The 72,089-nt window shown below is 43.9% G+C and overlaps 3 protein-coding genes, 1 non-coding gene and 1 pseudogene across 4 annotated transcripts; 3 read left to right on the forward strand and 2 right to left on the reverse strand.

The window, feature by feature from the left end:
- Positions 1-1,202: 1,202 nt before the first annotated feature.
- Positions 1,203-2,350, forward strand: LOC147981098 (uncharacterized; annotated as a pseudogene).
- A 13,041-nt stretch (positions 2,351-15,391) lies between these two features.
- Positions 15,392-24,736, forward strand: LOC125545753 (mannosyl-oligosaccharide glucosidase GCS1). Its single transcript, XM_048709786.2, has 22 exons — positions 15,392-15,872; positions 16,518-16,591; positions 16,954-17,205; positions 17,418-17,592; positions 17,718-17,804; positions 17,886-17,954; positions 18,117-18,213; positions 18,486-18,568; positions 18,902-19,009; positions 19,194-19,315; positions 19,446-19,553; positions 19,670-19,743; positions 20,410-20,535; positions 21,691-21,758; positions 21,915-22,064; positions 22,149-22,199; positions 22,747-22,803; positions 22,884-23,024; positions 23,141-23,232; positions 23,869-23,978; positions 24,075-24,138; positions 24,238-24,736. The coding sequence occupies exons 1-22, from the start codon at positions 15,525-15,527 to the stop codon at positions 24,389-24,391; spliced, it is 2,610 nt and encodes an 869-aa protein (XP_048565743.2). The 5' UTR covers positions 15,392-15,524; the 3' UTR covers positions 24,392-24,736.
- Positions 24,737-27,009: 2,273 nt separating this feature from the next.
- Positions 27,010-30,438, forward strand: LOC125545754 (Exostosin family protein). The gene is made up of 4 exons (XM_048709787.2): positions 27,010-27,666; positions 29,027-29,323; positions 29,413-29,508; positions 29,705-30,438. The coding sequence occupies exons 1-4, from the start codon at positions 27,157-27,159 to the stop codon at positions 30,116-30,118; spliced, it is 1,317 nt and encodes a 438-aa protein (XP_048565744.1). The 5' UTR covers positions 27,010-27,156; the 3' UTR covers positions 30,119-30,438.
- Positions 30,439-31,003: 565 nt separating this feature from the next.
- LOC125549786 (U2 spliceosomal RNA) lies at positions 31,004-31,200 on the reverse strand. Its single transcript, XR_007301505.2, has one exon. It is a non-coding gene; the product is annotated as a U2 spliceosomal RNA (small nuclear RNA).
- Positions 31,201-34,648: 3,448 nt separating this feature from the next.
- LOC147981099 (transcription initiation factor IIB-2-like) lies at positions 34,649-36,010 on the reverse strand. The gene has a single exon (XM_087517031.1). It carries the CDS (start codon positions 35,896-35,898, stop codon positions 34,843-34,845), a length of 1,056 nt encoding a protein of 351 aa, XP_087373157.1. The 5' UTR covers positions 35,899-36,010; the 3' UTR covers positions 34,649-34,842.
- Between the last annotated feature and the right edge of the window lie 36,079 nt (positions 36,011-72,089).

Consider the following 72,089-nt stretch of genomic DNA (forward strand, 5'->3'; position numbering starts at 1 on the left):
AGTCATTCTCGTGGAAGGTGTCCAGGCTGTTAAGACTTCGCAAATTTCCGAGGAGCTCTGCAACAACTCCCAAAGTTGACTGCTTATTCACCCAAGGAAGCCATGCAAACCTACTTACTTTTGAAAATATTTTCACACCTAGCTAAGGGGGGTTGTCCCTTCTATAAAATCCCATCTCCCCCATCCTCTAGACACCTTTTGTCAAAACATTCAGCTACAAGCTTATGCAGCAAGACTACTAGAGAGATCTGAGAGATCTTGCTACCTTTGCTCTTGTGAGTTCATTGGATTCGCGAGAAGGAGCCTCTGGTTCCCCCTAGTTCGTGCTCTACGGTTCCGTCCGTTTTGTGTGGATTAGTCCCGGTTTGTGGTTCTGCGATTGTTCGGACAGCGGGTTGGAGTTCTTGTAGCTTCGGTCAGCCATCCCCAACGTACGGGTTGCATCCAACCTTGGCAGGTATAAAGCTAGTTATCCTGGCTGCTTGCAGCTAGTTATCCCTCCCGATTCGATCCTACGACATGAAGATCAGGCCACCCTCGGGCGTGAACTCGTTCATCGGGTTCCCACCTATCATCTGGCATCAGAGCCTTCGTTGACACGGTAGGATCTGTTATCCAAGTTTATCTTGCTATCATCCTTTTAGATCGAGTGTTTTTCATGCTATATTTTCTGTCCTAGAAGTCCAAAGCCCCACCAAAAATAAATCCAAGCCTTGTTGGTGCTGAGATCTTGTTGTTGCATACCTTGCATGTTCTTCATCTTTTAGATGTGCACCAAGTTCATCTTCATAGTTGTTTTCAGATTTGGTTGTTGTGCTTTGGAAAAAGAGAGAAAAAAAGTGGCATAAAAAAAGTCAAGAGAGAAAAAGAAAGTGTTGTGCAAGATCCAAAAGTTTCAGCTTGGTAAAAAAAATTCAGAAGCTTGTGGGTTGTGTGTTTTCAATCTTGGTGCAAAGGTGCAGCAGATCTATCCCCATATTTTCTTGGTTTGCATCAACTTGATTTCAGCACAAGCCCCTTTTTGTTTACCCCACCGAGCTCCACCAAAAACCGAAGCTAGTTCTTTGATCCCTGTCCTTCAATCACTTTAACACATCCGGGAAAAGCACAATCTGATGTGAACTCATAAGAACTTTGGTGAGTAAGAGGTGAGGTTGTGTGATTCCACAAAATTATCCTATTCCACTTTTGGCCTTACTAACATGGCAGGGTCTAGATCGAGTGTTCATGGAGAAAACCATGGGGAAGAAGATGCCCCGGTCACACGTGCCGAGCTGCAGCGACTCAAGAACAACTTGCTCCAAGCCATGGAAAGGATGCTTCATGAGCGTCCTCTAGCAGGTGGTGATAGGATTCGACACCGACAACACCCTATTGATCCACTTGAGGAAGTTGGCGATGAGAATTATGTGCATGCTGCTGTTGACGGTGACTTGGAGGATGATAACAACAGCCATGATGGACATGTGGCTGCTGCTCATGGGCGTGGTGCTGCTGCTCATGGAGGGCAGCAAGGAGGACAACTTCGAGGGCGAGGCCATGGTCCTCCTGGGCACTACTATGACCCTCATGAGCGTGTTGTTCGTGGTCATGGAGATGATTTTGATGATTATGATGGTGTCCCATACCGTCGTGCTGCTGAAGATGGGCGTCGTGCAGAACGTCATGATTGAGATGACATGGCAAGAATCAAGTTGCACGTCCCCAAGTTCACAGGAAAGGAAGACCCCGATGCATATTTTGATTGGGAAGAGCAGTGTGATCAGATTTTTCGTATCCATAACCTTGCTGATCCAAAGAGAGTCAACCTTGCTTGTGTTGAGTTTTCTGATTACGCACTCACTTGGTGGAACCAACTCCAAGAAAATCAGCTGCTGCTAGGCCGTGACCACATTGACACTTGGGAAGAGATGAAACAAGCCATGAGGCGAAGGTTTGTTCCTTCGCAATATCAAAGAGATCTCCGAAATAGATTGCAGTGCCTCAACCAAGGTACGCGCACGATGGATGAGTACTACAAAGAGATGGAATTGTTGCTGGTTCATGCTCGTATTCATGAAGATGAGGAGTCAAATATGGCAAGATTTCTGCATGGTCTCAACAATGAAATTTCAGATTTTGTGGAGATGTTTCCCTATAACACTCTACAAGATATTTTGAAGCAAGCAAAGCGCATGGAGAGGAAGGTGCAGCGGGGTGGTCATGGACGGATATCTCATAGCCGCACCACCACACCATGGCAAAGGTCGCAGCCAAGTGCCTCTCATGGTGGTTCTCAGTTTCAGCATACTTCACACCCTACCACCACCCGGCGAACATCGACTTCATCGGCATCATCACCGTCTCCTAGGAATGTTGACAAGCGTGCTCCTTCTGCTGCTGGAAGTACTTCTAACCCCATGGCTGTACCATCATCTCGAAGCCGAGATATTGAGTGTTGGAAGTGCAAAGGGCATGGTCACATTTCTTCTGAATGTCTAAACAAGAGAGTTCTCTTTGTGAATGAACAAGGTGAATGGGAATCTGAGAGTGAGCATGAAGACAATGGAGCATTGGGTGATCATGAGGATGAAGAGGGCGAGAAGAGTGGTTGTGATATTTAGGCCGACATGGGAGATTGCTTTGTTTCTCGTCATGTGCTTAGTGTTAATGCAGTTAGAGAAGAGAAAGGGCAGAGACATAATATTTTTCACACTCGTGGCACCATCAAGGACAAGGTTTGCAGAATTATTGTTGACAATAGCAGTTGCAACAACATTGCAAGTTCAGATTTGGTAGAGAAGTTGGGACTGAAACAAAGAAGGCACCCAAGTCCATATAAAATGCAATGGCTCAATGATTGTGGTACACTTCGAGTAAGCAACATTGTCACCATTCAGTTTTCCATTGGGAAGTACCGAGATCAAGTGGAATGTGATGTGGTGCCCATGCAAGCATGCCAATTGCTGTTGGGAAGACCTTGGTTGTATGATCATGATGTGCAAATCAGCGGCCGTACTAATCGTCTATCATTCCAATACGAGGGAGAGCGCATGTCTTTGCTCCCTTTGACACCCGAAGAAATATTGATGGATGATCTGAAAAAGAAAGAGAGAGTGAGCGAGAAACACTTGAGTGACATCCACCAACATAGTGAGCGAGAGAATCCAAAGCCAAATAAAACCCCACAGCTTAAATTGACCAAGACATGGGAAAAACAGGGATTAGTTATGATGGCTAGGAAAAGGGACATGAGAGAGTTGAGAGAACCCAGTTCCGTGTTCTTTGTACTTTTTTACAAGGACAATTTTCTTTCTACTAATGAATTAACCTCCACCACTCCTAGTGTTGTTGTTGAAATGTTGCAGGGGTATGAAGATGTGTTCCCCGAGGAGATACCACCAGGGCTGCCACCACAAAGAGGCATTGAGCACCAAATTGATTTGGTACCAGGAGCCCCATTGCCGAACCAACCACCATACAGCACAAACCCGGAGGAAACCAAGGAGATTCAACGACAAGTTGAAGGCCTACTAAACAAAGGTTATGTAAGGGAAAGTCTCTCTCCTTGTGCTGTACCCGTTCTTTTAGTACCAAAGAAAGATGGATCTTCCCGAATGTGTTGTGATTGTAGGCCTATTAACAACATCACCATGAGGTATAGGCACCCAATACCTAGGCTTGATGATATGCTTGATGAACTTAGTGGTGCCACCATATTTTCTAAAATTGACTTGCAAAGTGGCTACCACCAAATAAGAATGAGAGAGGGTGATGAATGGAAAACTGCTTTCAAAACAAAATCTAGTTTGTATGAGTGGTTAGTTATGCCATTTGGATTGACAAATGCACCTAGTACCTTCATGAGATTGATGAATCATGTGCTTAGAATGTTCATTGGCAAGTTTGTGGTTGTTTACTTTGATGACATCCTGATTTATAGCAAAACTTTGGGTGAACATGTTGAACACATTCGGTGTGTGCTTGCTGTTCTAAGAGAGGAGAAATTATATGCTAACAAGGAGAAGTGCACATTTTGCATAGAAAAAGTTGTGTTTCTTGGCTTTGTTGTTTCAGGTCAAAGTGTGGAGGTAGATGAGGAGAAGGTCAAGGCCATCCGTGAGTGGATGCCTCCACAAAATGTAAGCCAAGTACGAAGCTTTCTTGGCCTTGCTAGTTTCTATCGTCGGTTTGTGAAGGACTTCAGCACCATTGTTGCCCCAATGAATGAGCTAACCAAGAAAGATGTTCCCTTCAAGTGGGCAAATGCACAAGAGAAGGCCTTCCAAGAGCTGAAAGAAAAATTGACATCTACACCATTGCTTGCACTACCCAACTTTGGTAAGACTTTTGAGATTGAATGTGATGCAAGTGGTGTGGGTATTGGAGGCGTACTAATGCAAGAAGGTAGGCCTATTGCATATTTTAGTGAGAAGCTAAGTGGTCCAACTCTAAATTATTCAGTTTATGACAAAGAATTATATGCACTTGTGAGATCTTTAGAAACATGGCAACATTATTTGTGGCCTAAAGAGTTTGTGATACATTCCGACCATGAATATTTAAAGCACCTTAGGAGTCAACAAAAACTGAACCGTAGACATGCAAAATGGAGTGAATTCATAGAATCTTTTCCCTATATTGTCAAGTACAAGAAAGGAAAAGATAATGTTGTTGCCGATGCTTTGTCTAGACGCCATATTTTACTCTCACAACTTGATACTAAAATTCTTGGGCTGCAAAGCATCAAAGAATTGTATGCCAATGACCCATATTTTGCTGAACCACACTCAAAGTGTAGTGAGGGGAAAGGTTGGGAAAAGTTTCACTTGCATGATGGATTCTTGTTTTGAGCTAACAAATTGTGCATCCCAGATTGCTCTGTTCGTTTGTTGCTTTTGCAGGAGGCTCGTACTGGTGGTCTCATGGGACATTTTGGAGCAAAGAAAACTGAGAGTGTGCTGATTGACCATTTCTTTTGGCCAAGGATGAGGCGTGATGTTGAGCGCTACATACTACGTTGTGAGATTTGCCGCAAAGCTAAGTCACGTTTAAACCCTCATGGACTTTATACGCCCTTATCCATTCCTAGTACACCTTGGGAAGATATTTCTATGGATTTTGTTTTTGGATTACCATGCACTAAGAGGGGGGAGTGATTCAGTTTTTGTGGTGGTTGATAGGTTTAGCAAGATGGCTCATTTTATCCCGTGTCATAAGAGCGATGATGCTTCACACATTGCTGATTTGTTTTTCAGGGAAATCGTGCGGCTACATGGAGTACCACACACTATTGTTTCAGATCGTGACACCAAGTTTCTGAGCTATTTTTGGAAAACGTTGTGGGCAAAGCTAGGGACAAAGCTTCTCTTTTCCACTACATGTCACCCACAAACGGATGGACAAACTGAAGTTGTCAACCGCATGCTATCCATGATGCTGAGAGCAGTTTTAAAGAAAAAATTGAAGATGTGGGAAGAATGTCTCCCCCACGTGGAGTTTGCATACAATAGGGCAGTACATTCGATCACTAAATTTTGTCCTTTTGAAATTGTTTATGGTTTCAAACCTGCTGCTCCCATAGATCTTTTGCCTTTACCATTGCAGGAGCGAACCAATCTTGATGCAAGTAAGCATGCTGACTTCGTGAAGAAAATTCATGAGAAGACCAAGGAAAATATTGAGAAGATGACTGAACAATATGCAAAACGAGCAGACAAGGGAAGAAAGAAAGTGTTGTTTGAAGAAGGTGATCTTGTGTGGGTACACCTGCGGAAGGATTGTTTCCCAGATCAACGCAAATGCAAGTTGCAGCCACATGGAGATGGTCCATTCAAAGTTCTTGCGAAGATCAATGACAATGCCTACAAGATTGACCTTCCGATGGATTATGGTGTTAGTCCAACTTTCAATGTGTCCGACCTCTCTCCATACTTTGGACCATCAGAGTCGAGGACGACTCCTCTTCAAGAGGGGGAGGATGATGAGGACACCACAACCATCGACAAGTCTCCAACAATTATAGGTCCAATCACAAGAAGTGGCGCCAAACAAATATGTGACCAGGTGAACGCTAACTTAAATTTACCTTGTAACCTTGATGACACAACTATGCTTTCATCTCCATTGTTGTTGGTTGAACTTAGGTATAACATGGAAGCAATCCAGCAACCTATGAGCTCTTGAAGCAACCGCTTTGGAGGAACAAGTTTCAAGTGAAGCTGATGTTGTCAGTTTTTACCTCTGATGTTTTGGTGTGGCACACCCATATGGTGGAGAGACGGGGCCACAGGGGTACATCAACAGAAGCTAAATCAAATTATCTTTCCAATTCAAAAAACCTCACATCATTTGGAGTTGTGAGTCAAAAGTTCTAGTCATTCTCGTGGAAGGTGTCCAGATTGCTAAGACTTCGCGAATTTCTAAGGAGCTCTGCAACAACTCCCAAAGTTGACTGCTTATTCACCCAAGGAAGCCATGCAAACCTGCTTACTTTTGAAACCATTTTCACACCTAGCTAAGGGGGGTTGTCCCTGCTATAAAACCCCATCTCCCCCATCCTCTAGACACCTTTTGTCAAAACATTCAGCTACAAGCTTATGCAGCAAGACTGCTAGAGAGATCCGAGAGATCTTGCTACCTTTGCTCTTGTGAGTTCATTCAGATTCGCGAGAAGGAGCCTCTGGTTCCCCCTAGTTCGTGCTCTACGGTTCCGACCGTTTTGTGTGGATTAGTCCCGGTTTGTGGTTCTGCGATTGTTCGGACAGCGGGTTGGAGTTCTTGTAGCTTCGGTCAGCCATCCCCAATGTACGGGTTGCATCCAACCTTGGCAGGGATAAAGCTAGTTATCCCGGCTGCTTGCAGCTAGTTATCCCTCCCGATTCGATCCTACGACGTGAAGATCGGACCACCCTCGGGCGTGAACTCGTTCATCGGGTTCCCACCTATCACATTTAGTCCTTTGATGTAGGGTTTGCATGAATATGTTAGTTGGTTATATTATAAACCTAGTAGTGCAATGAGGTAGGTCTGAGCCTTTACTTCTTTGTTGCCAATGTTGTAGGGATTTTTGTTATGCCATTGTAGACGAGGATTGGTATGTGAGATCATGAAAGTTGCGAGTGATATAATAATTAAGGGTAACCTTAAGGTGGAAACATTAACACACATCTGGGTGGATTGGTAAGGGGCACCCTGGAGAAACCAGTGGACTTGCCCAGGGGATCCCGGAGTACCCGTGTGATCACCCTATGGACTGCCACCCAGGCTCAAAGGGATTCATCAATTTTTCATGACTAGAAGCTTACCTGCACAGCCAGCTATTATGGGCTCTGGCTTAGTTGAGTACGTTGTGTGACCTCTTACAGTGGTAGACTAGCAGATGTAGTTATATATATGTAGGTGTACCGGTCTACCCAGGGTTAAGAGGGAACACTTCAGAAAGACTATGTCTCAATCTTCTGGCTCTCAAACACCAGGCAGTGCGAGGACTACAAAGGAGATGATCGAGTCTTGTGGGGAAAAGTGTGCAAAACTCTGCAGAGTGTAAAACTAATCGATTAGCCGTGTCCCCGGTTATGGACAATTTGAGCATCTAGAAAGTGGGAATTGAGCAATCCCATCACTCTAAATAATCAAATGGGTTTTAATGAATTTGGGTATAGATTGGATGGAGCAACCATCTCAATCATATTATGATGAATTATGTAGTAACAATATGATATTCTTTTGATAATAGGGAAAAATCAGCTTTATGCAAATTAATTTTAGAACCAACCACCAACCATATTGCATGTACAAATAGGACATTTATTCATCTCTTGTGGTGTGACTTGCCAGTACATTCAATGTACTGACCTACACGGCTGCAACATATTATGTTGCAGGTATTATCCGACGAGTAAGTGATACGATAGGGTTACGGTCCGCACTCAACTTGCCGATGGCGTTGATGGGACTCCACACCCGTTTGCCTGTTTCCGCTGAGATTCTTAAGGTATATATCAGTTTTTTTGTTACTTATACATGTGATTGCACTTTGATATATACATTGATGTATTGTGTGTGCTAGCATACCGATCCAGGGATAGCACAGATACACAGAGACTTGACCGTCTGAGGTCGGGTCGCTACATTATATTTCTGTGTTCATGATAATTGTCTATTGTTCATGCTATAATTATATTAACTGGAAACCGTAATACATGTGTGAATACATAGATCGTAATATGTCCCTAGTAAGCCTCTAGTTAACTAGCTCGTTGATCAATAGATGGTCATGGTTTCCTGACCATGGACATTGGATGTCATTGATAACGGGATCACATCATTAGGAGAATGATGTGATGGACAAGACCCAATCCTAAGCGTAGCACAAGATCGTGTAGTTCGTTTGCTAAAGCTTTTCTAATGTCAAGTATCATTTCCTTAGACCATGAGATTGTGCAACTCCCGAATACCGTAGGAATTCTTTGGGTGTACCAAACGTCACAACGTAACTGGGTGGCTATAAAGGTGCATTACAGGTATCTCCGAAAGTATCTGTTGGATTGGCACGAATCGAGACTAAGATTTGTCACTCCGTATGACGGAGCGGTATCTCTGGGCCCACTCGGTAATGCATCATCATAACGAGCTCAATGTGACTAAGGAGTTAGCCATGAGATCATGCGTTATAGAACGAGTAAAGAGACTTGCCGGTAACGAGACTGAACAAGGTATAGAGATACCGACGATCGAATCTCGGGCAAGTAACATACTAATGGACAAAGGGAATTGTATACGGGATTGATTGAATCCCCGACATCGTGGTTCATCCGGTGAGATCATCGTGGAACATGTGGGAGCCAACATGGGTATCCAGATCCCGCTCTTGGTTATTGGCCGGAGAGATGTCTCGGTCATGTCTACATGGTTCCCGAACCCGTAGGGTTTACACACTTTAGGTTTGGTGACGCTAGAGTTGTTATGGGAAATAGTATGTGGTTACCGAAGGTTGTTCGGAGTCCCGGATGAGATCCCGGACGTCACAAGGAGTTTCGTAATGGTCTGGAGATGAAGATTTATATATGGGAAGTCCTTATTGGTCGCCGGAAGTGATCGGGGGTTACTGGTATTGTACCGGGACCACCGAAGGGGTTTCGAGGGTCCACCGGGAGGGTCCACCTGCCCTGGAGGGCCCTATGGGCTGAATATAGAGGGGAACCAGCCCTTAGGTGGGCTGGGCGCCAACTCGCCCCTAGGGCCCATGCGCCTAGGGTTGGGGGAAACCCTAGAGGGGCGCCCCCCACCTGGCTTGGGGGGCAAGCCTCCCCTTGCCCCCCCTCTATATCCATCTAGGGGGGCCGGCCCCCTCTCCATTGCCCCTATATATATTAGGGGTGGGAGGGCAGCCGTACCCTTCCCCTGGCGCAGCCCTCCCCCTCTCCAACACCTCCTCCTCCGTCGCACTTGGCAAAGCTCTGCCGGAGAACCACGAGCTCCATCACCACCACGCCGTCGTGCCGCCGGAGTTCTCCCCCAACTTCTCCTCTCCCCTTGCTAGATCAAGAAGGGGGAGACGTCCCCAGGTTATACGTGTGTTGAACGCGGAGGCACCGTTGTTCGGCGCTTAGATCGGAATCGACCGCGATCTGAATCGCTGCGTGTGCGACTTCACCAACCGCGTTCTTGCAACGCTTCCGCTTAGTGATCTTCAAGGGTATGAAGATGCACTCCCTCTCTCTCATTGCTAGCATCTCCTAGATTGATCTTGGTGACATGTAGGAAAATTTTGAATTATTGCTATGTTCCCCAACACCACCCACATATCAAATTATCAAAGTAGCGAACACAAATCAAACCAATATGATGAAAGTGACTAGATGAAATTCCCGTGTACCCTCAAGAACACTTTACTCATTATAAGAAATCGTTTTGGCATGTCCTTTGCCTCAAAAGGATTAGGCTACCTTGCTACATACTTGTCACAATTATCGTTACTTGCTCGTTACAAATTACCTTTTTATCAAACTACTCGCTACTTACAATTTCAGCACTTGCAGACACTATCTTACTGAAAACTACTTGTCATTTCCTTCTGCTCCTCGTTGGGTTCGACACCCTTACTTATCGAAAAGAGCTACAATTGATCCCCTATACTTGTGGGTCATCGTTTAGCATGGGAGATATTGATAACTGATGGTCGTGAAGTAAATGAGAAGGGTGCATGTCTCAAAATATCATTTATCTCTGTTTTAAAAACTTGAGCTCTGGCACCTCTGCAAATCACTGCTTCCCTCTTCGAAGGGACTATCTATTTACTTTTATGTTGTGTCATCACCTTCTAAAATAAGCGCTAGAACCTGAGAGCACAATTGTCATGACTTATGCATTGTGTGTAGCTAATGTTGGGTGCATCATGACTGGATCTTTTCTACCATGAATTACAATGTTTAGTCACTGCTTGGACTTTGGAGGTGCTCTACATTTATGTTTTGCGGTCTCAGAAAGGGCTAGCGAGATACCACTATTGTCATATCATATCATGGTTGTTTTGACAACGTGTTGCCGTTTGCGATGTCTTATTATTGCTCGCTAGCTGATTATGTCATTGATATGAGTTAATATAATCTTTAAGAGTTATTGTCGGCATGGTTAGTTATAATGTTGGCTGAAAACTTGGGTGGTGTTTAAGCTTATTTATGCAAACAAGAGCAAAAGAGTTCGTAAAAGTTTTTCTTTTCACATTCAGTTTATCAACTGAATTGCTTGAGGACAAGCAAATGTTTAAGCTTGGGGGAGTTGATACGTCTCTAACGTATCTACTTTTCCTAATGTTTTTCCTCTTGTTTTCGACTCTAATTTGCATGATTTGAATAAAACTAACCCCGGACTGACGCTGTTTTCAGCAGAACTACCATGGTGTTGTTTTTGTGCAGAAATAAAAGTTCTTGGAATGGAATGAAACTTTGCGAGTAATTTTTATATAATATATAAGAATTTCTGGAGCCAAGACCTACTAGAGAGGGGCACCTGGGTGGGCACAACCCACCAGGGCACGCCCTCCTCTCCTGGCGCGCCCAAGCGGGTTATCCCCACCTGGTGGCCCCGCAGACCCTGAAACCGATGCTATAAAATCCTATTTTTCTAGAAAAAATTAGGGAGAAAGAATTATCCGATCCATGAGACGGAGCCGCCGTTACCTCCTGTTCTTCATCGGGAGGCCAGATCTGGAGTCCGTTTGGGGCTCTGGAGAGGGGTATCTTTGTTCTTCATCATCACCAACCCTTCTCCATCGCCAATTCCATGATGCTCCCCTCCGGGAGTGAGTAATTCCTTTGTAGACTCGTTGGTCGGTGAGGAGTTGGATGAGATTCATCATGTAATCGAGTTAATTTTGTTAGGGCTTGATTCCTAGTATCCACTATGTTCTTAGATTGATGTTGCTATAACTTTGCCATGCTTAATGCTTGTCACTTTGGGTCCGGGTGCCATGATTTCAGATTTGAACCGTTTATGTTATCATCATTATATCCATGTTCTAAATCCGATCTTGCAAGTTATAGTCACCTACTACGTGTTATGATCCAGCAACCCCGGAGTGACAATAGTCGGGACCACTCCCGGTGATGACCGTAGTTTGACGAGTTCATGTATTCATTATGTGTTAATGCTTTGTTCCGGTTCTCTATTAAAAAAAGGCCTTAATATCACTTAGTTTCCAATATGGACCCCGTTGCCACGGGAGGGTAGGACAAAAGATGTCATGCAAGTTTTTTCCATAAGCATGTATGACTATTTACGGAATACATGCCTACATTATATTGATGAACTGCAGCTAGTGTCGTATTGCCCTAGGTTATAACTGTCTCATGATGAATATCATCCAACGAGTCATCGATCCAATGCCTATGAATTTATCTTATATTGTTCTTGCTAAGTTACTATTGGTATCATCACTGTTACACTTGCTACAAAATTACCGCTATCCTCCAGCCTCGAAACATGTGTTCATCATCCCATCAACATCGTATGCATGTCCCCCGCTCGGACACAATCTGGGCACCTTCAACACCATAGACACTGGCCCCCCGGCTTCACGACCCTCGGGGCCGAAATTTCAGGCCACACCAGATTAACAATCTTAACATCCATCATTACTGAGGACGCGATGTGCTTCCTCAACAACCCCATGCTAGGAAACGGCCCCGTCACACAAGCAATGGAGGCCTTCAGGCGAGTGACATTTACTGCCCCTCTAGCTCCAGCAGAACAATGTGGAGGCCGCCGTGCAACAGGTGGGTGGGGGGGCATGAAACGATCAACAACGAGAAACATCGTCGAGCTCGGTGACCACAAGCAACCACCAATGCCACGGCCCATGCTAGTCAATACATCATGTAGCCAATACGTCAACTAAGAAAGAGCTAAAGAAAAAGAAAGCCAACCCAAACAATACCCAGAGCCACCATCTTCAAAATCACCACCTGACCCTGGTGGTTTCATAACGAACCTATACATTCAACCAGCAACAAAAAAACAAAAGTAGGTTGACATCAAACAAACTACTGGATCTTGATGACTTGGATCTAACCGCTTATTAGTGGGTCTCACGAAGTCCCTAGTTCTTTTGGAGAAGAGAAGAAATCAAACACATATGCCCTTCCCTAAAAGAATTGCTCTCGGCTAGCAGTGAGAAACTCCAAAACCGTGCGTTGCACGATCATCGTCTGAATTACCCAAAGACTGCTCATCTCAGAAATTTTAAGAAGTTGGAAAATATTTCCACAAAAGATAAGATAGTTGGAAAATATGACATGCGGCGCCTGTACATGGGGAAAAGAAGACGTAATTCTCCTTTCCGTCAACGCAGCACCGAGGTGCAAAGTGGAAGAATCCAAAGAGTCAATTACATCACAAGTGCTAAAACTTGGCGTGAAAATTTATTTTAGTGCCAAAACTTGCAGCATACATTGAACTGGTGCTACAACTTGGCTTTGGCGTGCATATACGGTGCAAATTGCATTTGTAGACGGACACGGAGCTGACTAGGCGCGCCATATGGCATCAGGCCCGCTGCCGGTCACTGAAGGGTACATATAGGGCGTGTCCTGTTATTTCGTGGAAAACCCCTCGGAATTATATTTTTCGAAAATAAATTGTGGCCAACCGGATTTGACCCCCTGATCTGCAGCGTGGAGGGTTCATACCTCAATGCACCCAGAACAATTTTTTGTTATATTTTCAGATGTACTTTATATATCGAGGTGGACTTAAGCTAGCTGGAGACCCTAAACCAATTTATAGTGTTATATTTTTAACAAAAACTAAACTATATGTAAATTATAATCTTTTTACGAATATGTAATTCATACTTGTGTGTCATGCCTTAAGATTTAATTTTAAATTTTCTATATATTTTAATAAATGCTTACAGAATTTTAAAATGTTCACAGTTTTTTTTAGAAACAAATCTTCACAGTTTTACCAAAATATTAATGTAGTATATTAAAATGTTCATGCTTTAATAGTTTTTCTATATATTTTGATAAATGCTTATATAAGTTTATAAATCTTCACAGTTTTAATGAAATACCCATGTAGTCTATAAAAGTGTCCATGTTTTAAGAATAATATATTCATATAATGTAGAAATCGTTGGCTAGGATTCAGACCAGTGACATGTAAGGTACGCGTAGCCACCACCCCACCCGACAGCGTTATTCTTTTCTTCAGAAATTTATAAATATATGTAAATTATAATATTATATATACATAATAGTATTACATTATAAAATTATTCATATATTATTTAAAAAATATCCATATGGTTAAATTATAAATTAGAAAATTATGCATGTAATAATTTTCATATTCAATAAAAATATCAAAGTATTTTTTGTTTTTCTATATATTTTAAATAAATGATAATATATATTTATAATAAAATAGTTATGTATTATAAAAGTGTTCATTTTTATTCTACAGTTTGTTTTGTTTATAATGCACAATTATAATTTGCATATAATTTATAATTTTTGTAGCGAATAACAGTGCAAAATGGTCAGTAGGGTGTCGAGCCTGCTTAAGGTCTACCGAATATATAGAAGAAGTTCATTTTCACCCTCAAATGTGCCTTGATGGACAAATCCCACCCTAAAGTCTAATTTGGTATAATTTTGACCCTGAAATCTTCAAAACCGGACAAATTTGCCCCTTGAGCAGTTGCTGTAATTTTGCTAGTTTTAGGAGAAGATGTTGTCTTCTTCCTCTCTCCCTCTCTCCTCTGTGTCGTTCATCGACCGCCATGGTCGTCGATGTTCCCCACCAAGGTGCTACAGAGTCACCCTAGATGCCCCAGCCCCTCCTTCCCCTCCCCCACCCTTCTCCCACCCTCTCGCGACGGGAATCCCGTGCCCCACACGCGTCCGTGCTGCAGTCAGCGCCGCCTCCATTTGCCGCCCATGCGGCCACCGACCACCTTGAGCCACAACGCCATTTCAAGCGTCTCCGCCACGCCGCCCTCGCCTACTCTGGCACAGTAATTCGAGTGAGTCGCCCCCTGAATTATAGCAGGAACGTCGTCTTTCTTGTATCCAATCTGCTGTCGCCGTGCCTGATTCCTTAGCTCTGAGGATCCCCCAACGCCTCTGACGCCTCCCCTGAGATCCGTCTGGTGTTCCCGGCGCTGCTGAAGCCTCCCCAACAAGCTCAGCGACCCTGAGTTTTTTCCTCCCCGATATTGTGCTCCGGTGGTTGCCGCAGCCATCATTGGCACCGTTGTCGTCCTTCTCGGCCTAGCGTGCGAGGCTAGGGCGAACTCCTCCTTGTTTGCCTCAGTTTCCCCAAAGCACTCTCTCCCCCTAACTTGATTCCCGCATGGAGTTGCCTAGGCTCGCCGCTGCACTAGCCCGTTGCTGGCCACCTTCTGTTCACCCTACGACCCAATCCAATGAAAACAATGCCACGTCATCCCCGAAAACCAGCAAAATTATAGCAAAACCGCTCAAGGGGCAAATTTGTTCAGTTTTGGAGATTTGAGGGTCAAAATTGTACCAAATTAGACTTCAGGGTGAGATTCGTCCATTGAGGCACATTTTTGGGTGAAAATGAACTTCTTTTAGGACGAAAAACGGTTCTCGATCCATTGGTTAGGCAGACGCGCATCCATGCTGCAGATCATGGGTTCAAAAATACATCAGCCACCAATTTTGCACATAATTTGCTCGCTGACAAATGGATCGGCACGTGGCAGTGGCCTTTATGTGAAAAAAAATAATTTTGATGGGATTCACAAAATAACAGGCCACAAGCCCTATCTCTACCATTCAATGGCTAACAGTGGGTCTCACGTTATATGACGCATCTAGTCAGCACTATATATGTATATAAATGCGATTTGCACCGTATATGCACGTCAAAGCCAAGTTATGACATCAGTTCAATGTAATTGACTCAAACCCAAACCCCTCTCCTCTCCCCCTGCAGTCTCCGGTCCAGTCTAGCCGAGTGGCGAGTCCACGAACCAAACCAGAGAAAGCGGGGAGATCGCCGGGAATTCTCCGATGACCGGCGGCAGCGGAGGCACCACCCGGCGTCCATCCGCCGCCTCCAGGAGCCGCGGGGACCCCTCCTCCTCTGCCCCGGATCCGGACGCGCGCCGGGCCGCCGCCGCCGCCGCAGCGCGGCGCAGTGGCCGCGGCGACCATGGCCCGCTGCGCGTCATGGCCGTGAGCGCCCGAACCCTCCTTCTCCTAGGGATTGCTTCCGTTGCCCTCCTGTCCGTCGCCTTCCTCGCGTATACCGGCGGGTGGTGGCAGGCTGAGGCGAAGTCGGAGGGCGCCGCGGCGCTGCGCAGGATGGCGCGCTCCGTCACGCCGCTTGATGCGCCCCGGATGATGGATCTGCCTCAGGTGAGGGTCATCACCTCGTAGCGTCTCAATTGACTAGGCAGGTGTTATGTCATTCTGCAAGGTGTGCGTGCTCTGCTAGAACCTGCAACAGTGGAACTTAGGACATTGGAATTATGTAAGAGCTACGCAAATTGGGGAAGGACACCACTGTTGTACTGTATGTCTCAACCACTCGGTATAGATGGTAGCTAGTTAATGATGAGTTTTGGTTACATCAGTACAATGAACTACAGATTGTGTATGCTTTATTAGTGCTCTGGTGAAGTAACTTTTAAGGCCTCCTTTGGTTCATAGGATAAGAATATCATGCGAATAGGAAAACCATTCCTACAAACCAAAGGGCTTCAAAGGACTTTTTCCTACAAAATTCCTATCCTTCAGAATTCCTACAAAATTCCTGTAAACCAAAGGAGGCCCGTGTGGTAGTAAATCCTCCCAGTGATTTGCCATAGGTCGTTAAACTTGTTAAGAGGCGTGAACTAGAATAGGGTGTGTAGGTGAGATAAAACTGCTTTCGACTATAATGTGTATGCATTCTAGTTCTTTACTAGGCGAGTATTTGATTTATTCTGTTCTAGATGATTTATATTGATTTTTGGTTGTAAACCAATTAGATTTCTGATGGTTAATGTTGACTGGCTGCAGTTCCAAGGTGATCACAAAGAAAGCTTGTATTGGGGTACTTACAGGCCAAATGTATATCTTGGAATTCGTGCTAGGTACTTAACTTTGGTGATCTCTTCCTCTTTCCCTTATAACATGCTAGTTGGAATGATTCTGTTCTCTTAGTCCTCTTGGACATGCTAGAACTATCCATGAAAACTTATATTGCTAGCATCATTAGTTGTTATGCTGTGAATTTACTTGTCTCGTGAACACGAGGCAAACAGAGGTATTTTTTGTTCTCATTACTCATTAGGTTAGTTCCATTGTGGAGGGCTGGAGTTGTGGTATACAATTTCTGCTGCTGGTGCAGCACGCTGTTTTCCATTAATCAGAAGAAATAATATGTGTGTGTGTGATGGCAGCTTTGTACTACCAAGCTTGTGAAAAATCCATACTAATACAATTTATATTTCAGAACTCCATTGTCTCTAATTGCTGGGTTGATGTGGATTGGCGTGAAAAATGGACAATATTTTATTCGCCATGTCTGCCAAGATTCTGACGAGCTTAGCAAATATGGGTGGGCAGATCACAATGGTAGGGATTATGGACGTCAAGAGTTGACTGATCATGGCTTGCACTTGACCACTAGCTTTCTAAAAGAGAAAGGAGATGGCAGTGGCTATGGAGGAGACTGGGCAGTTCGATTGGATGCTAAGAATGAGGGGTAAGTCCATATTCATTAGGCGCAAACTGAAAAAAAAAATCTGATTTAAATAAAGTAATGTTTGACACGAGATGGAAATACTGTTATTGTTTACTTGAGTTGACCTCTTCATCACCAAATACAACATTTGGAAGTTGCCATATGTTCTTACTCCTGCAACATTATCTAAGGAACAAAAGGGAATTCATCTCATGCCATTACAATTAATTTAGGTCAAGTTTAAGTGAAGCCCAAGAAAGCACCACACATCTGTTCTTCTATATTGCTGACGAAGCAGGAAAGTTGATCACTATGGGCTCACATGAGCCTCCCTCGAGAGGTCCTGTTCTTTTGGCCTCTGGATCGCATGAAGAGATTGGTGATTGGGAACTTTACCTGAGATCTGAGGTATACATATACTGTGGCCTTGTTAGTCCTAGTTTTTAGGGGTTTTTTGTATCACTTGATACTATTATGTAACATGATGCCATATGGTTGACATCTCTATCGTCATTTATGGAACGCTGTCACAGGACAATTTGGAAATTCACAGAGCTGGATTCCAGACGATCAGTATGCACAATCTAAGCGACCTAGTACAGCATGCCCTTGTGACTAATGTAATTCCTAAACTCTTGTTCCTTTACCTGTATATTATAAAGTTGGTTTGCATTTATAGCTACATCTGTGGAACTTTGTAGGCAAGGCAAAGTGGGAACCTTAATCTGCCAGACATGACAGAAGACTCTTCAAATGCAATGATCTATCAGGTACTTTAAAGGTGAAGACACGTTTTTTCCCCTGTCAAGTTATTCCATCAATATACAGTACATCCTCGTGTATGTGTCAAATCAAGAATGAGTCAATAACACCCAGAACTTGAGTAATATTTTTTTGCCTTTCTAATTTATGTTTTCCCTCTGTTTCCACAGGTTTCAATAAAACTTCCTGCCAAAATAGACATGGTGTTCTTGTCAGGGGCTGGCTCAAAAAATCCAATGACTGCAGAACGTGTTAACAGGCTAACAGGTGATTCTGCTGCACGGTGCAATACTGCTTATAGATAGGAGACATATTCATTATTGGATTACATGGACATCATCTATAATATGCATGCTCTGAACATTTTGAAGGAAGTAACGCGAGATTTTGACTTTGTCTTGCTTCCCCGCATCAGATATGAGATCCGTTTTACCTGCATCTTGTCCTTACGTTGAACCTGAACTTCAGGAGTTTTGGAGGCACGATGTATTCATTTTGTTTGTTAATTGTTATATCAGTAATGATGTCAAGATTTTCAGGTCCCATGCTGAGCACCCGCCTTGAATCAAAACAGAAAGATTTTGAAGAGAGATATGATCAAATTTTCAACGTAAATAATAAGGTGTGCTCCTTGGGTCAGTTTTGTACTTTCCACAAGCTCTTTTTTGCAGTCTCTAGAGTTATTTTTCCCACTGTAGCACTGCTTCCTAGGAACCCTGAATTTAATTTCCCAAATCAAAAGTATTTGTACTTACTCTTGCATTTGTGTCCGTGTTTATGGGGCTGTACATGACAGTTACGTTTTTGTTATTGGTTGTGTGCTTTACAGTTGTAGGATACTTTAATGCTAATGGATTTTTTGCTAGATAGATAAATATTGTTCCAGGCAATCAGTAAAGCTTGGCTGAGGACTATGTAATGGACCTATGTTGATGCTAGTGTTGCTCTGATGCAGATTGTTTCCAAAGAACTATCTGTTGGTAGAGCTGCCTTGTCAAGTCTACTTGGCGGTATTGGCTACTTCTACGGGCAGTCAAAAATTGCACTTCCCAAAGGTTTTTCAGTAAGTTTTAGAGTTTCACCTGATATTCTTATCTATGTCTTTCTCATGGCTGTTTGCCACCTTATGTATGTGTAGTAATCTACTCAACTGTGCTGAATCTATTTCTTTTGGGCAGTAGACCAGATACAGATTCTAGGTTATTACCATCACACAAACAAATAATGTTGAAGATTTTTTGTTGCAGCAAAAAAATGGAGATAAATATATTCCATATTGGCCTGCTGCACTATATACAGCTGTGCCCAGTCGCTCATTTTTCCCTAGGGGATTCCTGTGGGACGAGGGCTTCCATCAGTTAGTCATTTGGTAAGCATTCTATCAATTCATAATGTTTGGTGCATGGCTTCTGCTACTCCATTCGTTATCTGGACAACTTCCCTGCCTGTGCTGGTATTATTGCTCTCTGTGAACACACTTCCTTGATGATGATGTACAGGCGCTGGGATGCCCATATATCCATGGACATAATTGGCCATTGGTTGGATCTAATTAATGCGGATGGATGGATTCCTCGAGAGCAAATATTAGGGGCTGAAGCTTTAAGGTTAGTATCCACTACGAGGGATGGACCCTCCAACATTCTTATCTATGTCCTTCTCATAGCTAGTCATAAATTTGATATGTCAGTTCTTATATCATCTAGTTTTTGGCTTCATGCAGTAAAGTTCCTGAGGAATTCGTTCTGCAGTATCCTTCCAATGGAAACCCTCCGACATTATTTCTTGCGCTGCGTGGTAGGACCAATTCTGTTCATCGGTGTTGATAATTGAGATATCTAATTGCTTTCTTGGTTTTTCTCTTTAATTATTCGGATTATTTGGTTTGTACACACTAGATGCTTTAAATGATAAATGTTGATGTGTAAGGCAGAAATTCAGCTTACATACTAATGTTCCCTGCCTCTACCCCTTCTTTCTTCTTTTGAAATTTGACTAGCTTCTCTCTTGGACTTACTCAATTACTCTCTCCGTCCCATAAGAGCATTTTTGACACTACTAGTGTCTATTATGGGACGGAGGGAGTACTAAAGAACGATATGGCCAGATAGGCACCCAAATTGGTCATATGACTCTAACCCGGGTGGTCGGTTGGGAGGTTAAACAGCTTATTTACTGGCCGGTTCCCCCATCCCTCCCACTTTAAATATCCGAGGGCATGACAACAACACTCACGCAACCGTAAAAATGACTTTGAAGTCTTACAAATTATGTTGGGTTTATTTTGTTCGTGCATATGTATCCAATTATGTGTTGAGAGAGAACTGCTCACAGTGGCCTAGCATCAGAATCTTATTAATGTGTGGATCTGGTCAAGCATCAAAAACCTGTTTATGTGTAGAAGCGTGTGAATTATGATCAAGTGATTGCGGTCCAGTTGGTTTAATACATTTTCTCTCGCAGACTTGGCAAGTGGCATACATGCACACCAGTTTTCGGATGAGGAAGCTGAAAAGATATCCACTTTCCTTAAAAGGGCTTATGTACGGCTGAACTCTTGGTTCCAGTGGTTCAACAGTACGCAATCAGGTGAGCTTTGCTGTTCCAATGTCTTATACTCGGTCGTAGGTCATAACTAGTAAGAGTAAACGATTGGTGGCTGTGAAAATGGAACCAGTATGCTTTTCTTCTGCCAAGCACGGAAAAGTATGTATCGGTTGGATCTTCACTTTATTTTAAGTCATGCTCATCATAGTGTTTAGAGCACGCATGAACATGCTGAACTGCATGCTGTTACTGATTTATGGACATATTGTTGAACATGAGTATTACCATGCTTAGTTGTCTTCTGTTAGGGGCTATCTGTGATTTTATGGTAAGAAGAGTAGTTACACTTGACTACTTGAGCTTCCAAAGCCTTGACTCGGCTATGCTATTTTTAAAGAGCATTTGAGATATTTACTCTTGGTTCATTAATTGTAGAAAGCATTTCAGCATAAATACCAAAAAGCATAACCGAAGCTAGATCAAGGGTGCAAACATCTGGCACAGATGATAATCGTCTCTTCTGTTGACCATCTATATCTTCTTACGTTATGTATAGGAACACATCAAAGTTTTCAGAAGTTTATCTGTTTTCCCTTCAGTTTCTCTGGTTCCTTTATATATACTCTCTTCTCAAACTGACGCAAATAAAGTAATCCTTGATTAGTTTAGCAGACACTGTATCTCAGATCAACTGTTCTGATGAGAGAAATGTGTAACCAGCTGCTAGAATATGGAACACTAATATGCCCTGTCGAAGGATCTGCCTGTCCAAAGTTAGAAACTAACACTTTTTCAGGTTACAGTACCATGTGCCTGGGTTTTGATGGCCTGGAAAGAGATATGCTTCATTTCTTTGCACTGTTCTAAAGGGTAACACCTAAGCCTGTCTGACTGGTTGGCGGCTATGTGCTAGTTGCCAACCTGCCACTGCAGTGTCTCCCTAGCCTAAGTGCTTTATAGAACACTTTTTCTGTCACACGGCATTACGGTGTGCATTTAACCTTTCTGCGAACTGGTGTAAGCTGTAAAATATTATATATATGTTTTGTACTGTTAAAAGTCAATGTTTATTGTTGGGTCAGTCAACTGTGGATATTAATTTCCATTATATGCAGATTATCCTTTATGTTTTTGCTCGTCATGTCCGAACTTTTAGCTTGTTTATCATGAAGGTCTATTGACTTGATTGTTTTTTAGGGAAATATGAAGGGACGTTTTTTTGGCATGGAAGAGACAATATGACAACAAGGGAGTTAAACCCAAAGGTTTTTGAACAATTCTTAGTTGCTTGCTCCCACTTTGATCAGTTGATCCTAAAGTATATGCAAAAGCTATGTTGTTGGCAAATAGAGTTTATTCCCTTGTCTTTCTGTATAATTGCATTAGTGAGATCACTCCCAATGTTTCTAACTCCTTTACAGACTTTGACATCTGGGTTGGATGACTATCCTCGTGCATCTCACCCTAATGACGAAGAGCGCCATGTTGACCTTCGGTGCTGGATGCTTCTAGCTACAAATTGTATGCGCTCAATCGCCGGGTTTCTTAAAATGGACAGCTCTCTTGAGAAGGTACTGTATGAATATCTGCACTGGCTTTGTCTCAGCCATTTACCGACTTACTCTTTTTCTTGAAAAATCTATTATCTTCTGCAGGATTACTATAAATTGTCAGATCAACTTTCAGATTTTGAGACACTTAACAAGGTATTGCCTTGAAAGTTCTGGTAGTTTATTTTCGTTCATGAATGTTGTTTTTATTGTGTAGATCAATCAGATATCATCCTTTTAAGTCAATTAACTAATGGTATTACATTTTTGGATATGAATAGAGGCACTTGTTCAATGCTAATAATTATGATCCGATACAATCTTTTTTTATATGACCCTTTAAACATAGACAAAGAACTGTGCTAATTTACCAATAACTCCAGTGAATGCTGTGGTTTTGGTTCCTGCCCAACTTCAAGGGACCATATAAGCAAATTGTCTGGGGATAGTTTTGGGAAAACATGCTGAGCTTTCTGTTTGCTGCTGAGTATTACAGTATTATGGTTTCGTATGCCAGTAGGAGACAAAAAGTATGACACAAATGCCTTTGAATTCATGATGTGTTGTGTAGTCTTTTTTCTTTCTTCCAAAGAGCAGCTATCTACTAAATGCTTGTTATCGACTTATTCGGTTTGCATGTAACAAGCTGTGTTCAAGCAATAACTAGGCTTCCATTGTTCAATTGTTTGTTGCATTTTGACAGATGCACTTGGATGACAAAACTGGTGCCTATTTTGACTTTGGTAACCATACAGAAAAGGTTGGTGTTGCGCTTCCTCTCAGCCTTGTGATTTAGCTTACAGGCATGATTACTGATTTTGGTTGTAAGATCATTGTTAGGTTCGTTTGAGATGGTATGAAAATAGGGAGGCTATGAAACGAGAACTCCTGCGGGAGACATTAGAAGCCCCACATCTGCAATTAGTACCTCATGTTGGTTATGTCAGCCTATTCCCATTCATGATGGGGGCCATTCCACCTGTATGCTCACTACCTCCCATCTGTTTGCTTCTCACTTTTACCGTGTTTTTTTATCCCAGCCCAGTCATGCTCATCCTAAACTCCTACATTGATAAGCACTATTTAACTCTATTCAGGAATCGTGGGTTCTTGAGAAGCAGCTTGACCTTATATCCAACAGCTCTGTCCTATGGACGGATTATGGCCTCCGGTCACTTTCTAGAACAAGGTATATCTAAATATCTGTATTTATTCACTTTGCTAAGGAGCACAGCTCGATGGTTAAAATTGGAGGTACTCGTGACTTTGGAACTTCTAGAGCATCCATGTGGAAAACTGTAACTTCACTAGAGGGCCCAGTGTAGAAGACTTGGGGCAGTTGTATTACTATTACACTCAGGGCTAGTTTGGTAGCCTGTGATGACGGGGGGATCCCCGTCAAATACCGGGGCACAGAGCCCACGAGGAAAACTCGGCCCGTGGAAAACCACGACGACGTTTGGTCGCTCGCTCGCTCGCTAGGGATATGTTGCCCCGGTCCCCTTCCTTTCCCCGGGTGAGAGATCCACGCCCAGATAGGTTGGGGAGAAAAGCCACGACTCGCATCGAGCGATCTCCTCCAGCGCTACCTGAGCACTATACCTGGCGTTTTTTCTGGACGTGATCTTCTTCCCTCTAGCCTTCCAAACTACCATGGTGATCTCCCCTGGTAGGAGGAGGGATCCCCGATGGCCATGGCAATCCTCTGGTGGAGGATTAGGGCCCTGGGAAGCTATCCCCTTGCAACCAAATTAGGCCTCACTGAACAATATTACTAGGTCATTCAGTTAGTAGTTTCTGAATTATTTGCTGATCCATGGTCCAGCTCAATGTATATGAAGCGTAATACGGAGCATGATGCTCCGTACTGGAGAGGTGCTATTTGGATAAACATGAACTACATGATTCTTTCAGGACTCCATCACTATGCACACGGTAAACTCCTCGAACAATGCTGTGAAATGTACCAATACTTACCTTTCACAAATTTCACTGTATGCATCACACTCTTAACACTGCGTTGCCCTGTAGAGGATGGCCCATACAGTGTCAGGGCAGGGGAACTGTACGATGAGCTAAGATCGAACCTGATCCGGTATGTCCCAACTTTCTAGCACGAGAAACCGAAATGCGCTGAATTTCAGCCTCTCTAATGGACGCTTGGTGGTGCTAACTTATCTGCCTGCATTTACAGGAACATCGTGGGGAACTACCAGGAAACCGGGTTCTTCTGGGAGAACTACGACCAGAAGAACAAAGGGAAGGGGAAGGGCGCGAGGTCGTTCACCGGATGGACGTCCCTCGTCGTCCTGATCATGGCCGAGTCCTACCCATCGTTGCACAGGTAGATAGATGTATCGGTGTATCCCGAGCGGCCGCACCTGAGGTAGAAATCCCAACTGTAAAGGAAGGCCTGATCAGTGATCACCAATGTTGAGCTTGATTTTGACCGAAATGCCGGGAAGAGCTTCCCTTAGGAGCATTGCCGCTTTACTCGTTGGATTTTGGGGGTATAACTGCTAGTCACTCAATCATGATATATACGGGTTTTGTTCCTTGCCGCGGCAGTTATCCCCTGATTCCGTAGATTGGTTTCTCGAGTATGCCTTGTTTTTCCTGGGCTTGGAGATGCCAACGAGAAGTATTTATGAGCATGTAGACATCAGAGACAACGAAGCTGAGTATTACTGTCATCTGCCAACGAGTCATATCACAGCACCTTATTTATATTTTTTGACGGGGATAAATCTCGAGCGAACAGAGTTCTTTTCGTAGCGTTCCTTCCAGGGGAAAGAGCCCCGCCTGACCGGTGAGCCCTGGGTGCTGGGTGGGTAGACCTGCTGCTTTTGTCCCTTGTGGAACGGCCCCGAGTAGACTTGGAACTCGGAAGCATCGGCTGCTCTGCTCCGGTCTCGCAGACTCGCACGCACGCAAAGCTACGGATGCGCGCGCTTTTCGGCGTCGTGACGGACAAGTCGATCCCCGCTTTGAATGGAACCACGGGATACTATACTAGTACTGCTCTTTGTACACGCCCTCTACCACCAGCGAATCGTCCTGCTCAGAGGCGGTAATTCTGTTGATTTTTTTCAGAACAGAAATAAATGGAGGTCGTGGTCCTGGCAGGCAGAATCTCTTGCAATCAACGCGTGGTTCTGCCGCACCCATCGCTCGCCGTAGACTTGAGAAGTAGTAGCACTTGGCGCTAGTGCCGGACTGTAATTTTTTTTTTATGGAACTACCAGGGGAGGTGGCGGCATCATTCTAGCCGGGCCGTGGCGTGCTCGTCGAAAGAATGAAAGAATCATGTGTTCTAAAAAACCAGAGGGACTCGTGTGGGCTAATCATCGTAGCCATGTTGTCTGACCAACCCATTGGCGGGATCAATGGTCACATGACCGCCCAACTAATTGAACACCGCAATCATTTCTACGCTCACGATAAGCGCACTTGAAGAGTTGAAGTGTGGATTTCATGGAAGCCAAAGTGAGAATGGGAGCCCGTGTGAAGGCATGTCTTTGTCGAATCTCGCCCGAATCGGTCGGCGATGGTCTTCAGTGGATCTGTTTGGTCCAGTCTTGCATTCTTCATCTGCGTGTTGACAAGATTGATCCTTCTGATCTACGTCTCTCTTCATCGGCGACGGATCCTGCTCTGGTGCGCTGCGCGCTTTTATGGGGCCTTAGCACAACAGCTTCTCGACTGTCTACCACAACAAGGTTTGTTTGATTCTGGTGAGCCGACGTGCCTTCGACTCACTCATGTACTTGTATTTGTTGCTGGGTGATCTATCGACATTGTTGTAGTTTGTGTTACCTCTGTTGTTTTCTATACTGTCATGATTGATTATGAATAGATCAAAAAAAACCTCGTATCTATTAAGCAACAACCCACAAAGAAGAAAAACTATAGCAAGCCTCGGGGAGCCAAACTTGTCAGAAGGAGTCGTTGGCGCGCTATGGCGCAATGGGAGTTTGATAGTGCACTCTTGAACCCGGCTCGACAAGCCGGGAGAGGTGTCTACCATTTCACGGGCACAAACCCAAAATCCAAAGCGCGACTTACAAGAGGGATTAATCGGCGTTCAGCGGTAAAAAAATTCGGTTGTACTTTACCTTTTCCTAGTCATGAGTATCTACCGCATTTTTGCTTATCGACTTATGCTTTAAACCAAAAATTGTACTTTGAGGTGTGGTAAGGGCATGTTGTGTCTACATCATACACAAATAAAACATATTCAAGTCAATTCTCGAAATGGTAAAACAAGTAATACAAAACCATTGAAGCTCGGCCATATTCCCACTTTCGGAGCTGATCATTTTACCTTTTTTTTTGTTTGGTTAATAGCATAGAAGTTAGATGAGACCTTGTTAACTCTCATCTATATGAGAATTAGTAAATCTAAAATATAAAACCATTTCTACGTCACTGTCGACAGTGACTTCTACCAGGCTTTAGGACGAGCGTAAATATAAAAGTGAGGACACAATCAAGATCTTATAGCTATAAGTAATTGATTTGAGAAATAATTATTTCAAAGTCGACAAAGCCAAAATCACCCTCTTGTATTTTCTCGTGGTGCATCAAGACCTGGACTGTGTCGATAGCTTGAAAAAATAAGTCTAAGAAACTGCGATACATATGAACAATCCATGTCTAATATTTAGCAAACTGCAGTACCCAAATTTGAAACACAGCTTGCAAGCAGGGTTTATCGGGCATTCAGCGGTAACAGATAGTTTTGCCAATCATTACTATGAACACTAGTTGTGTCTGTCATTCTTGTTTCTTAAGGAATGTGTCCCACTTAAAAATTTGTGGCGTGATAACTCATGAACACATGTTGTGTCTACATCATACATAAGTAAACATATCCAAGTCAATGCTCAAAAAGGTAAAACCAGTAGATTAAAAAACCCCTTGAGGCCCAACCATATTCCCCACTACGGAGACCGGAGCTGCCCCCATAACCAACCACGGAGCAAAAAACCAAAGAGCCATCGTGCCTATTACAACGCCCCGACGCGGCTGGGTTGGTTAGTTGTTACCCGGCCCCGTACCCCCACCACACCCCAAATCCACCGGGGACGCCGGCGGGCGGCACGGCACGGCCATGGCCACCGCGCCGGGCGTCCGCACGGTGGCCGCCGTCTTCGGGCTGCTGCTCCTCGCCTTCGCGCTCTCCTCCACCGTCATCTACCTCGCCTCCCCGGCCCGCGCCGCCTCCCCCAGCAGCATCCTCCTCAACCTCCGCCCCTTCGCCGCCCGCTGCCCGCCCACCCCGCCGCTCCGCGTCTTCATGTACGACCTCCCCCCGCGCTTCCACGTCGCCATGATGGCCTCGTCGAGGAACGGCGGCGGCGGCGCCGAGGGGAACTCCACCGCGTTCCCCGCCTGGCCGCCCTCCGCGGGCGGGATCAGGCGGCAGCACAGCGTGGAGTACTGGATGATGGCGTCCCTTCAGCAGCAGCGGCAGCAGGGGGGAGCGGCGGCGGAGGCCGTCCGCGTGCGGGATCCGGACGCCGCCGAGGCCTTCTTCGTGCCCTTCTTCTCCTCGCTCAGCTTCAACGTGCACGGCCGCAACATGACCGACCCCGACACCGAGGCCGACCGCCTCCTTCAGGTAGCAGCCGCTCCTCCACGCCCCCTTATCTCGCTGCTTTTGCTGGTGGCTCTGTCCTGTGGCCTGGAACGGATCATATCGGCTCCGATTGAGACGTCTCTGCTCTGAATTGCGTTTTGCGCCGTGGAAAATCGTTTGCGTAGGCACGACCATCCACGAACAGCCAAATTGCCCGGTGAAAACTGTACTTGCTACAAAACACACTAAACGGACGAAAGATCTCAATAGATTAATGATCCATTGAACACTGTAAGCTCATCAAAGATAAACACCCTGGCTTTGAACATTGCTCTCATGGCAGGTGTTCCATCGCTGTCGGCCACACTATTTAGCCGCAGTGGTCTCCCCAAATTATGGCAGACATGACAGGCCGCTATCTCCTTTACTTACAATGTGGCTTGCCTTGAAAGAAAAGAATGTTTGAGAATTAGCAAGTATAATTTGTGAGGTGTAGTGATATGGGTTTCCCTGTAAGCTATCTGGCTGGTTTGTGTATGAGTTGTAGTGGCAGATTAGTAGGCTCTGATCACCATGGATGTTCTTTGTGGAACTGAATTATAATTGCGGAATGAAATGCTGAAGTAACCTATTGTCTACTACACTTGACAGTACGTGTTCGTATGGTTTGATCTTGTAAGAAATTCTCGATTGGATATGGTGTGTGATGCTCCCTGTGCATTTTGAGGGCTAATTGATACTCTGTCCCAAAATAAGTGTTGCTGATTTAGTACAAAGTTTCACTAAATCAACGACACTTATTTTGGGACGGAGGGAGTACTACTTATTGTGCGTAGTATGGCCACAAGCAGACTTGATGCACATAACTTCTATGCATCATTCGTCGTGCTTACGAGCCACTGCAAATTTATAGCCGGCAATCAGGCAACGTTGGTTCTGTAAACTGTATTAGGATGATAACAGAGTAACTATGTGCTCTGTGACGATGACAATGAGGCTGGATTACATGTTTCTGTGTTCAGTGTCTCTCAGAATTGTGCACTGCACAGCCCATTATGTGTAATCCTAAGTAAATATGCTCCCAATCAAAGACCTGTCATATGGTGAAACCAATCAAAGCACATTATTTTGCTTGCATCGCATGTCACTTGATTATTATTTTGTTATGTCAACCTATAAAGTTTGCTTAGCCACAAAAAAATGTTTTTCTTAACTGTGGAAAATCCTGCAAGGCTTGGGTGAGAATAAAAATCACACAAAAGCTGTCTATAACTCTATCGGCATGCTCCCCTGTAAATGTGTAATTCTGTCCTCATTATGCGTAATCCTAAGTAAATATTTCATCAAGTATAATAACTAAATTAAACTGCCTTTTGAACTTGTTTCTATCTTGTTCTTGTAGGTGGAACTTATGGACATTCTATGGAAGTCTAAATATTGGCAACGATCTGCGGGACGTGACCATGTGATTCCGATGCATCACCCAAATGCTTTTAGATTTCTGCGAGATATGGTGAATGCATCTGTTCTTATAGTTTCAGACTTTGGGAGATACACGAAGGAACTGGCTTCCTTGAGGAAAGATGTTGTAGCACCATATGTGCATGTTGTAGATTCCTTCCTTAACGACGATGCATCTGATCCATTTGAGGCTCGCCCTACACTGCTTTTCTTTCGGGGGCGTACAGTCAGGAAAGATGTATGGAATTGGTTTATGTCTCAGCCTAGCATTTACTGTAGTGGGATTGTCTTGAGAGTATGGGATCCTAAGGGTGTTTTTTTCCCCAGGAAGGGAAAATCCGTGGAAAACTCGCGAAGTTATTAAAGGGCAAAGATGGTGTGCGCTTTGAAAATAGTCTTGCCACAGGTGACGGCATTAAAATCGTAAGCATTCTTTGTCATTCATACCCTTCTGTTTTTAGTGACATGGAATTAACTGGACTTGCCCCTCACCATACTAGTTCCTTCTAAGTGTATAGTGGCTTTTGTTTATGGTTTCGATATGTTGATGTGATTCTCTTCTCTGTTGAGGCTTCTTGATACGAGAACTGATATTTTATAAAATGTTTACTCCTTGCAGTCTACAGATGGCATGCGATCATCAAAGTTTTGCCTCCATCCCGCCGGGGATACTCCTTCGTCATGCCGGCTGTTTGATGCCATTGTCAGCCATTGCATTCCTGTGATTATCAGTAGCCGGATTGAGCTCCCTTTTGAGGATGAGATTGATTACAGCGAGTTCTCGCTTTTCTTCTCAGTTGAAGAAGCTCTAGAACCTGATTACTTGCTCAACCAGCTCAGACAGATGCCTAAAGAGAAGTGGGTTGAGATGTGGTCAAAGCTAAAAAACGTCTCTAGTCACTATGAATTCCAGTATCCCCCCAGGAAGGATGATGCCGTGAACATGATATGGCGGCAGGTGAGGAACAAAATCCCCGCGGTTAACCTTGCGATCCACAGGAGTAGGAGACTAAAAGTTCCAGACTGGTGGTGAGGATTTGGTGAATTGTGTACATATTCTCATATCGATGGCGAGACCGGCATCATTCATATGGTCCATGACGAAGCCATGGCGGTCCATACCTTGTGCATCATGACACTGGATCCAGGAAGATGTACTGACAGACACAAACATTTTTGCCCCTTTTCGTTGATCTTACAACACAGTAACCATTACCCCCCCTTGAGGTCATGATATAGTGAGAACGTGTAGTTATGTTATAGAGCATGTGCATTAGAAACACGCTTACAAACATGTGTACCAACAGACTGGATGTTGCAATGTATTCAAGTAGATATAATTTCTCTTACTAATTGGTACGTACTTCTTGAGCCCTTTAACAGCCAAGGTATCTTTTTTTGTTTGTTGATTGTTTTTGAGATAGCTGACCACTCATTTCAAGTGGTAACAGCCAAGGTATCTTTTGATATGTTCATTCTGTGTTTCCTATGAGAAAATCTCTGGGTGGCTGGGATCGACTGCTGGCCTGCTTATCTCATTGACTTGTTAGTAGTGGTAGCACACTAGGTTTCCAGGAAGTGAATCAGGATGTAAGAATTTTATATGGTGATGAGGAACAAACTGACTATGGTGTGGCCTGTGGAGAACACTTTTATCATGGGCTACTGATTTCTAGCTTGTCATGTCGGTCCTGTTTCCAGCAATTTTTTGGTGGGTATTGTGGAGAAGTAATTGGTGGCTGTGTTTCCTCCAACATCCAGACTGACAAGAAAAATCCCTGCAGATGATCTTATATTCACAAGAGTAGGAGATTAAAAGTCCCAAACGGCATCATTCAACTGGAATACTCGCCCTGAGACTGTAAAGAGCCAGAGCCCACTGCAACTCAAAGGATCAAAGTTTAATTTTAAGATCTGGTTGGGGTGCGCCTGCCCAGGCAATAGTGCAGTGCACTGGGCGACACCTAAGGACCCCAATGGCAAGCCACTGTGGTGAGCCCTCCCCCACAAAAAATAAATTTAATATCATTGTGGGCACATAGCCCACATATCAGATATTAAACTGATAAGAACAGATACTACACTTGATCTTATCCAAAAGGCCGAGAAAGGTATGAGTTGCAGCGTTGCTCTGCCCCTCTATTTGTAGCCTGCTCGCCCTCCCGTCCCCTCGTCGCTGGGCGAGGTGGTACTAAACGAGTCGCCTCTCGCGCGCGGCTGCGGAGCGCGGACGCTGCGCTGCGTGCCCCCCTGACCCCGAGCCAGCCTCTTTTTTGCATGGGCCTCCAGCGAGACGGCCTTTCCCGATGAGGCCTGTATTATGGGCCTGAGTTGCTCTCGGCTCTTGGAGGCCGAGCGCTGCCGGACTGCTCCATGCATATATATGGCGGCGCTTCTTGTACGTGGGATAGGTCAGCAGCGTTGCCACGTACGTACGGTGCACAAGACGCCAACGTAGCATCATACCAGCATCGAAGCGTGGTACGGCGGTGTTTAACAAAAGCAACCTAATCTAATCTTTGTGTGACACCCCATAGAACGTGAGTAATCTAATCTTTTCGAGAGAGACACGTGTAGTGGAAGAGATAGTTCACTTCCCAAGCAAAAAAAAAAGACGGAATATCATGCATCCAATTCCTAGACAAACAAACCATTTCAGTTGTGCAAAATTTCTTACATGTATACATGAACTTATACAAGAATGGAAAAATATCAACCAAGTTGCAAGCAAATCATTCTAAAGGTACCTGACATAGCTCATTTCATTTCATTTGTAAAGGAGTTTACTGGGAAATATCAAATATATACCGCGTCCACATCACAAAATTACAGAGCCCCAATCCTGTCACAGTAAACCACCATAACAGCATGCCAAGCGCAAAGTCTTATCTTTTTATTCACTACTTGTTTGAACAAAATAACCAATTTCTTGTAATTACAAGCTCAAATTAGTTCATAGAAAAGGTGAATATACTAATTGTAAACTTGTTGTTTCTGATGCTTGTTTTTGAAAAAACTACTCTTTTATTTTCAGATACTGGCTAGACCATTCCCACTGTGATACCAATCATCACATGTATACTTTATACCGACATCCATATATTAAGCAAAATTCAAACCGGCTTCATCAAGAGCTTACTATTTTCTTTTGATTCAAATTTACTTTGTGTCAGCGAGCAACATCAAAACGTTGAGCATCCTCAGTCGAGCATCATCAGACAAAGGACAGACCAACATCTGGCTATGAACACCAACTAAAATTCTTGGGATATTGGTGTCATGGACCTGTTCCCTCTGCTCAGCCTTAGATGAAGACCGAGACATGGGGAGGCCACCAACGGGGGTTGGGGGGGGGGGGGGGGGGCTACAATGTCATGGGGAAAGGTGGCGTGGGAGCGTGTGGGGAGGCATGATGGAGGATTTGGATGAGGTGTGTGGGTGTGTGCGCCAGGGGCGGAGGCAGGGGGTGCGAGCAGGGGTCGGACACCCCCCATCGCCTCGCCCCCCCCCCCCCCCCCCCTACGAGGTATCGTTACTTGGTTCTAGTACTGGTAGTTTATACGTATAGGTAACCTGTCGCAGACTTGCGGTTTTAATGAAAATGGCCGAGCATCGCAACTTCCTGGCCCAAAGCCCATAAAGCATCGAGTGACGTTGTACGTACACATCAGAAAAAAGGATTACGCGCAACTGTGAGATCGAGTTGTTTTAATTTCCTATCTTCCCGTAATTTTGTTCGTGGCTTCTAGGTCTGGTAGCTACGTATGACCTTGCGCCGCCTCCTGTGGCAGCGTCGCCTATAGCACTCTCGCACTCTCGCCTGTCGCTCCTTCCGCCGTTGTGGCACAAGCACAGCCGGGGTAGAAGGCACTCTTCGGGGCAATTGAATCCGCGCGCGAGAGAGAGACTACACTGATTGTTTGCTTCACCGGCGTCATGCATGAACAGATTAATTTCAAGGAATCGAGGTATATCACTGCTATATACTCCAGTAATATTTCTTTTTTGCGGGAATCCAGTAATCTATTTGAACCAGTACAATGCCTTACAAGGAATGGTTTAATTTATTCATTAGGTAAATCTGTAAGTTAGAAATCTAATTCCACTCGTTGTTTAGTGTCGCAAGAGTTGAACAATAAAAAGTCAATTTTCAAGCTCATTGCTTCTAGCTCAAATATTAATGAAAATGCAAACCCACTCACGGACCAACCAGTCATAGATGATAACTCTTACCGATGTTATTATCTATCAAACATATGTTGCCATATGCCCATACCAATTTTTTTTTGTATTGTGTCTCGCCCCCCTCATGGCTAAATCCTGGCTCCGCCCCTGGTGTGCGCGCGCGCCCTTGTTTGTTTGTTTTTCTGGTTTTTGCTTAACGTACACGGGAGGAAAGAAAAAACGGTCAATGGGGATGTACGACGACAAAAAAACCGGCTTGTAGGCAGGAGTAAACCTTGGAGGCGAGGAAGCGAACGGCCAATTCTCATTTAATAGTAGAGATCCATGGTCGAATACCCTCGATTTATAATAGTGAGAGGTGCATTGCGCGTGCAAGATCACTAAATTAATAAGAGAAACGAAGATGTTATAGATATTTCAACATGGCCCCAAACTATTGTAGATATCTATATTCTTTGATCCAAGGGTCATACGATCTCTTAACTTATATAAGAGGTAAGATTAGTAAATAGGCAATTTTATTTCTATTTGTTAAGGCATCGACTAATAATATGGAAATATATTGCTAAGCACTCTCGCAATATTGAGTATTATGTTAAAATAAAATAAGAACTTTCAGAATTAGGCACATGCTTTTAATTTATATACGTCAATATGTTTGCAATGTTGATAAGTCACTAAGTTGACATGTGGATGTAATTCTACATACAACTTTAAACCATTGCATTTGTTTTCAATCAAACTTCCGTTTCTTCAAAACAAAAACAGAGAATCCATCGACAACGGTTTGTTCCACATACAAAATTAACTCGGGCTTATTTTTTTGAATCTTTTAAGGCACACACAATTTGGCTAGATCCTTTTTAAAATATGTATAAGACTCTTAGAATTCATATATTTCATCTCCAAAAAAGTGGAGAATTAATGTGATCTCCTTAATTTCCTGAATAAAGTGTATGTTTTTTAGGAAAAACAGTAATGTGCATTAGTATTCCCCTTTTATGCCACGATGCATTAATTGGAGGATCCGATATACTAATAAATATCAGCAATTTTGGAGGAAGATAAATATCAACAAAAAGATAGCAGCACTCCCTCCGTTTCTAAATATATGTCTCTGTAGATATTTTACTATGGACACATACAGATGTATGTAGATGCATTTTAGAGTGTAGATTCACTCATTTTGCACAATACTAATAAATATTAGCAATTTTTTAGGAAGTTAAATATCAGCAATCAAAAGTAAGGGTCCGGAGTACCTAGGTCGCACCACAGTCAGAAGGACCTCAACAATGGCTCAACTTCTGGTTGTACATTTTGTTGTTTATTCGAAAGATAAAAGTACAAGGATGCACACATAGCGGATACAAATATGGAATCCAAATAGAGGCCTATCGAAAACAACACATACACTAAATGCGACTGAAGAGAAACAATAACGCTAAGGCCTAGAGTTGATCTCATATGGACAGAACCAGGCCGACTTTGTTGCCAAATTTACGCAGAACATTATTAGGAATTCAACATCGCTAAGTCTTGATCAAACTTCCTTCCATAAGTTCACCATTCTTACTGGCCGAACAGCATGTTGGCGTGCTGGTAGAGGTCCTTGTAGTAGATCTCCCTGATGGTCCCCTCGCTGACGCCGGTGGCCATGGACACGTCGCGGATGGATCTCCCGACGCCGGCGCGCTCGATGGCCATGTACATGACGGCGGCGGCGATGGAGTCGGGGTTGTGCCTCACGTCCAGGTTCTTCTCCAGCCTCGTCGCTGCCTCCAGCGCGGCGCCCACCTCCTTGTCCTCCATCCCGAGCAGCGAGCCGAAGCGGCGCATGTAGTCGCCCGGCCGCGCGATGGCGCCGATCATCATCATCTGCCCTCCCGCCTGCCCGCCCTCGTCATCTCTGAGGTAGTCCTTCATGACCTTGACGAGCCTCCCGATGTCCTTGACCCCCGCCGTGGCGCTGTCGCCCGTCACGGACGCCAGCTCCTTGAACGTCCGCGGCGTGCCCTCGGCGCGGCACGCCATGTGGAGGCAGGCCGCGTAGAGCGCCTGCCGGTTCCGGCACTTGCCGCCCTTGGGGAACGCCTTCGTGTTCTCCAGCTTCCTGATCACGTCCCTGGCGCGGTTCTTGACGGCCGCCGTCAGCTGCAGCCGCGCCGCCATGTCGTCGATGCCGTGGAAAGACTCGGCGAGCGCCCTGTCGGGCACCGGCCCCACCGCGCCGCGCATCCTCGGCGCGCCGCCGCCGCCGCCGCCCCGCGAAGGGCCGGCGCCGACCGCGCCGCGCATCCTCGGTAGTGGTGCCGAGGAGGCGCCCTCCCCCGCGTGCGTCCCGGCGTGGCCGGCCGCCTTGGAACGCTCGTCGCCTGCGGCGGGGTAGGCGACGGTGACGGCGGCCTGGGCGGGGGAAGGGTCGGCGGCACCGCCGACGCTGCGGCCGTCGACGCCCCCGACCTGGTTGAGGAAGGTGCGCCACTCGGAGGACTTGTCGACGTAGCGCTGGCCGAGGACGCGCGCGCACAGGGCGCAGACGGTGTCGCCGGAGGCGCGGTTGATGGCCACCGCGACGGCGCGGCGGCAGTCCGGGCAGTAGCGCATGGCGTTCGCGACGTCGCCCATTGCTCCGGCTGCCGCTCTCTCTCGCTAGGACTGAATTTGGTTTCGGGTTTGTGCTTGCGCTCCCTTGGGTGTGGCTTCTGGGTCGGTTGGTTGGGGTCTGGGCATCGCGCGATGGCCCCTTTTATAGACCCGTGGCCGTGGGCGATAAGGTCGGTGGGGGCCCGACTCCAACTCGCGCATCCATCATCTCCTCGTCTCGTTCCGGATCCAACACGAGCGTTTCTTTCCGATTCCGACCGGGAAACAAGTGCCGAGAGAGAGACCCACCTACCTACTCCCCCTTCCATAGGGTTTGGGCTTCGGTGCACCTACAATCTCAGCCTTGGGGTGCCGTCGAAATTTGACCTTTTTTTTACGGTGTGGATAGTATAATTTGGTCAAACCAATGTCATAGCCTTGACAAATAGTCTTAAAATCGCATTAATTTGTATGGTATTTGGTGTAGTAAAAATTCTTTTGCAACGAGGAAGAAAGGCCGTCCATCCGATGTGATGGTCCCCAAGATCCGCCCTGCTTCGGTGGTGATGGTGGCGATGGCAACGAGGAAGAAAGCCTGTCCATCCGATGTGATGGTCCCCTTCACAGTTGCCGGTGACTGATCTAGGAGACGGAGTTTGCGTCATCCCACACTTCCGACTTTGGTCGCTGCTGGACTGTGCCAAAACCGACGTACTACGTCATGGTCAATGGTTCATCCTATCCTTGTATTTAGATAGGCGTGTAGAGTCTCCGGGCTGCGCCGACGGTGGAGATATGGATTTTGTCCTACCTTTCCCGCTCCTTCCTAGCTCTAGCGCGATTAGGGTTTGCATGTGAAAGGGGAGGATGATGAGGTCGTCTCCTACTCGGACCCAGGGAAAGCCCATGGGGGCCCAGGCCCACATTCACCAAGTAACGGAATGTTGACCAACGTAACTGATTCTTCACTCGGACAAAAGAAGCTCGACGGCCGAAAGCATTGATTAAGACGTTTCCCTAATCATAAGAGCCTGCCGTTACTAGTGTATCAAGGCGCTCGTTGCAGTAGATAGTGGACATGCATAATTGCTAGATTAATTGACCTGTAACATAGAAGGCAAGGGGTAGCGAAATCTATATAAGCATCTACTTGACGATTGCCTACGGTTCGAAACTTTTGCACACACACATCCATAAGCAAGAGACACCATCTCCTCAGAACATGGCCTAGGATTTTTACCTCCATCGCAAGGGGTCTGAATCTGCACATCTTCTTGTATCACCCTCCCGTGTCTAGCGTGATCAAGCCTCATTCCCCCTCTCTTACTGTTAGAATCCCCCTCTCCCCCACGACAGAGGGGGAGGTCATTTCTAAAGGAGAAGGTACCTACGATGGAAAGATTCACCCTCTGATTTTACCAAGAATCATGCATGCGGAGGCCCACCTAAGATTTCTGATGTATTTTATATATCCCACCACATAGAATTTCACTATTTCACAATTTGATTTAAATAATTAAAATAAATTTCACAACTGACAACAACTATTTTAGAAGGATTTAAATTATTTCATAGCGACTTCCCTAATCATAAGAGCATGGTCGTTACTAGTGTATGAAGGCGCCCATTGTAGTAGATGGTGGGCATACATAATTGCTAGATTAATTGACCTGTAACGTAGAAGGCAAGGGGTTAGTGAAATCTATATAAGCATCTCATTGGCGACTGCTTATGGGTTCGGAACTTCTGCACACACACATCAATGGGGGCCAGGTCCACATTCACAAAGTAACGGAATGCTGACCAACTTGGTGGTTTACTCACTCGGGGGACACCCAAATGGAGATCCATTCGGAAGGAAGAACACCCATTCGGCTGATTCTTCACTCGGAAAAAGGAAGCTCGACGGCCAGAAGCATTGATTAGGATGTTTCTCTAATCATACAAGCCTACCGTTACTAGTGTATAAAGGCGCCCGTTGCAGTAGATAGTGGGCATACAAAATTGCTAGATTAATTGACCTGTAATGTAGAAGGAAAGGGGATATTGAAATCTATATAGGGACCTCCTTCACATTTGCTTACGGGTTCGGAACTTCTGCACACACACATCCATATGCAAAAAACACTCTCTCTAAAGAAGATGACATACGGTTTTTATCTCCATCGCAAGGGGCCTGAATCTGCATATCTTCTTGTGTCACCACCCTGCGTCTCGTGTGATCAAGCTGAAGGAAATATGCCCTAGAGGCAATAATAAAGTTATTATTTATTTCCTTACATCATGATAAATGTTTATCATTCATGCTAGAATTGTATTAACCGGAAACTTAGTACATGTGTGAATACATAGACAAGCAGAGTGTCACTAGTATGCCTCTACTTGACTAGCTCGTTGAATCAAAGATGGTTAAGTTTCCTAGCCATAGACATGAGTTGTCATTTGATTAACAGGATCACATCATTAGAGAATGATGTGATTGACTTGACCCATTCCATTAGCTTAGCACGATGATCGTTTAGTTTGTTGCTATTGCTTTCTCCATAACTTATACATGTTCCTATGACTATGAGATCATGCAACTCCCGAATACCGGAGGAGCACTTTGTGTGCTACTAAACGTCACAACGTAACTGGGTGATTATAAAGATGCTCTACAGGTGTCTCCGATGGTGTTTGTTGAGTTGGCATAGATCGAGATTAGGATTTGCCACTCCGATTGTCGGAGAAGTATCTCCGGGCCCTCTCGGTAATGCACATCAATATAAGCCTTGCAAGCAATGTGACTAATGAGTTAGTTGCGGGATGATGCATTATGGTATGAGTAAAGAGACTTGCCGGTAACGAGATTGAACTAGGTATTGAGATACCAACGATCGAATCTCGGGCAAGTAAGATACCGATGACAAAGGGAACAACGTATGTCGTTATGCGGTTTGACCGATAAAGATCTTCGTAGAATATGTAGGAACCAATATGAGCATCTAGGTTCCGCTATTGGTTATTGACCGGAGACGTGTCTCGGTCATGTCTACATAGTTCTCGAACCCGTAGGGTCCGCACGCTTAACGTTCAGTGACGATCGTATTATGAGTTTATGTGTTTTGATGTACCGAAGGTAGTTCGGAGTCCCGGATATGATCATGGACATGACGAGGAGTCTCGAAATGGTTGAGACATAAAGATCGATATATTGGACGACTATATTTGGACATTAGAATGGTTCCGGGTGAGATCGGGCATTTACCGATGAACCGGGAGGTTACTGGAACCCCCCGGGAGGTATATGGGCCTTATTGGGTCATAGTGGGAGAGAGAGGAGAAGGGAGCAAAGGAGGGGCGCCCCTCCCCAAGCCCAATCCGAATTGGGAGGGGGCTCGCCCCCTCCCCTTCCTTCCTCCTTCCTCCCCCTCCCTTCTCTCCTAATCCAACTAGGGAAAGGAGGGAATCCTACTCCCGGTGGGAGTAGGACTCCCCTTGGGGCGCGCCTAGGAGGCCGACCCCCTCCCCCTCCTCCACTCCTTTATATACGGGGGAGGGGCACCCCATAGACACACAAGTTGATCATTGATCTCTTAGTCGTGTGCGGTGCCCCCTCCACCATAATACACCTTGGTCATATCGTAGCAGTGTTTAGGCGAAGCCCTGTTCCGGTAGCATCATCATCACCGTCATCACGCCATTGTGCTGATGAAGCTCTCCCTCGACACTCTACTGGATCGTGAGTTCGTGGAACGTCACCAAGCCGAACGTGTGCAGATCACGGAGGTGTCGTACCTTCGGTGCTAGGATCGGTCGATCGTGAAGGCATACGACTACATCAACCGCGTTGTCATAACGCTTCCGCTTACGGTCTACAAGGGTACGTAGACAACACTCTTCCCTCTCGTTGCTATGCATCACCATGATCTTGCGTGTGCGCAGGATTTTTTTTTTTGAAATTACTACTTTCCCCAACAGTGGCATCCGAGCCAGGTTTATGCGTAGATGTTATATGCACAAGTAGAACACAAAGGAGTTGTGGGCGTGGGTATATACATATTGCTTGCCGTCACTAGTTGATTCTTGATTTGGCAGTATTGTTGGATGAAGCGGCCCAGACCGACATTACGCGTATGCTTACGCGAGACTGGTTCTACCGACGTGCTTCACACATAGGTGGCTGGTGGGTGTCAGTTTCTCCAACTTTAGTTGAATCGGATTCAATGAACATGGTTCTTTCTGAAGATCAAAAAGCAATCACTATACCGCGTTGTGGTTTTTGATGTGTAGGTAAGAACGGTTCTTGCTCAGCCCGTAGCAGCCACGTAAAACTTGCAACCACAAAGTAGAGGACGTCTAACTTGTTTTTGCAGGGCATGTTGTGATGTGATATGGTCAAGACATGATGCTAAATTTTATTGTATGAGATGATCATGTTCTGTAACACAGTTATCGGCAACTAGCAGGAGCCATATGGTTGTCGCTTTATTGTATGAAATGCAATCATCATGTAATTGCTTTACTTTATCACTAAGCGGTAGCGATAGTCGTAGAAGCAATAGTCGGCGAGACGACAACAGTGCTTCGATGGAGATCAAGGTATCAAGCCGATGACGATGGTGATCATGACGGTGCTTTGGAGATGGAGATCAAAGGCACAAGATGATGATGGCCATATCATATCACTTATATTGATTGCATGTGATGTTTATCCTTTATGCATCTTATTTTGCTTACTTCGACGGTAGCATTATAAGATGATCTCTCACTAAATTTCAAGGTATAAGTGTTCTCCCTGAGTATGCACCGTTGCGACAGTTCTTCGTGCCGAGACACCACGTGATGATCGGGTGTGATAAGCTCTACGTTCACATACAACGGGTGCAAGCCAGTTTTGCACACGTGGAATACTCGGGTTAAACTTGACGAGTCTAGCATATCCAAATATGGCCTCGGAACACTGGAGACCAAAAGGTCGAACGTGAATCATATAGTAGATATGATCAACATAGTGATGTTCACCATTGAAAACTACTCCATCTCACGTGATGATCAGACATGGTTTAGTTGATATGGATCACATGATCATTTAGATGACTAGAGGGATATCTATCTAAGTGGGAGTTCTTAAGTAATATGATTAATTGAACTTTAATATATCATGAACTTAGTCCTGATAGTATTTGCATAACTATGTTGTAGATCAATAGCTCGCGATGTAGCTCCCCGTTTATTTTTGATATGTTCCTAGAGAAAAACTATGTTGAAAGATGATAGTAGCAATGATGCGGACTGGGTCCGTGATCTAAGGATTATCCTCATTGCTGCACAGAAGAACTATGTACTTGATGCACCGCTAGGTGATGGACCTATTGCAGGAGCAGATGCAAACATTATGAACGTTTGGCAAGCTCGGTATGATAACTACTTGATAGTTTAGTGCGCCATGCTTTATGGCTTAGAACCGGGACTTCAAAAACGTTTTGAACGCCACGGAGCATATAAGATGTTCTAAGAGATGAAATTGGTATTTCAGACTCATGCCCGAGTCGAGAGGTATGAGACCTCTGACAAGTACTTTGCCTACATGATGGAGGAGAATAGCTCAACCAGTGAGCATGTACTCAGATTGTCTGAGTACTACAATCACTTGAATCAATTGGGAGTTAATCTTCCAGATAAAATAGTGATTGACAGAGTTCTCTAGTGAAAGTGCAACTATCCCTAGGTCGTTTTTGGTAATTCCTAACAACATATCTCATTGAGCTAATGCTATTTCAAGATTAATATTTCAGGAAAGCTCAATGATTGGCATGGCATGGATGAGAAAAGTGAACCCCTCAAAATGCTAAGGACAAAAGGATTGGCTCAAGCTCAAAGCTCAAGACTCTACATTTTCTATTTTAGTGATCCAAGATCACATTGAGTCTATAGGAAAAGCCAATACTATCAAGGAGGGATGAGGTGTTGCTTAATGAGGCTGATATGCTCCAAAACCCTCAACTACTTTCTCACATCCACATATGACCTAAACCAAAAGTCAAACTCAGCCCCACCGATTCTTTCTATCCGGCGCCACCAAGTTCAGGTGTCATAGCCACTGCCACAAACCCTAGGCAAATCGGTCTCACCAATAGGGATCTCGGTCTCACCGAGATGGGATTGTAATCTCTCTGTTTCCCTTCGTAACATTTCGGTCCCACCGAGATGAGCGATCGGTCCCACCGAGATTGCAATGTAAACTCTCTGTTTCCCTTTCGTAACATTCCGGTCTCACCGAAATGAGCGAATCGGTCCCACCGAGTTTACCTGACCAAGTCTCTGGCTAGCTTATTACCAAAATTGGTCTCACCGAGTTTGTGTAATCGGTCTCACCGAGATTACGTTATGCCCTAACCCTAACCATATCGGTCCTACCGAGTTGCATGTCGGTCCCACCGAAAATCCTAACGGTCACTAGATTTGCTGAATTGGTCCGACCGAGTTTATCAATTCGGTCCCACCGAGATTGGCAAGTTGCGTGTAACGGTTAGATTTTGTGTCGAGGCTATATATACCCCTCCACCTCCTCTTCATTCGTGGAGAGAGCCATCGGAATGAACCTACACTTCCAACTTACTTTTTCTGAGAGTGAACCACCTACACTTGTGTTGAGGCCAAGATATTCCATTCCTGCCATATGAATCTTGATCTCTAGCCTTCCCCAAGTTGCTTTCCACTCAAATCTTATTTCCACCAAATCCATATCCTGTGAGAGAGTTGAGTGTTGGGGAGACTATCATTTGAAGCACAAGAGCAAGGAGTTCATCATCAACACACCATTTGTTACTTCTTGGAGAGTGGTGTCTCCTAGATTGGCTAGGTGTCACTTGGGAGCCTCCGACAAGATTGTGGAGTTGAACCAAGGAGTTTGTAAGGGCAAGGAGATCGCCTACTCCGTGAAGATCTACCACTAGTGAGGCAAGTCCTTCGTGGGCGACAGCCATGGTGTGATAGACAAGGTTGCTTCTTCATGGACCCTTCGTGGGTGGAGCCCTCCGTGCACTCGCGCAGCCGTTACCCTTCGTGGGTTGAAGTCTCCATCAACATGGATGTACGATAGCACCACATATCGGAACCACGACAAAAACATCCGTGTCTCCTATTGCGTTTGAATCCTCCAAACCCTTCCCTTTACATTCTTGCAAGTTGCATGCTTTACTTTCCGCTGCTCATATACTCTTTGCATGCTTGCTTGAATTGTGTTAAGATTGCTTGACTTGTCCAAAGTTGCTAAAATCTGCCAAGAACTAAAATTGGGAAAAGGATAAGTTTTATTTGGTCAAGTAGTCTAATCACACCCCTCTAGACATACTTTCGATCCTACAAGTGGTATCAGAGCTTTGGTCTCCATTTGCTTTGATTTCCATAGCTTTTGGTAGTCATAGCCTTGGTTTCACAACCTAGGAGAGTATGGCGTCTAGTGAGGGAAATTACCACCATAGAGGTCCTTACTTTGATGGTACTAATTTTGCTAGTTGGAAGCATAAGATGAAAATGCATAATCTTGGACATAACACCGCTGTATGGGCTATTGTGTGTATTGGCTTGCAAGGTGAATTCTTTGATGGGAGAGAACCGAATCGTGAAGCTACAGCGGAAGAGTTGAAGATGCTGCAATACAATGCTCAAGCTTGTGATATCCTCTTCAACGGATTGTGCCCCGAAGAATTCAACAAAATTAGCCGTCTTGAGAATGCAAAGGAAATTTGGGATACTTTGATTGATATGCACGAAGGTACCGACTCCGTCAAGGAATCCAAGTTGGATGTGCTTCAAAGTCAGCTTGACAAGTTCAAAATGAAGGATGGTGAAGGTGTCGCTGAAATGTACTCTAGGCTTGCTCTTATCACAAATGAGATCGCCGACTTAGGAAGTGAAGAGATGAACGACAAATTCATCATCAAGAAAATCCTAAGAGCTTTGGACGGAAAATATGATACCGTATGCACATTGATCCAAATGATGCCCAATTACAAAGATCTCAAACCAATGGAAGTCATTGGAAGAATTGTTGCTCATGAGATGTCACTCAAGGATAAGGATGAGCTCCATAACAAGTCAAGTGGTGCTTACAAAGCCTCATGTGAAGCTCCCACATCATCAAGTGAGAAACAAACCTTCAATGAAGAATTGAGCCTAATGGTGAAGAACTTCAACAAGTTCTACAAGAGTAGAAGCAAAGAGAGAAGTTCCAAGTCAAGGTCCTACAATGACAAAAGATCTTCTAGTCGAGAGCGAAATTGCTGCAATTGTGGAAGACCCGGACACTATTCCAATGAGTGTACGACACCCTACAAGAGAAGAGAAGATTCTCCAAAAAGAAGAAGTAGAAGAGAAGAATCACCATCAAGAGAGAGGAGTAGAGATGATCGTTATGAACGAACAACATCCCAGAGAAGCAAGGATTCGGAAAGAAAGGACAAGTCATCAAGGAGCTACACAAAACGAAGACATCAAGCTCATGTTGGTGAATGGGTATCCAGCTCCGACTCCGACAATCACTCCGAGAGAAGCTATCACTCCGACTCCGATATACTCAAGATGAAGGTGTTGCCGGTCTAGCACTTGTGTCAACCAACTCCTACGACATATTTGATTCACAAAATGAAGGACTTGGAAGATGCTTCATGGCTAAAGGCCCAAAGGTACCACACCCCGAGTACGTTGATTTCAATAGTGATGAAGATGACTTGTTAGGTGATGATGATTTGCTTGTTGACAACTCTAGTGATGAATACTATGATAAAACGTTAATTAATCATGCTAGTCAAGATAAACCGAATGACAATGATAAGGAGAAGATTGAGTTTCTAACTAAAGAACTAAACACTCTTAAGTTAGCTCATGAAACTATCTTAGGAGATCATCGAGAACTTTTAAGGACTCATGAGAAATTACGTTTTGAAAAGCTCAACCTTGAGCAAGAGCATGAGTTATGAAAGGCAATCAATGATGATCTTCGCAAGAAAAGTTCTTCTTACATTGCCAAGCGTTTACTCTTATCCACTTACATGCCTCAAGTCAAGTCTAGTAACAAGAACAAGAAAAATTCTTCCTCTAGTAGTAACAATAATCATGCTAAATCTAATGTTGTTGCTTCTAGTAGTTCTCTTGATTCCACTAATGATTCTCTTAGCCAAGTTACACTTGAGCAAGAAAATAGCTTATTGAAGGGAATTATAGAGAAAGGTGTTTACAAGAGCCTTGCCAGGAGTAAGCAATTCGAGGAAATTGTACGCAAGCAAGGAAGGCACCAGAAGAACCAAGGTGTTGGTTTTGAACGAAAGTTCAATGCCAATGGAGTTGAGTGGGAAGAAGATCAATACCCCAAGATGAAGTTTGTTCCTCAATAAAAGAAGTATGATCCTACTTCCTTCAAAGGGACACATGCTCAAGATGATCTTCCACCACATGACCATGAGCAAAAAGGCAAGGATAAGCTTCAAGAGGAAATTGATGCATTTGAAGAAGCACCCAAGGCCTTGGTTAAGTGGGTTCCCAAGACTACATCAAGTTCTACTTCATCAATTACGACTACAACTCCAAGGATTCCCATCAAGATGATGTGGATCCCGAAGAAGAAGAACTAGAGAGTTCCTGAGGGTGACTCCGCCAACATACTTCACTCTTATCATTTTGGCAAGAACAAGTGCAATCAACTTCCACATCTTGCACTAGTTCAAGGAGTCACAAACCATATTGTTGGTAAGACAAGGGACAAGGTAACCTAATGCTTTCATAGACATCATCTTGTGTGTGCATCACTCTATGTCTATGGATATCCTTGTTTGTTCCTTGTGGGACTAACCCGTGTAGGTATTGAAAGTGCAACTCACTCCAAAGGATTGCTCCAAATGATCTACATCAACATTGAGCATCCACATCTTCAACACCTACATGAAGTCATCATCGACAAAACCCAAGGTTAGTTCATCCCTCTTAGGGGGGGGGGATCTCACATCTAGGGGGAGCTTTACTCTAATGGTGTGAACACAAAAATGCTTTATGTAAAAGTGGTAACCCCACTTGTGCTTAAACGATGAGTATGACCTATGATCAAATGTTCTCATTTGAATCCTAAGTCAATATACTCATATATAGATGACCTAGTCATCGCCAATTGCTTGATAGATGCTAGAATTGGTTGTGCATGCTTTGCCACATATTTCATTTGCCATTTTATTGTGTGAGCATGTTGGTTGCATAATTTACTCATTCGAGGACATCCACTTGTTGTTTTGATTGCTTGGTTCCTTTTTCTTTTGCCAAGTGGATGGACAAGAATGCCTAAGAACCTTCTCTAGCTATCTATGCTTTTCTTGTCTCAAACTCTATTCATGCTACATCACAAAGTTTGATCAAGTCAGATTCGAACCACTGTGTGAGGAGCACTCGGAGTCCCCGATTCGTCATAGACTTAAACTTCCAAAACTTCTTTGTGCGTTTCGGTCTGACCGATTCATCCATTTTGGTCATACCGAGATCACTAAGTCGATCTAGGTTTTCAATCTCGGTGCAACCGATTTGAACTTTTCGGTCACACCGAGTTGCAGTAACTGCTTGCAGTTATGCATCTCGGTGCCACCGAGTTGTTCCACTCGGTCACACCGACAAAGTTAGGCTATATATATCCCCGTGCCAAAATTTGGAAAATTCTCCAAACCCCTTCGCCCGCGCTCAGCCTGCTCTGCCTCCCTGGGTCTCCGGATCGTCCTCCTCATTGCCAGCTGCCTCCCGCCGCTGGTCTCCGCCGCCATGAACAGAAATCGTCTCCCCCGTTGCCGCCGTAGTAGGTCCATCACCGCACTTAGGGTATGGACTTGATCCTTGTGCTAATCTCACTCCGATTCTTAGCACATTGTTTTGCCATGTATCTTGCCACGATTGAGATCACTCTATCCAGCGAAATCACTCCGTAGTTTAGTTGTGGATTAAAAATTTAGGGTTAGGTTTGCGCCAAAATCATCTCGGACCAACCGAGTTGTTGAAATCGGTTCCACCGATTTGTCTAAGGCCATTGCACATGTGATTCTCAGTCTGACCGAGAATTGCAAATCGGTGTGACCGATTTCAATTCTTTGTGAAACCCTAGCAGTCTCGGTGCCACCGAACTGTGTCTCGGTCTGACCGAGTTCACTAGTTTAGGCTCCAAAAGCTGCTTCGGTATCACCGAGTTTTCAAATCGGTAGATCCGAAATGCTTTTTGTGGAAAACTAAAACTAAGTTTTTGACTCATTCTTTTGCAAAAACCTCTGCATTTTGTGATGCTCATCCAATCTATCTCATCTATATCTATTCACAGGGTCTGCTGTCAGTGTTTGCATCATGTCAGATCAGAGTGGCAGTCAGAACAAGTCTGAGGAGCAAGTTCACATAAGTGAGGGCACTAGTCCCTCTAGCAGCTATGATGAGGGAAGCAGGAGTACACCCAGCAACTTGCCTAAGGCAGCCACCAGGGCCAGAAAGAAGAGAACCTCAGATTCTGAGGATGAGGACTATGTGGCTGTTGAGGAAGAGGCCACCTCAAAGAGGAAAGTTTTGAAAAAGGAATATGGCACAACTGCTGCCACTAAGCCAGGAATAAAGACAAATATTCCTGCCAAGAGAGTTCCTATGTCAAAGGCCAGAACATCCACTCAAGAAACTTTGGGATCTGCACCCAAAGAACAGGTTGTGGCAGAGAAGAAAAGGAAGGAAAGGGTTAAGAAGGCCACTGCCAGAGTGCTTGGCAGATCATCAATTATGAGAGATGATGATGAAGAGGAAGAGGATGCAGCACCAGCACCCAAAGCTCAAAAGCTTATGGGGATGCAATTAAGGCAGGGGCTGCTCCATCTAAGCCCAAAACTGCTCCTAAGACTGCTGCTCCAGCTCCAAAGCCAAAACCCAAGAGGAGCACCAGGAACATCCCTACCGAGGAGAAGAACAAGGCCCCAGTGCCTCAAGTTGCTGAAGAAGAAGAGGAAGATGATTCTGTTGTTTTGAGGAAGTTGAAGCCCAAGATCCCTGATCACAATGATGCACACCCAATTGCAGAGAATATGAAAATCAGGAAGGATTCAGGATTGAGGCTATGGAGAGAGTCTGATCCATATGCCACTAGGAGAAGGGCTGCTGTGGACTACAGATTCCACACAAAGGAACAGCAGGACTTCTATGAGACAGTGTTGCTTGACAAGAAGCCTATAGTCTGTGATATGAGATGGGTGGACTGGGAGTACATCAGGGAAAATGAAGAACACTATCCTGGTGTATATGACAGCTTCAAGGCATGTGGAGTTGATGAGTCTGTGGCTCAGAAGCTCACAAAGTGGAATGATGAGCTTATTATGCAGTTCCACTCCACAACTCATTTCTACCCAGATGGAAGGATTGTCTGGATGTCTGAAGGTACTAGGTACCAGTCAACAGTTGAAGAATGGGCAAAATTGATCATTGCTCCCGAGGAGAATGAAGATGACTTGGATGTCTATGCCAAGAAGAAGAAGGATCATAACACCATGGCACATATGTACAGAGAGATCCCAGATGCTGCTCTTGAGACACACAAATTTGGATCAGTACATTACCTTATGTCAGGTTTGCCAACAATCAACTGGATCCTCAGGCACACTCTATTGCCAAAGTCAGGTGATCACAAGATGATCATAGGCCATGCAATTAACCTGCTTCACATATTTGATGTGCCTCAAAAGTTCAAAGTCATGAGCCTAATTGTGGAAACTATAAAGAGAATAGTTGCAGATCAGAAAAGAAGTTGTGGGTATGCCCCACAGATCCAGGAGCTAATCAACTCCAAGATGGGCACTGGCACATATCTCTTGGACAAGGAACATATGCCCATCTACCCAGACTTTGAGGGCAACACTATGGTGATGGATGAGAATGAACCATCTTCTGTGCAAGCACAAGCAATGAGGGAGAAGGCAAGGACTGAAAAGGCTGCAAAGATGCCAACCATTGATGAGGCATCTCAATATCTTCTGAAGAGCAAGCAAGATCAGCTTGGCTACTTGATTGCCTCCACTCTGAGGATTGAGAAGGGATTGGCCACCCTGACTCAAAACCAGGAGAGCTTGGAGAGGACCATGGAGCAGAAGTTCTATGATTTAGATGTGAAGGTCACTGAGATACAGTCAGTTGTTGAGCAACTTCAGAATGAAGTGCAAGAGAAGAAAGGCAAGTCTACCACTGATGCTTTTGCTAGAGTGCCTAGAGGACAGAGATCTGCTGCAGTGCCAGTTACATACACCAGAGCAACTTCATCTGCACCAGCTACAGCTTTAGTGCCACCAGCTCCAACACCCACTCCACCAGCTCCATCTACATCAACTGATGCCTTCGTCCTTGGAGTTTTATCTACACCACCACCTGAAGACCAAGCCTGAGAGTCAATCTAGCACTATGCATTTTTATGAACTTTTTGGTAACTTGTTGCCAAAGGGGGAGAAAATGTATAGATCATAGGCTTCGAGAGAGAGTGTTGCTCTTTGTTCTCTCTTGTTTGTTTGGTGGTTGAACTTTGTCATTTGCTTGTTTGAGATACTTTATGATTTTGTGTGATACTTGGATGATCATGTGTTTGATCATATGCTACCTTAATGCTTGTTGGATGGCATTATCCTTTTATATCCCCATATGATTATTCACTTTGCTTGGTGATGAGTGCATGTATTTACTTATTATCATTTTGAGCGCTCCACCAAGATGTATGTGACATGGAAGAGTAACCCATGATCCTAACTCATTGTGCATTTGCTGTCCAAAGCAAATCTTAAACTATGCACAAATTTAGGGGGAGCTCTTGCTTTTCACATACTTCTCAAAGCGACAATGTTTTTCACTCTTATTATCATTTGTCGAAGCTTTGATCTATATGTTGTCATCAATTACCAAAAAGGGGGAGATTGAAAGTGCAACTATCCCTAGGTGGTTTTGGTAATTCCTAACAACATATAGCTCATTGAGCTAATGCTATTTCAAGATTAATATTTCAGGAAAGCTCAATGATTGGCATGGCATGGATGAGAAAAGTGGACCCCTCAAAATGCTAAGGACAAAAGGATTGGCTCAAGCTCAAAGCTCAAGACTCTACATTTTCTATTTTAGTGATCCAAGATCACATTGAGTCTATAGGAAAAGCCAATACTATCAAGGAGGGATGAGGTGTTGCTTAATGAGGCTCTTGCTCAAAATGCTTAGTGATATGCTCCAAAACCCTCAACTACTTTCTCACATCCACATATGACCTAAACTAAAAGTCAAACTTGGCCCCACCGATTCTTTTTATCCGGCGCCACCGAGTTCAGATGTCATAGCCACTGCCACAAACCCTAGGCAAATCAGTCTCACCGATAGGGATCTCGGTCTCACCGAGATGGGATTGTAATCTCTCTGTTTCCCTTCGTAACGTTTCAGTCCCACTGAGATGAGCAATCGGTCCCACCGAGATTGCAATGTAAACTCTCTGTTTCCCTTTCATAACATTTTGGTCTCACCGAAATGAGTGAATCGGTCCCACCGAGTTTACCTGACCAACTCTCTGGCTAGCTTATTACCAAAATCGGTCTCACCGAGTTTGTGTAATCGGTCTCACCGAGATTACGTTATGCCCTAACCCTAACCATATTGGTCCTACCGAAAATCCTAACGGTCACTAGATTTGCTGAATCGGTCTGACCGAGTTTATCAATTCGGTCCCACCGAGATTGGCAAGTTGTGTGTAATGGTTATATTTTGTGTGGAGGCTATATATACCCCTCCACCTCCTCTTCATTCGTGGAGAGAGCCATCAGAACGAACCTACACTTCCAACTTACTTTTTTTGAGAGAGAACCACCTACACTTGTGTTGAGGCCAAGATATTCCATTCCTACCATATGAATCTTGATCTCTAGCCTTCCCCAAGTTGCTTTCCACTCAAATCTTCTTTCCACCAAATCCATATCCTGTGAGAGAGTTGAGTGTTGGGGAGACTATCATTTGAAGCACAAGAGCAAGGAGTTCATCATCAACACACCATTTGTTACTTCTTGGAGAGTGGTGTCTCCTAGATTGGCTAGGTGTCACTTGGGAGCCTCCGACAAGATTGTGGAGTTGAACCAAGGAGTTTGTAAGGGCAAGGAGATCGCCTACTCCGTGAAGATCTACCGCTAGTGAGGCAAGTCCTTCGTGGGCGACAACCATGGTGGGATAGACAAGGTTGCTTCTTCGTGGACCCTTCATGGGTGGAGCCCTCCGTGGACTCGTGCAGTCGTTACCCTTCGTGGGTTGAAGTCTCCATCAACATGGATGTACGATAGCACCACCTATCGGAACCACGACAAAAACATCTGTGTCTCCTATTGCGTTTGAATCCGCCAAACGCTTCCCTTTACATTCTTGCAAGTTGCATGCTTTACTTTCCGCTGCTCATATACTCTTTGCATGCTTGCTTGAATTGTGTTAAGATTGCTTGACTTGTCCAAAGTTGCTAAAATCTGCTAAGAACTAAAATTGGGAAAAGGATAAGTTTTATTTGGTCAAGTAGTCTAATCACCCCCTCTAGACATACTTTCGATCCTACATCTAGTCACTATCACCAAGTTACTGGAACTTCGTGATGAACTATAATATGCAAGGGATGACTAAAACGATTCCCGAGCTCTTCGTGATGCTAAAATCGATGAAGGTAGAAATCTAGAAAAGCATCAAATGTTGATGGTTGACAAGACCACTAGTTTCAAGTAAAAGGGCAAGTGAAAGAAAGGGAACTTCAAGAAGAATGGCAAGCAAGTTGCCACTCCCATGAAGAAGCCCAAAGCTAGACCCAAGCCTGGAACTGAGTGCTTCTATTGTAAAGGAAATGGTCACTGGAAGTGGAACTGCCCTAGATACTTGGCGGATAAGAAGGATGGCAAAGTGAACAAAAGTATACTTGATATACATGTTATTGATGTGTACTTTACTAGTGTTTACAACAACCCCTCAATATTTGATATTGGTTCAGTTGCTAAGAGTAGTAACTCGAAACGGGAGTTGCAAAATAAACATATACTAGTTAAGGGAGAGATGATGATGTGAGTTGGAAGTGATTCCAAGGTTGATAAGATCACCATTGCACACTCCCTTTACCTTCGGGATTAGTGTTGAACCTAAAATAAATGTTATTTGGTGTTTGCGTTGAGCATAAATATGATTGGATCATGTTTATTGCAATATGGTTATTCATTTAAGTCAAAGAATAATTGTTGTTCTATTTACATGAATAAAACCTTCTATGGTCATACACTCAATATAAATGGTTTATTGAATCTTGATCGTAGTGATACACATATTCATAATATTGATGCCAAAAGATGCAAAGTTGATAATGATAGTGCAACATACTTGTGGCACTGCCGTTTAGGTCATATTGGTGTAAAGCGCATGAAGAAACTCCATGCGGATGGACTTTTGGAATCACTTGATTATGAATCATTTGATACTTGCGAACCATGCCTCATGGGCAAGATGACTAACACTCCGTTCTCTGAAACAATGGAGCGAGCCACTGACTTATTGGAAATAATACATACCGATGTATGCGGTCCGATGAGTGTTGAGGCTCGCAGCGGGTATCATTATTTTCTGACCTTCACAGATGATTTGAGCAGATATGAGTATATCTACTTAATGAAACACAAGTCTGAAACGTTTGAGAAGTTCAAAGAATTTCAGACTGAAGTGGAGAATCATCGTGACAAGAAAATAAAGTTTCTACGATCTGATCGCGGAGACGAATATTTGAGTTTCAAGTTTGGTCTTTAATTAAAACAATGTGGAATAGTTTCACAAATTCGTGGCACCTGGAACACCACAGCATAATGGTGTGTCCGAACATCATAACCGTACTTTATTGGACATAGTGCAATCTATGATGTCTCTTACTGATTTACCACTATCGTTTTTGGAGTTATGCATTAGAGACATCTACATTCACGTTAAAAAGGGCACCATCTAAATCTGTTGAGACGACACCGTATGAACTGTGGTTTAGCAAGAAACCTAAGTTGTCATTTCTTAAAGTTTGGGATTGCGATGCTTATGTGAAAATTTTCATCCTAATAAGCTCAAACCCAAATCGAAGAAGTGCGTCTTCATAGGATACCCAAAAGTAACTGTTGGGTACACCTTCTATCACAGATCCGAAGGCAAGATATTCGTTGCTAAGAATGGATCCTTTCTAGAGAAGGAGTTTCTCTTGAAAGAAGTGAGTAGGAGGAAAGTAGAACTTGATAAGGTAATTGTACCTTCTCCCGAATTGGAAAGTAGTTCATCACATAAATCAGTTCCAGTGATGCCTACACCGATTAGTGAGGAAGTTAATGATAATGATCATGAAACTTTAGATCAAGTCACTACCGAACCTTGTAGGTCAACCAGAATACGTTCCGCACCAAAGTGGTACGGCAATCCTGTTATGGAAATCATGTTACTAGACCATGACAAACCTACGAACTATGAGGAAGCGATGATGAGCCCAGATTCCGTGAAATGGCTTGAGGCCATGAAATATGAGATAGGATCCATGTATGAGAACAAAGTGTGGACTTTGGTTGACTTGCCCGATGATCGGCAAGACATAGAGAATAAATGGATCTTTAAGAGGAAGACGAACATTGATAGTAGTGTTACTATCTACAAAGCTCGAATTGTCAAAAAAATGTTTTTGACAAGTTCAAGGTGTTGACAACAATGAGATTTTCTCACTTGTATCGATGCTTAAAAGTCTGTCCGAATCATGTTAGCAATTGCCGCATTTTATGAAATTTGGTGAATGGTGGTCAAACCTGCATTCCTTAATGGATTTCTTAAAGAAGAGTTGTATATGATGCAACCATAAGGTTTTGTCTATCCAAAAGATGCTAACAAAGTGTGTGAGCACCAGTGATCCATTTATGGACTGGTGCAAGAATCTCGGAGTTGGAATGTACGCTTTGATAGTGTGATCAAAGCATATTGTTTTATACAGACTTGCGGTGAAGCTTGTATTTACAAGAAAGTGAGTGGGAGCACTACAACCTTTCTGATAAGTATATGTGAATGACATATTGTCGATCAGAAATGATGTAGAATTTTCTGGAAAGCATAAAGGAGTGTTTGAAAGAAGTTTTTTCAAACAAAGCCCTCGGTGAAGCTGCTTACATATTAAGCATCAAGATCTAAGGAGATAGATCAAGACGCTTGATAAGTTTTTTCAATGAGTACATACCTTGACAAGTTTTTGAAGTAGTTCAAAATGGAACAGTCAAAGGAAGAGATCTTGTCTGTGTTGCAAGGTGTGAAGTTGAGTAAGACTCAAAACCCGACCACGACAGAAGATACAGAGAGAATGAAAGTCATTCCCTATGCCTCAGCCATAAGTACTATAAAGTATGCCATGCTGTGTACCAGACCTATTGTATACCCTGCCTTGAGTTTGGCAAGGGAGTATAATTTTGATCTAGGAGTAGATCATTGGACAGCGGTCAAAATTATCCTTAGAGGACTAAGGAAATATTTCTCGGTTATGGAGGTGATAAAGAGTTCGTCGTAAAGAGTTACATCGATCCAAGCTTTGACACCGATCTAGATGACTCTAAAGTCTCGATCTAGATACATATTGAAAGTGGGAGCAATTAGCTAGAGTAGCTCCGTGCAGAGTATTGTAGACATAGAAATTTGCAAAATACATATGGATATGAATGTTGCAGACCCGTAGACTAAACTTCTCTCATAAGCAAAACATGATCACTCTTTGGGTGTTAATCACATAGTGATGTGAACTAGATTATTGACTCTAGTAAACCCTTTGGGTATTACTCACATGGAGATGTGAACTAATCACATAAAGAGGCAATAATAAAGTTATTATTTATTTCCTTATATCATGATAAATGTTTATTATTCATGCTAGAATTGTATTAACCGGAAACTTAGTACATGTGTGAATACATAGACAAACAGAGTGTCACTAGTATGCCTCTACTTGACTAGCTCGTTGAATCAAAGATGGTTAAGTTTCCTAGCCATAGACATGAGTTACCATTTGATTAACGGGATCACATCATTAGAGAATGATGTGATTGACTTGACCCATTCCATTAGCTTAGCACGATGACCGTTTAGTTTGTTGCTATTGCTTTCTCCATAACTTATACATGTTCCTATGACTATGAGATCATGCAACTCCCGAATACCGGAGGAACACTTTGTGTGCTACCAAACGTCACAACGTAATTGGGTGATTATAAAGGTGCTCTATAGGTGTCCCTGATGGTGTTTGTTGAGTTGGCATAGATTGAGATTAGGATTTGTCACTCCGATTGTCGGAGAAGTATCTCTGAGCCCTCTCGGTAATGCACATCAATATAAGCCTTGCAAGCAATGTGACTAATGAGTTAGTTGCGGGATGATGCATTACAGAACGAGTAAAGAGACTTGTCGGCAACAAGATTGAACTAGGTATTGAGATACCAACGATCGAATCTCGGGCAAGTAACATACCGATGACAAAGGGAACAACGTATGTCGTTATGCGGTTTGACCGATAAAGATCTTCATAGAATACGTAGGAACCAATATGAGCATCCAGTTTCCGCTATTGGTTATTGACTGGAGATGTGTCTCGGTCATGTCTACATAGTTCTCGAACCCGTAGGGTCCGCACGCTTAACGTTCGGTGACGATCGTATTATGAGTTTATGTGTTTCGGTGTACCGAAGGTAGTCTGGAGTCCCAGATATGATCACGGACACGACGAGGAGTCTCTAAATGGTCGAGACATAAAGATCTATATATTGGACGACTATATTTGGAGACCAGAATGGTTCCGGGTGAGATCGGAAATTTACCGATGAACCGGGAGGTTACCGAAACCCCCCGGGAGGTATATAGGCCTTATTGGGCCATAGTGGGAGAGAGAGGAGAAGGGAGCAAAGGAGGGGGCGCCCCCCAAGCCCAATCCAAATTGGGAGGGGGGCCGGCCCCCCTTTCCTTCCTCCTTCCTCCCCCTTCCTTCTCTCCTAATCCAACTAGGGAAAGGGGGGGGGGGATCCTACTCCCGGTGGGAGTAGGACTCCCCTTGGGGCACGCCTAGGACGCCGGCCCCTCCCCCTCCTCCACTTCTTTATATACGGGGGAGGGGGGCACCCCATAGACACACAAGTTGATAATTGATCTCTTAGCCATGTGCGGTGCCCCCCTCCGCCATAATCCACCTCGGTCATATCGTAGCGGTGCTTAGGCGAAGCCCTGTTCCGTTAGCATCATGATCACCGTCATCACGCCGTCGTGCTGACGAAGCTCTCCCTCGACACTAATGGATCGTGAGTTCATGTGACGTCACCAAGCCGAACGTGTGCAGATCGCGGAGGTGCCGTGCCTTCGGTGCTAGGATCGGTCGATCGTGAAGACGTATGACTACATCAACCGCGTTGTCATAACGCTTCCGTTTATAGTCTACAAGGGTACATAGACAACACTCTTCCCTCTCGTTGCTATGCATCACCATGATCTTGCGTGTGCGTAGGATTTTTTGAAATTACTACGTTCCCCAACACAAGCCTCGTCCCCCCTCCTCTCTTACTGTTAGAATTCCACCCATGACAGAAGGGGAGGTCATTCCAAAAAGGAGAAGAAAGATTCACCCTGTGATTTCGCCAAGACTCGTGCATGCGGAGGCCCGCCTAGGATTTCTGATGTATTGTATATATCCCGTCACATAGAATTTCACCGTTTAACAATTTAATTTAAATAAATTTCGCAGTTGATAACATCTATTTTAAAATGATTTCAATTATTTTAGAGCAACTTCCTTTTTCCAAAGATGGTTTTAATTATTTCAAAACAATGATTTCAATTATTTACCATTTAGAAAAATGATTTCACTATTTTGAAATCATTTTTGTGATCTATTTCAATCAATTTTTTAAATAATGAAATTTAAATGAGTTCAGAATATAATCAATATTCATCATTTTCAAAGGCATTGTCGCCATGATTTCATCAAATATATAAAAGAAATTCAAATGAGTTCAAAATAGTTGTATTATTAATCTCATCCGACATTCTTCCAGAAATAAAGAATTGATGAACAACCGAACAATATCCTCCTTGATCAAACCCGAGTTTAGCTGAAAAAACCTTGCTTGAAACCATCTGGACAAGGAGCTTTTAACAACCCAATTTGAAAAAAGGCATCACTAATCTCTTTTATAGAAAAATGGTTACAGAGAATGGCATTCATATTGTCTTTCACAAGCGGCATAATATGAGATGTGTCGACCGAAATATCATAGGTATGAAGCTACTTAAAAAAATGAATTAGCAATACCATGCATTTCTTCCAAATTCTTCGTGAGACAACTATGAGTCTTTCTGATGGCAAAAAGTATTATTTTTCTTAGCCCTCAAAGAGGCCTTTCTATGGGATAATTTAATACTACGTTTCCCGTATTTCATTATGTCAATATACACGGTCTTTGTTTTCCACTCAAAAAATAAAAATAAAAATAATATGCGGTCTTTGTTTCCACATTATTTGGAAAACAGTAAAACCGGGCTACTTAAGAGACTCCACAATGATTTACTCCCTTCGTTTCTAAATATACGTCTTTTTAGATATTTCAATAAAGACTACATACAGATGTAGTATATAAACATACTTTAGTCTAGATTCACTATGTACTCCGCATTGGAACCTATAAAAGACTTATATTTATGAACCGAGGGGTATAATGTACACTAACATACCACTCAACTCAATCGTCTCAAAGCTGCCTTCGTCGCGAATGTGTCCATTCACCTACAGCGTTATCGGCTCGCTGCCTCCATAGGCTGAGCTTTTTTTGGGGGAATTTCCACAGGCCGAGTTGGACTTCCTCTCCTTAATTGGGCCCTATAGGTCCAAGTGCACAAAGGCCCAAGAAAACATACTATGATCTATAGGGTGCATTGCCTATGTAGGCCCAGTCGGGTAGATTGGAAAGATATGACACGACCAAAGAAGGATGGTGGTCTCGGATTTAGGGACGTTGAGATTTTTAATCTTGCATTATTGGCACGACAGGCTTGGAGGATTCTTGTCACACCCGAAGCATTGAGTTCTCGGTTACTTAAGGCGATCTACTTTCCAAACACTTCCATTACAAATGTCGATTTGGGACCTCACCCATCACGAATCTCGCGTGCAATTTTGGAGGGCAGGGATGCACTCATGCAAGGCATCATACGTAGAATTAGAGATGGGACCTCAACGAAAATCTGTGAACATAATTGGATACCGAGGGAATCATCTATGCGACCATTGGTGAGTCTTGCACCCAACCCCCCATCCTTATTAGTGAACTAATTGACAGTACTTCGGCCACCTGGCGTACTGAGGTGCTAGAGAAAATTTTCTTACCAGCGGATGTTCATGGGATCAAAAATATTCCTTTGTGCGCCAGCTTGGTTGATGGATTTTGGGCTTGGTAATATGAGAAGAAGGGAGTTTTTTCTGCCAGGTCTGCATACAGATTACTAGTGTCAATCAGAAATAGTAGAGAAGGGTTGAACGTCTAGCTATATCAAATGCTAGATTTAAAGAGAAGGGTTGGGTGTCACTTTGGAACACTCAGGTGCCGACTAAGATAATTTCTTTTATGGAATCTTGCGAGGCATTCTCTTCCTATATAAGATGTGTAGCAACATCAAAACATGTGTACTGAGGATAGATGCCAGTTGTGCGCTGTGGTGGACTCATGTAGACATTCTTTGATTGAGTGCACACCGGCAAGGTGTGTTTGGGCTCTTGTAGATGAAGAGTTGAGGGAAAACTGGTTGAAACAAGCGACCCTAGTGCCAAACATTGGTTGTTTGATCTTTAGGAGTCATTATCGCATGCCCGATTCACCAAATTGGATGTAACTTTGTGGGCGATAAGGACTTCGCGCGGGAAAGCAATACATGAGAGCATATTTCAAAGTCCCATGGTGACACATCTATTCGTTGATACGTTTATCAATGACCTGGATACTATCAAGGCTATTCATGTCCCTTTGGCTACCTGACGCAATGTACGTACAACTGCCGTGTCTTTGTCCTGGAAACCACCAACCGATTGTTACTGTAAAATTCATGTGGATGGAGGGCTCTCCCATAATAGGGCAGAGCAATGTGCAGAGGGAGAGATGGAGGCTACTTGGGGTCTTCGTCCATCGTTCGACGAGGACTAACAAAACCGGCAACCCTGAAGATGCTAGATTGACATGAAGGGCTAGCTTTAGCAGAAGACCTCGCGCTACCAAAGATAATTATTGCATGTGATAGCAAGAATGTAGTAGATGATATCAATGAAGGTGAAGGAGGAGCTTACGCGGCCATTGTCAAAGAATTTAATTCAAGGGCTAGTTCTTTTGTTAACTGTTTAGTTGTTTTCGAAGGTAGAGCATCAAATAGTGAAACTCACAACCTTGCCAAACACTCTGCTGTGCTTGATCAGGGTCTCCATTTGTGGCTTATTCATCCTCATGTCCCATTATTTATTCTCATAAACATTCACATTGATCAATAAAGTGTTGTCAATCCTAAAAAAGAAACCCAGTGTATCTCCAGTTTCTCACAAGAAAAAACCCTATGTATCTCCATCATGCCATATTGCTTAGTTAAAGTCACCCACCCTAAACCAAGGACAAACATCAAGATATTTGACTCGCCTCAAAAGATCACACATAACATACCTTTGCCCATCCTGCTCATCATAGAACACAATTGGACCACCACATTTGCCTTGTCAGCAACAATACAAGAAAATTCATACCCAAACAACAATGCAAACTCTCAACAGCTTTTATTTTTTTCTAGTTTCAAGAATAAAGATAATGATGGGTTTGTGCGAGGCTAAGTGAGGCCTCAACAATTCCAACACATCATTTGTTTACCAATAGCCCCAAGGTTGGTAGCTTCCTCGGCCGTGTCCTCCACATCCTTTTACTCTCCTATAGATTCCCTCCTCCTATCCTATAACACCTCCTCTCCCCCATCCACTTTCTTAGCTACCTGAACTACAGAGCCATCTACATTTGGTGTTTTTAGAAACAAGATTTTATCAACCCTAAAACAAGATCTTATCGCCCCTAAATCATTAGAGCATCTACAAACCGGACATGTCAAATCCCCCCTATACATTAGGGTAGATGGCTCAGTTACTACCCAGTCACAAAATTACCACCCAACTGGACATAAGGATGGCAATTTTTATCCATGGACATGGATATCCATGGATATCCGACCCGAATGGATAGGGTTTGGATATGCTTTTGTGTCCATGGGCGGCGCCCAAACCGACCCAATTGTTCGTGGGTAGGGCATGGATATAATCTTGCATCCATGGATATACCCAAACCCGACCCGATAGTATGACTTAATGGGAAAAAATCTTCCATCCCTGCCCCACATTCACATGTACCACGACAATTTTACACTTTTTTTTATCTAAACCATGCATGAGAAATCACACAATCCCTATCATAACTTTTATAAGTTGACAGTCAATCCACTCCGTAACATACTCCAACACCCCTTCCCTTATTTTTATCTCCTTAAATGACTCGTCATTCTCATCTGTTAGAAAAATACTAAATGATCTTAGGTTGTTACTGGATGTTGATTTACCATAAGTGAAGCCTAGCCTGCCACGAGGTGAAGAACGGAAGAGTTTATGTTAATATTGTGTTAAGTTTTATTTACATGTCTCGAGAGGACCCAATGGATATCCAGTGGATATGGATATCCATCGGATTTGGACATGGACACAATTTTTCACCCATGGATTTTTTCATGGCCGGGCAAAGACTGTCTTCATGGATATGGATATGGATTTGATATTGTTCAACCCGATCCAAACCCGACCCACTGCCAGACTCCCCTATATGTCTAGGTTGTTCGCTCCCCCAAACCCAACCCATATGGGGAGGCCCGGGCGCATCTGCCATGTCGGACCGGCACACCCCGACTGAAAGGATCGAGAAGAGGTGTCTAGAGGGGGTGAATAGACTCTTAGCAAAGAAAAGTAGCAGTTTTTAATTTCTTTAAGTTAAGGTGGAGTTTTAGCACAAGTTTAACCATTCACAATACATTCAAGCAAGCATGGCAAGAGTATATGAGCAGCGGAAAGTAAAGCGTGCAATTTGCAAGAAAGTAAAGGGATGGGATTGGAGTGTGCAAACGCAATTGGAGACTTGGAGATTTTTGGCGTGGTTCCGATAGGTGGTGCTATCGTACATCCACGTTGATGGAGACTTCAACCCACGAAGGGTAACGGTTGCGCGAGTCCACGGAGGGCTCCACCCACGAAGGGTCCATGAAGAAGCAACCTTGTCTATCCCACCATGGCCACCACCCACAAAGGACTTGCCTCACTAGGGTAGATCTTCACAAAGTAGGCGATCTCCTTGCCCGTACAAACTCCTTGGTTCAACTACACAATCTTGACGGAGGCTCCCAAGTGACACCTAACCAATCTAGGAGACACCACTCTCCAAAAGGCAATAGACGGTGTGTTGATGATGAACTCCTTGATCTTGTGCTTCAAATGATAGTCTCCCCAACACTCAACTCTCTCTCACAGATTTGGATTTGGTGGAAAGATGACTTGAGTGGAAAGCAACTTGGGGAAGGCTAGAGATCAAGATTCAAATGGTTGGAATGGAATATCTTAGTCTCAACACATGAGTAGGTGGTTCTCTCTCAGAAAATGAATGCTGAAGTGTAGGCACGTTCTGATGGCTCTCCTTACTAATGAAGGAAGGGTGGAGGGGTATATATATACTCCACACAAAATCTAACCGTCACACACAATTTACAAAACTCGGTGGGACATCAGAAAACTCGGTCGGACCGATTCAGTTCAAAATGTGACCGTTAGGCATTTCGGTGGGACCGATATGATCAACTCGGTGGAACCGATGTGCTAGGGTTAGGGTAAAACCTTATATCGGTTTGACCAATTACACGAACTTGGTGGGACCGATTGTGGTAATAAGCAAAACAGAGAGTTGGTCAGGCAAACTCGGTTGGACCGTTTGCTTATCTCGGTGGGACCGAAATAATTACAACAGGTAACAGAGAGTTTGCGAGCCCATCTCGGTGAGACCGAGATCCCATCGGTGAGACCGAATTGATTAGGGTTTCTGGCAGTGGCTATGTCAAGTGAACTCGGTGGCGCCGGATAGAATATTTCGGTGGGGCCAAGTTTGACTTTTGATTTGGGACATTTGTGGATATGAGAAAGTGGTTGAGGGCTTTGGAGCATATCACTAAGCACTTTGAGCAAGCAACCATTGAGCAACACCTCATCCCCTTTTAATAGTATTGGCTCTCCTATGGACTCAATGTGATCTTGGATCACTAAAATGAAAATGTAGAGTCTTGAGCTTTTGAGGTTGAGCCAATCCTTTGTTCTTAGCATCTTGCAGAGGTTCCATATCCTCTTGTCCATGCCACTCCATTTGTTGAACTTATCTGAAATATACTAGATAAAAATATTAGTCCAACAAGAGATATGTTGATATTAATTACCAAAACCACCCAGGGAGCACTTGTGCTTTCAGTCTCCCCCTTTTTGGTAATTGATGACAACATACATTAAAGCTCTAGGTTAAGATATAGAGAATAGCAAGTAAAGCTTTGGAAGAACATATAACATGCATAGGCTCCCCCTACATGTATGCAATCATGTAACTATGGAATATGAGAGTGATACGTCTCCATTGTATCTACTTTTCCAAACACTTTTGCCCTTGTTTTGGACTCTAACTTGCATGATCTGAATGGAACTAACCCGGACTGACGCTGTTTTCAGCAGAATTGCCATGGTGTTATTTTTGTGCAGAAATAAAAGTTCTCGGAATGACCTAAAAATCAACGGAGAAATTTTTTGGAATATATAAAAATATTGGCAAAACAATCAAGGCTAGGGGCCCACACCCTGTCCACAAGGGTGGGGACGCTGAAAGGTCTCCAACGTATCTATAATTTTTGATTGCTCCATGCTATATTATCTACTGTTTTGGACTATATTGGGCTTTATTTTCCACTTTTATATTATTTTTGGGACTAACCTATTAACCGGAGGCCCAGCCCAGAATTGCTGTTTTTTTGCCTATTTCAGTGTTTCAGATAAACGGAATATCAAACGGAGTCCAAACGGAATAAAATCTTCAGGAACGTGATTTTCTCACCGAACGTGACCCAGGAGACTTGGACCCTACTGCAAGGAAGCAAAGAGGTGCTCACGAGGGTAGGGGACACGCCCCCCCTAGGGCGCGCCCCCTGCCTCGTGGGCCCCTCGGTGCTCCACCGACGTACTCCTTCCTCCTATATATACACACGTACCCCCAAACGATCAGAACAGGAGCCAAAAACCTAATTCCACCGCCGCAACTTTCTGTATCCACGAGATCCCATCTTGGGGTCTATTCCGGAGCTCCGCCGGAAGAGGGCCGTCATCACGGAGGGCTTCTACATCATCATAGCCTCTCCGATGAAGTGTGAGTAGTTTACCTCAGACGTTCGGGTCCATAGTTAGTAGCTAGATGGCTTCTTCTCTCTCTTTGAATCTCAATACAAAGTTCTCCCCCTCTCTTGTGGAGATCTATTCGATGTAATCTTCTTTTTGCGGTGTGTTTGTTGAGACCGATGAATTGTGGGTTTATGATCAAGTTTATCTATGAATAATATTTGAGTCTTCTCTGAATTCTTTTATGTATGATTGGTTATCTTTGCAAGTCTCTTCGAATTATCCATTTGGTTTGGCCAACTAGATTGGTAGTTCTTGCCATGGGAGAAGTGCTTAGCTTTGGGTTCGATCTTGCGGTGTCCTTACCCAGTGACAGAAGGGGCAGAAAGTCACGTATTGTATCGTTGCCGTCGAGGATAACAAGATGGGGTTTATTTCATATTGCATGAATTTATCTCTCTACATCATGTCATCTTGCTTAAGGCGTTACTCTGTTTTTAACTTAATACTCTAGATGCATGCTGGATAGCGGTCGATGAGTGGAGTAATAGTAGTAGATGCAGAATCGTTTCGATCTACTTGTCACGGACGTGATGCCTATATACATGATCATGCCTAGATATTCTCATAATTATGCACAATTCTATCAATTGCTCAACAGTAATTTGTTCACCCATTGTAGAATACTTATGCTCTTGAGAGAAGCCACTAGTGAAACCTATGGCCCCCGGGTCTATTCTCATCATATCAATCTCCATCACTTTTATATTGTTTTGCTATTTACTTTGCCTTTACTTTTTACTTTGCATCTTTATATCAAAAATACCAAAAATATTCTATCTATCAGATTTCACTCTCGTAAGTGACCATGAAGGGCTTGACAACCCCTAATCACGTTGGTTGCGAGTAGCTATTGTTTTGTGCAGGTACGAGGGACTTGAGCATGGCCTCCTACTGGATTGATACCTTGGTTCTCAAAAACTGAGGGAAATACTTACGCTACTCTGCTGCATCATCCCTTCATCTTCGGGGAAAACCAACGCAAGCTCAAGACGTAGCAAGAAGGATTTCTGGCGCCATTGCCGGGGAGTCTACGCAAAAAGTCAATATACCAAGTACCCATCACAATCCCTATCTCTCGCATTATATTATTTGCCATTTGCCTCTCGTTTTCCTCTCCCCCCAATTCACCCTTGCCGTTTTATTCGCCCTCTCTATCCCTATCCTCCCTCTCTATTTGCCTCTTTTTGCCCGTTTGCCTTTTTGTTTGCTCGTGTGTTAGATTGCTTGCTTGTTGCGATGGCTCAAGATACTACCAAATTGTGTGACTTCACCAATACCAATAATAATGATTTCCTTAGCACTCCAATTGCTCCTCTTACCGATGCTGAATCTTGTGAAATTAATACTGCTTTGTTGAATCTTGTTATGAAAGATCAATTTGCCGGCCTTCCTAGTGAAGATGCCGCTACTCATCTGAATAGCTTCGTTGATTTATGTGATATGCAAAAGAAAAAAGACGTCAATAATGATGTCGCTAAATTGAAGCTATTTCTTTTTTCGCTTAGAGATCATGCTAAAGCTTGGTTTTCGTCTTTGCCTAAGAATAATATTGATTCATGGAACAAGTGCAAAGATGCTTTTATCTCTAAGTATTTTCCTCCCGCTAAGATCATCTCTCTTAGAAACGATATAATGAACTTTAAACAACTTGATCATGAACATGTTGCACAAGTTTGGGAGAGAATGAAATTAATGATATGTAATTTCCCTACTCATGGTTTGAATTTGTGGATGATTATACAAATTTTTTATGCCGGATTGAATTTTGCTTCTAGAAATCTTTTAGATTCGGCCGCGGGAGGCACTTTTATGGAAATCACTTTAGGAGATGCTACTAAACTCCTAGATAATATTATGGTTAATTATTCTCAATGGCACACTGAAAGAACATCTAATAAAAAAGTGCATGCGATAGAAGAAATTAATGTGTTGAGTGGGAAGATGGATGAACTTATGAAATTATTTGCTACTAAGAGTGTTTCTTCTGATCCTAATGATATGCCTTTGTCTACTTTGATTGAGAATAATAATGAATCTATGGATGTGAATTTTGTTGGTAGGAATAATTTTGGTAACAACGCTTATAGAGGGAATTTTAATCCTAGGCCATATCCTAGTAATCCTTCTAATAATTATGGGAATTCCTACAACAACTCTTATGGAAATTATAATAAGATGCCCTCTGATTTTGAATCTAATATTAAAGAATTTATTTCTTCGCAAAAGAATTTTAATGCTATGATTGAAGAAAAATTGCTCAAGATTGATGATTTGGCTAGGAACGTTGATAGAATTGCTCTTGATGTTGATGCTTTGAAACTTAGATCTATTCCACCTAAGCATGATTAATGAGTCTCTAAAAGCCATGAGAATTTCAATTGATGAGTGTAAGGAAAGAACCACTAGGATGCGTGCTTCCAAAGATGCCTTTATTAAAGCGTGGTCTTCCAATTCCTACGAAAATCAAGATGAAGATCTAAAAGTTATTGATGTGTCTCCAATTAAATCTTTATTTTGCAATATGAATCTTGATGAAACTGAATATGATCTTCCTTTACCTAGAAGGCGTTTTACAAATTCTGGGTGTTTAGATCTTAACGATGAAATTGATGAAAGTGGGATAGAAAGAAATAAAAATCTAGATGTTGCTAAACCCACTATATTGGATTTCAAGGAATTTAATTATGAAAATTGCTCTTTGATTGATTGTATTTCCTTGTTGCAATCCGTGCTAAATTCTCCACATGCTTATAGTCGAAATAAAGCCTTTACCGAACATATTGTTGATGCCTTGATGCAATCTTATGAAGAAAAACTTGAGTTGAAAGTTTCAATCCCTAGAAAACTCTATGATGAGTGGGAACTGTTGGAAATATGCCCTAGTGGCAATAATAAAAGCATTATTATTATATTTCCTTGTTCATGATAATTGTCTTTATTCATGCTATAATTGTGTTATCCGGAAATCATAATACATGTGTGAATAACAGACACCAACATGTCCCTAGTAAGCCTCTAGTTGACTAGCTCGTTGATCAACAGATAGTCATGGTTTCCTGACTATGGACATTGGATGTCATTGATAACGAGATCACATCATTAGGAGAATGATGTGATGGACAAGACCCAATCCTAAACATAGCACAAGATCGTATAGTTCGTTTGCTACAGTTTTCCAATGTCAAAGTATCTTTTCCTTAGACCATAAGATCGTGTAACTCCCGGATATCGTAGGAGTGCTTTGGGTATACCAAACGTCACAACGTAACTGGGTGACTATAAAGGTAGACTACGGGTATCTCCGAAAGTGTCTGTTGGGTTGACATGGATCAAGACTGGGATTTGTCACTCCGTATGACGGAGAGGTATCGCTGGGCCCACTCGGTAATGCATCATCATAATGATCTCAAAGTGACCAAGTGTCTGGTCACGGGATCATGCATTACGGTACGAGTAAAGTGACTTGCCGGTAACGAGATTGAACGAGGTATTGGGATACCGACGATCGCATCTCGGGCAAGTAACATATCGATTGACAAAGGGAATTGCGTACGGGGTTGATTGAATCCTCGACATCGTGGTTCATCCGATGAGATCATCGTGGAGCATGTGGGAGCCAACATGGGTATCCAGATCCCGCTGTTGGTTATTGACTGGAGAGTCGTCTCGGTCATGTCTGCTTGTCTCCTGAACCCGTAGGGTCTACACACTTAAGGTTCGGTGACGCTAGGGTTGTGAAGATATGTATATGCAGAAACCCGAATGTTGTTCGGAGTCCCGGATGAGATCCCGGACGTCACGAGGAGTTCCGGAATGGTCCGGAGGTAAAGAATTATATATAGGAAGTGCTGTTTCGGGCATCGGGACAAGTTTCGGGGTTATCGGTATTGTACCGGGACCACCGGAAGGGTCCCGGGGGTCCACCGGGTGGGGCCACCTATCCCGGAGGGCCCCATGGGCTGAAATAGGAGGGAACCCAGCCCATAGTGGGCTGGGGCGCCAGCCCCTATAGGCCCATGCGCCTAGGGTTTCCACCATGGAAGAGTCCATGTGGTGGAAGGCACCCCTAGGTGCCTTGGGGGGGAGGGAAACCTCCCCTTGGCCGCCGCCCCCCTAGTAGATCTCATCTACTAGGGCCGGCGCCCCCCATGGCACCCCTATATATAGTGGGGGGGGGAGAGGAGGGATTTAACACCAGCCCCTGGCGCCTCCATCCCCCCGTTACGTCTCTCCCTCGTAGTCTTGGCGAAGCCCTGCTTCTGTGACGCCCTGCATCCACCACCACGCCGTCGTGCTGCTGGATCTTCATCAACCTCTCCTCCCCCCTTGCTGGATCAAGAGGGAGGAGACGTCTCCCGTCCCGTACGTGTGTTGAACGCGGAGGTGCCGTCCGTTCGGCGCTGGTCATCGGTGATTTGGATCACGTCGAGTACGACTACATCATCACCGTTCTTTTGAACGCTTCCGTGCGCCATCTACAAAGGTATGTAGATGCATCCAATGACTCGTTGCTAGATGAACTCCTAGATGATCTTGGTGAAACGAGTAGGAAAATTTTTGTTTTCTGCAACGTTCCCCAACAGTGGCATCATGAGCTAGGTCTATGCTTAGTTCTTCTTGCGCGAGTAGAACACAATTAGTTGTGGGCGTAGATTTGTCAACTTTCTTGCCGTCACTAGTCTTTTCTTGCTTCAGCGGTATTGTGGGATGAAGCGGCCCGGACCAACCTTACACGTACGCTTACGTGAGACCGGTTCCACCGACTAACATGCACTAGTTGCATAAGGTGGCTGGCGGGTGTCTGTCTCTCCCACTTTAGTTGGAGCGGATTCGATGAACAGGGTCCTTATGAAGGGTAAATAGAAGTTGACAAATCACGTTGTGGCTTTAACGTAGGTAAGAAGACGTTCTTGCTAGAACCCTAATTCAGCCACGTAAAACTTGCAACAACAATTAGAGGACGTCTAACTTGTTTTTGCAGCAAGTGGTTTGTGATATGATATGGCCAAAGTTGTGATGAATGATGAATGATCTATATGTGATGTATGAGATGTTCATGCTATTATAATAGGAATCACGACTTGCATGTCGATGAGTATGACAACCGGCAGGAGCCATAGGAGTTGTCTTTATTCTTTTATATGACCTGCGTGTCATCGAGGAACGCCATGTAAATTACTTTACTTTATTGCTAAACGCGTTAGCCATAGTAGTAGAAGTAATAGTTGGCGAGCAACTTCATGGAGACACGATGATGGAGATCATGATGATGGAGATCATGGTGTCAGGCCGGTGACAAGATGATCATGGAGCCCCAAGATGGAGATCAAAGGAGCTATGTGATATTGGCCATATCATGTCACGTTTATTAATTGATTGCATGAGATGTTTATCATGTTTTGCATCTTGTTTACTTAGAACGACGGTAGTAAATAAGATGATCCCTCATAATAATTTCAAGAAGTGTTCCCCCTAACTGTGCACCGTTGCGACAGTTCGCTGTTTCAAAACACCACGTGATGATCGGGTGTTTTATTCAGACGTTCACATACAACGGGTGTAAGACAGATTTACACATGCAAACACTTAGGTTGACTTGAGCCTAGCATGTACAGACATGGCCTCGGAACATAGAAGACCGAAAGGTCGAGCATGAGTCGTATAGAAGATACGATCAACATGAAGATGTTCACCGACATTGACTAGTCCATCTCACGTGATGATCGGACACGGTCTAGTTAACTCGGATCATGTAATACTTAGATGACTAGAGGGATGTCTAATCTAAGTGGGAGTTCATTAATAATTTGATTAGATGAACTTAATTATCATGAACTTAGTCTAAAATCTTTGCAATATGTCTTGTAGATCAAATGGCCAACGTAGTCCTCAACTTCAACGCGTTCCTAGAGAAAACCAAGCTGAAAGACGATGGCAGCAACTATACGGACTGGGTCCGAAACCTGAGGATCATCCTCATAGCTGCCAAGAAAGATTATGTCCTACAAGCACCGCTAGGTGATCCACCCGTCCCACAGAACCAAGATGTTATGAACGCTTGGCAGACACGTGTTGACGACTACTCCCTCGTTCAGTGCGGCATGCTTTACAGCTTAGAGCCGGGGCTCCAAAAGCGTTTTGAGAGACATGGAGCATATGAGATGTTCGAAGAGCTGAAAATGGTTTTTCAAGTTCATGCCCGGATCGAGAGATATGAAGTCTCCGATAAGTTCTTCAGCTGTAAGATGGAGGAAAATAGTTCTGTCAGTGAGCACATACTCACTATGTCTGGGTTACATAACCGCTTGTCTCAGCTGGGAGTTAATCTCCCGGATGATGCGGTCATTGACAGAATCCTCCAGTCGCTTCCACCAAGCTACAAGAGCTTTGTGATGAACTTCAACATGCAGGGGATGCAAAAGACCATTCCTGAGTTGTTCTCTATGCTGAAATCAGCGGAGGTAGAAGTCAAGAAGGAACATCAAGTGTTGATGGTCAATAAAACCACTAAGTTCAAGAAAGGCAAGGGTAAAAAGAACTTCAAGAAGGACGGCAAGGAGGTTGCCGCGCCTGGCAAGCAAGCTGCCGGGAAGAAGCCAAAGAATGGACCCAAGCCCGAGACTGAGTGCTTTTATTGCAAGGGAAGCGGTCACTGGAAGCGGAACTGCCCTAAGTACTTAGCGGATAAGAAGGCCGGAAAAACAAAAGGTATATGTGATATACATGTAATTAATGTGTACCTTACTAGTGCCCGTAGTAGCTCCTGGGTATTTGATACCGGTGCAGTTGCTCACATTTGTAACTCAAAGCAGGGGCTACGGAATAAGCGGAAACTGGCAAAGGACGAGGTGACGATGCTCGTCGGGAATGGTTCCAAGGTCAATGTGATCGCCGTCGGCACGCTGCCTCTGCATCTCCCTTCGGGATTAGTTTTAAACCTTAATAATTGTTATTTAGTGCCAGCTTTGAGCATGAACATTGTATCGGGATCTCGTTTAATTCGAGATGGCTACTCTTTTAAATCTGAGAATAATGGTTGTTCCATTTTTATGAGAGATATGTTTTATGGTCATGCTCCTATGGTGAATGGTTTATTCTTTATGAATCTCGAACGTGATGCTACACATGTTCATAATGTGAGTACCAAAAGAAGTAAGGTTGATAATGATAGTCCCACATACTTGTGGCACTGCCGCCTTGGTCACATAGGTGTCAAACGCATGAAGAAGCTCCATGCAGATGGACTTTTAGAGTCTCTTGATTATGAATCATTTGACACATGCGAACCATGCCTTATGGGTAAAATGACCAAGACTCCGTTCTCAGGAACAATGGAGCGAGCAACCGACTTATTGGAAATCATACATACTGATGTGTGCGGTCCAATGAGTGTTGAGGCTCGCGGTGGCTATCGTTATGTTCTCACCCTCACTGATGATTTAAGTAGGTATGGGTATATCTACTTAATGAAACACAAGTCTGAAACCTTTGAAAAGTTCAAGGAATTTCAGAGTGAGGTGGAAAATCAACGTGACAGGAAAATCAAGTTTCTACGATCAGATCGTGGAGGAGAATACTTGAGTCACGAATTTGGCAAGCACTTAAGAAAATGTGGAATAGTTTCACAACTCACGCCACCTGGAACACCTCAGCGTAACGGTGTGTCCGAACGTCGTAATCGCACTCTATTAGATATGGTGCGATCTATGATGTCTCTTACCGATTTACCGCTATCTTTTTGGGGCTATGCTTTAGAGACTGCCGCATTCACTTTAAATAGGGCTCCGTCGAAATCCGTTGAGACGGCACCGTATGAATTATGGTTTGGGAAGAAACCTAAGCTGTCGTTTCTAAAAGTTTGGGGATGCGATGCTTATGTCAAGAAACTTCAACCTGAAAAGCTCGAACCCAAGTCGGAAAAATGCGTCTTCATAGGATACCCAAAAGAAACTATTGGGTACACCTTCTACCTCAGATCCGAAGGCAAGATCTTTGTTGCCAAGAATGGGTCCTTTCTAGAGAAAGAGTTTCTCTCGAAAGAAGTAAGTGGGAGGAAAGTAGAACTTGATGAAGTGTTACCTCTTGAACCGGAAAATGGCGCAACTCAAGAAAATGTTCCTGAGGTGCCAGCACCGACTAGAGAGGAAGTTAATGATAATGATCAAGATACTTCTGATCAAGCTCCTACTGAAATTCGAAGGTCCACAAGGACACGTTCCGCACCAGAGTGGTACGGCAACCCTGTCTTGGAAATCATGTTGTTAGACAACGGTGAACCTTCGAACTATGAAGAAGCGATGGCGGGCCCGGATTCCGACAAATGGCTAGAAGCCATGAAATCCGAGATAGGATCCATGTATGAAAACGAAGTATGGACTTTGACTGACTTGCCCGTTGAACGGCGAGCCATAGAAAATAAATGGATCTTTAAGAAGAAGACAGACGCGGATGGTAATGTGACCATCTATAAAGCTCAGCTTGTCGCTAAGGGTTATCGACAAGTTCAAGGGGTTGACTACGATGAGACTTTCTCACCGGTAGCGAAGCTGAAGTCCGTCCGAATCATGTTAGCAATTGCCGCATTCTACGATTATGAGATATGGCAAATGGACGTCAAAACGGCATTCCTTAATGGTTTCCTTAAGGA

The sequence above is a fragment of the Triticum urartu genome, chromosome 3A, assembly GCF_056163025.1.
Source record: "Triticum urartu cultivar PI428250 chromosome 3A, HENAU_Tu73, whole genome shotgun sequence".
Taxonomy (NCBI): Eukaryota; Viridiplantae; Streptophyta; class Magnoliopsida; order Poales; family Poaceae; genus Triticum; species Triticum urartu.

Coding starts and splice junctions, on each gene's coding strand:
- LOC125545753 (XM_048709786.2), top strand. CDS start 15,525: ATGACCGGCGGCAGCGGAGGCACCACCCGGCGTCCATCCGCCGCCTCC. Junction 21,759..21,914: donor CAAGGGAGTTAAACCCAAAG/GTTTTTGAACAA, acceptor ACTCCTTTACAG/ACTTTGACATCTGGGTTGGA. Junction 23,979..24,074: donor ACTCCATCACTATGCACACG/GTAAACTCCTCG, acceptor GTTGCCCTGTAG/AGGATGGCCCATACAGTGTC.
- LOC147981099 (XM_087517031.1), bottom strand. CDS start 35,898: ATGGGCGACGTCGCGAACGCCATGCGCTACTGCCCGGACTGCCGCCGC.
- LOC125545754 (XM_048709787.2), top strand. CDS start 27,157: ATGGCCACCGCGCCGGGCGTCCGCACGGTGGCCGCCGTCTTCGGGCTG. Junction 27,667..29,026: donor AGGCCGACCGCCTCCTTCAG/GTAGCAGCCGCT, acceptor TTGTTCTTGTAG/GTGGAACTTATGGACATTCT. Junction 29,324..29,412: donor GGCGTACAGTCAGGAAAGAT/GTATGGAATTGG, acceptor TTTTTTCCCCAG/GAAGGGAAAATCCGTGGAAA.